Below are 72,089 nucleotides of genomic sequence, written 5' to 3'. Positions count from 1 at the left end.
AACATTTCTGGTGGAAAACCTAGATTGGTCACAGTGTAGATCTTGCAAGTTGTATCATCTGAATTCTCATGAGTCCTGTTCTCATATATATTCTTTCCTTATCTTCGTTGCATTTAGCACTTTATAAATTATACGTAAGACATATTCCAGTCAGTTCTATATTATAGAGCCCCTTTACTGCAAGCCTAATTTTATGCTGAATGATATCGAGAGAGGAGATAATATAAAAATTCCAGAAAGAAAGAAGGCAACAGCAAAAAATAGATGCTACAGTCTTACTCAGAGGCAGAAGGAAAACAATTATGGGAAGTAGATTGAGGGAGTGATCTGGAAGGGAAAGAAGAGGGGGAGAAGAAATACAGGCTGGTTCAGATACATGAAATGGGGAGAAATGGAGAAGGTTAGAAATTTGAAAGGAGAAGACTAGAAGTGGGGAAGGGGTAACTGGGAATAGCCACTAGAAAGTCTCAGATGTCAGAGACCCAAGAGTTTCCCAGGACCCAATGGGGAGGACATTAGCCAAAATACCTAACAAAAGGGAGATAGAACTTGTAGAAACCATATCCACTGGATAGGCATGGCCCCCATTCCAGTGGTTGGAGGAAAGGCCATCCAGAGTCTATCCTACCTAAGGATCTATCCCATCTGCAGACACCAAACCCAGACACTATTACTGACACCAAGAAGCATTTGCTGACAGGAGCCTGGTATAGCTGCCCCCTGAGAGGCTCTGCCAGAGCCTGACTAATACAGATATGGATGTACAGAGCCAAACATAGAACTGAGCACTGGAACCCCAATGGAGAAGTTAGGGCAAGACCTGAAGGAGCTGAATGTGATTTATAACCCCATAGGAAGAACAACAATATCAACCAACAAGACCCACCAAAGTTACCTGGGACTAAACCAAGAACCAAAGAGTACACGGGGGGAGGGGGGAACCATGGCTCCAGCTGGATATGTAGCAGAGGACTGCCTTATTGGGCATCATTGGGACAGGAGCCACTTGGTCCTGTGGAAGCTTGATGACCCAGGGTAGGGGAATACTAGGGCAATGAGGCAGAAATGAGTGGGCAGGTGGGGGAGCTTTCTCATAGAGGCAGAGGGAGGGCATAGAGGGTTTGTGGAGGGGAAATTGGAAAGAGCAATAACATTTTAAATGTCAATAAATAAAATAACAAATAAAAATGAAAATAAAAATTAAAAAAAAAGAAAAAATTCCTAAAGTCACTGTTTTGGAGACCAGACTGTCATGTCTTCTCACAAATTGTGTTTCTTGGGAATGTTGAGATATAAAACTAGCAGATAAAAGTCAAAGGGCTTAGTCTTGATGTGCCTAAAGAGGTATCTTCTACTTGATTATTAATTTAATCGAAATGAAGATTCTTTTTTATCACAGTTTCATGACTATAATGCTCAAAGGAAAACTGAACTCACTTCTTCTCTATTTTGTCTTCTATAATTCTCTTGGGTGTTTAGATTCTTATTTCTTTCCTTAGCTTTGAAACTTGCTTTTCTGCTATGTATTTCTATTCTAGGTTTTGTAAGGATTACAATGTAACTATCATAAACACCTATATATGTATTCTGTCTCTGTTTCTCTCAAACACACAGGTATACAGACATACATACACATACATGTATACACACATCTATACATATAAACAAACATATACACACAGAAAGAATAATAAGTTATCTTTGTAGCCCATGTTCACACTGACAACAGGCAATTTTTCAAAGTTAAAATTTAAAGAAGAAAACTTTACAATCAGAAATACCTCCCATATTCCCCCATTTACAGGTCAGCACTTGATGTTATTAATGCCACTCTAATAATGTGAATTTTCTCGTCTCTACACGTGAGCAGTTTTGCATTTGTTAGATACACATTAATAAACAAAGAAGTTGAAGACACATTTTCAAGGACCTTAAATGCTTTTTTAAGATAGAAAATATAACAAATGCAGGAACTTAAAGAGTACTCTGAGGCATGCACACAGGCTATTTGTGGTCTTTAAAAAATAAATAGCAGAGCAGCAGAAAAACTTTGAGGGTAACAAGTGATAAAAAGCATTGTTCATAAGTCATGACTTGGAATTCATTCAGAAACACAAGTACTTCTAAGCCTGAGTTGTTCAAAGAGTTGAGCTATAATAATAATAATAATAATAATAATAATAATAATAATAATAATAATAATAAATCTCTTTCTCCCTTAAGCAGCTTTGGTTATAGAATTTTTAACACTGAAAGATATTGTCTCTCTCTCTTTCTCTCTCTCTCTCTCTCTCTCTCTCTCTCTCTCTCTCTCTCTCTCTCTCTCTCTGAGTGTGTGAGTGTGAGTGTGTGTGTGTGTGTGTGTGTGTGTGTGTGTGTGTGCTGGAGCCTATCCCAGTTATAGGCCCTCAAGAGACACCTGCTGGGGAATGGGACTAGATTAAAAGATGGCCTCACTTAAAACACATGGAAGAAGAAATGACTCATTGCTAGCTACCCTACCAACTATTACCTAGAGAAGAAAGGACAATGGTGCACATGGGAAGGTAGAACTATGCTCCCTGGAAATCACGCAAAAGATTTATTAAGCCAAATGCACACACTGCTCATCCAAGCAGTCAAGGTATTTAAGATATACATAATGAACATCAGGTTTTGGGCCAGAGAGATAGTAGAACACTGTAAGGTATGCCAGCAACTAAACGCTTACGTGGCCAAGAGTAAACAGGGCAAAATACCTAGAAGAAAACAACCTAGAGTGTATTGGGAGGCTAATTTTGCCAAAGTTAAGCCAGGAAAATATGGATGACCTCTAGTATTTGTAGATACAATCTCTAGATAGTTTGGAGCTTTCTCCACCAAGCAGAAAACAGCTACTGTGGTAGCCAAGAAGCTATTAGAGGAAATATTCCCAAGGTTTCAAGTTTCTGAGGTAACTGGATGAGACGACTGTCTTGCTTTTGTTTTCTACAGTAAGTTAGGGATTGGCTGAGATATTGGGGACTAATTGGAAACTTCATTGCTTGTACTGTCCCCAGAGCTCAGGGCAGGTAGAGAAAATGAACAGAATCCCAACAAGAGACCTTAACTAAATTGCCCTTGGAAACTGACACTAGCTGGGCAGTGTCCCTTGTCATGGCCCTGTCTGAGCCCCCCAGAACACCCCTCCTGTGTGAGAACCCCACTCCTTTGACCCCATTAGATGGCTATGATATATCTTCATTCTCACTTTGGCCGGCTTTGTGCCTGGTGGTCAGATCTTGTCTTGATCTCTGTAAGTTAGCTGCAGGCCTTAACTACTGAAATATCCCCACCAGAGAGACATGGGCAGATATTACCCAAATGTCAGGCACAAGGTACTTTTGAATCTAAACTGTGTCCCAGAAGCAGCCTTAGAGGATGGGGCTTAGGGTGCATGCACCCAAAGTTGAGAAGTGTCCTGAGAGAAACCCCATACATGTGTGCACCCGTGATGAGAGAAGCCCGCAGCAGGCCCATCAGTGTATATGTTGGGGGGACAGTCACTTTTTCTGTGCTCCCTAAGTGTGTAGAAAATTGAGAAGTACATACTGGAGATCATTCAGGATGTGGGAGTAAGACAGTGAAGGATTCAATGGCAAAGATACCAGAGGAACTAGCCAAGACAGAGGGAGCAAGCCCAAAGATGGTTGGAGTCTTGGTTTACTACCTTGATTTCTACATTGCTAGAACCACTGATAATTTTGTTCCTGCCTCTGACTTTTAGCCTTTGCATTCTAAATCTGCTTAGTTGCTTTTATCAAAGATCGCATACATAGGTGCAGTACAGTTGATGGTCCTAAGACAAAGATATCAAGAGCTAGGTAAGGAGCATCAGAGATATATGCTGCATAACTATCCAATAGCTTCAAGATTGAAGCATGCACAAAAAAAAGGGGGAAATTAAGAGGAAATTTGGAACACTTCTCCCACCCCATGGGAGTGGCTAATTAATATTGCTCAGTCAGTGGACACTTGCTGGATTAACATTCCCCAGTCTGAGGAGAGGCTGATTAACATTCCTCAGACAGGAAAGGGAGCCCATCTGCAGGTGGGGAAGGCCCAGAGCAGGTAGACACAATCCACAGGACTGACCAACCCTTGCTACCTACAGACAAGAAAGGTCTTTGACACCTCATTCCCAAAGACCAATCAGTTTAAAAGTCAGACTGTTCTGCCAATCATATTGTGCCTAGTCACTGTTTCTCTAGTCTACCCCCTTAATCTGTATAAAAACTGACCAAATGGGCTATCTGGGATCACCACCTCTCTTTCAGGTGCAGGATGACCCCAATGCATTGGATCAATAAAATTCCTCTTGCTTTTTCCATCACTGGTCTCTGGTAAGCTAAGACGCACTAGAGTCACAATATCACTGAACATAGAGCACATTGATTAAACAGATGGGTTCACTTCAAGCCCCAGGAACCCTGTTATTCTGATTTTCCAAGAACATGGTTGCAGTCATAAGCAGCTTCATTTTACTATTTCATATGTATTCTGTATAATTGGGTTCAGGCCTAAAGCATGTATACCATCTTTTCAAATGACAATCTTCTGATAACTGGACTTAAGATTTAAAAAAAATATTGTGGTAGATAAAATAAACCAAAACCATAACAGTTTTGGAAGATTTGTATGTTTTAATTTAAACTTTAAATTCTATTTGCCACAGTAAAATTGACAGAAATGAATAGTTCTTATTCTTAGACTATAAAACTATTTTTCAGTAAATTAAGTTGAATAAGCTTGTCAAAATAATTCACCCACAATCTTCCTTGGAAGTCACTCAAATTATGATCCTGTGAGTCCCTGAGTGGTGATGTGAACTCTACTGGAAACATCCTTGTAAAATATCTACTATTATCTTCTTACTTGTTATCTATCTTATTACTTATTAAATATCCATTTTTACTGATTAATTACTTATAAAGTTGAAAAAATAAAATGTGGTGAAGAAATAGAGGTTTTTAAAATGTGTGAACATTGTAAGAAATACATTGAGATATTTTATATCTTGCAAATAGGTTAGATAAAGTAAATTTATATGTTACCTTAAAATATAAATTGGTTGATTGTGAAATGTGACATTAATATGGAGAATAAGAAAGCCCAAGATGGCTCAGTTTTACACAAGGATTTATAGGCTTTAAGGAATGTTGAGAGAGGAGAAATAACATTCTCTATAAAGATCACATAAATTGGTGATCCAACACCAAGTGAAACATACATATCAGTGACAATATGAAGACTGGATAGGTTGTATTTTTTACTTCAGAATATGTATATACATGATTCATGTGTGTGTGTGTTTATGTATATATATATATATTATATATATTTGTTTGTGTGTGTATATATATATATATATATGACTATTATGAAAAAAGAGGTATTGATTTGAAATAGAATAAGAAGGGATATGTAACAGATTATAAAGGAAGGAAAGGGATTATTAAATTATGTAATCCTAATATAATCTCAAAGAATTAAAAAGATAAAAATAATTTTAAAAATTGTTTTTAAAAGTTTTGTTGTTTTCAAAAGGTTCATTTTAAGTTTAGGATATCCTGAAGCTTTGGAACACCAACAGTAGAAATATGGAGTCTTAATAATGCTTTCCAATCTTTCCTTTGATCTTTCAGTCTTTACTATACAAATGAATTCTGATTGTAACAAGAAATTATTATACAGAAGTGGCTATCATGTGGCTTACCAGGCATTTTTTAAAATTGCTAGGGAGAAAAATTCTGCTACTGAACTCTCATTTTCAGGAGATTAGAATGTGCTGAGTCCTGCATGTCTGCTCTGGATGGGGCAGCATGATACTCTTCCAGACCCTGGAGCACAGACAGCAGACCTTTGGCCTCCATGTGTATTGCCAGTTGTTAGGAGTAAAGTTGTTTGTATAATAATGAACATGACTTACTTTCCTTCTTGGGGAGATGTTCTCCCTGCCAAGGTTAATGACTCCAGGATAATTAAAAGTATTATGAGTCTAGGAGGCGAGAATGTGTCTAATCTCCTTAGTAAAATTGGTGCACAATGTGACCTGTAGGAAAGACCTTAAGGCTGTAGGAAAGAACTCTGAAGACATGACTTAAAGAATGTAAAATTTCTCAACTATGTAAACTATAGGGATGCAATATGAATTCTATGAGGGACTTCACAGACTTAACAGAACAGGGGCAGCTGCACTATGAGTCAGCTTTTCAGAAAGATATTATGGAAAAAGATAATGAGTTTTATGGAGTGATGATCTCAAGGCAACATTGTTTGTGCTTACAAACTAGGCAGATTCCTGAGTTCAAGATCAGCCTGGGAGAGAGCTAGTTTATTCCTAGGTGAGGTGGGAATGGGGATCTCAGAGCTGGATCTCATCCAGCTAGTTTATTGTCTTGGCTTACAAAGGTAGGCAAATCTCTGAATTAATTACTATGCTAAAGAAAAAAAGATATACTTGCTGTCTTTCTAAGAATCAAGTGGATAAGGTCATAAAATGCTGATTTGTGGCATAATCAAAAAGGAACTTGTGTAGACAATTGAATTTATATGTAAATAAAAGCCTGGGTAGGCTTTGGTTTGCATGAACTAAACTGTTTAGATAAGCTGTCTTGAGCAGAACACAATGCTGTAAGCATGGACCCCACAATTGACTTCAAGTCATACTTTCAGAGCTGACAAAAAAAAACAACAAAAAAAAAAAAAACAAAAAAACCCTTCCTCAGAACTTCTCTCTGCATCTAGGATGGTCCTTGACAAGAATGTGAGTGTATGCAGTCAAAATCATCAAATATAAATATCATTTCAGTTATAGATATATAACATTAGCTGATGGTTATTTATCATTTGATAATAATGCATAAAGGAACTGCAATCAGTGGTGACATCTAAAAATACTGGGTTGTTATGTTTCTGTTGCTGAGAAAATACATCTCAAGTAGAGAAAAGGTTTATTTTGGCTCCTAATTTTCAAGGGTTTGTTCAACTGTTACTTAGTCCAGTGGCAACTCAGTATATTATGGTGAAATCAAAGGATCATGGATTAGATATAATATATTCATGTAGCCACGATCAGTCCAGAAAAAGAGTGAGGAGGGTGGGGAAGAGAATGTCTTTTACAAGGTATACATTCAGTAAGACAACCATTCTACCAGATTTAATTTCCTAAATATTTACACCACTTCACTGCAGTGCGACAAGTTGAAAACTACACTTTCAGAACAAGAGCTAGATACAAAGTGATACAGAATGAATTATAAACTTTTAGAAATATTGACACAAGTCCAAAAAAAGAGACACCTTGTGTGTTATGAAAAACCAATGAGAAATGGGGAAGATAGAGACTTCTGCCTTTTCATTGCTTAGTACTGGTACCTTTTCTCCTCCAGCTCAGTACATACTACACAGAACCATTTAGTTCATATCTGCTTAGTGATATTTTACGTTGTAATATTTTTGGTAATTTTGGTCCAGTCAGTGATATGCAGAAAAATAAAGTTCATGAGCAATTGGTCATAAAGCTAACTAGCCTAATCTCATCTCTGGATTTCCTGCTTATTAATTTTTCCTTCTATTCTCATTAACTCGAGATTTCTAGTCATTTCTATATGCTACTTTCTTCTTTTGAGGCATAGGCTGGTGATGGCTGCTTTGATTTCTTCCTAATTGAAAAGTGTGATGAGCTTCTTTTAGAGTGTCTACATTGAATAGAAATTTAATGTCCCTCTTTTTTTTCTATCAGTTCTGTGTTCTCATAGTACTGTCTGGATATATCCTCAAATTCTAGCTATGCCCTGTTCTTGTAAATTGTGTTTCTGTTTCTGCCCCATTAGTCATACAATGATTGCAGAGTAAAAAGTGATAGAAAACACTATCAGTAATAAAAAGATTCTCGAATCAGTGGTTTCTATTTCTTACTCTGTGGAAATAACTGTAGGGGAAAACAATGCTTAAAAGTAAACATTGATTGCTTACTAATGGCATATAATAAGACTCAAGTTCTTTTACTGAAAGTAAGTATATGCCTATGTCATAGGAAAATTAGAGATAAATTGGAGAAATTGGAGAATATTTTCTTCTTACTTTGATCAACCAGTATTCTATCAAACTATCAAAACTTAACTTTGAAAGAAAAGCTTTAATTCAGCAGTTATTTCTTTGCTGTTTTTTTATCATTTTTTCTTTTAGTGATATCCATTATTCTGATATTAGTACAGTAATTTGTACATTTGTCTAACACACTCCTTTTAGTTTAGCTAAAACTTGTGGCAACCAGATTTTTTTTTTTTAGTATCTCTTTGGTATGTGTGATGCCCATGATATGTGGTTGATATATTTGAAATATCAAACTAATCAATTTCTGGCATTTGTTTCTTTCTGTTGAGATATCATGGCTAATGTTTCTACAATAAGAAGGCCATTTCCATTAATGTTATTTTCTATTGCAACCTATAAAAGTAAGCACATTCATTAGAGAGGATTTTTTGCCATGTTCTTGGGAAATATCCTCTTTCAACCTTCTTTGCTGATTTTGTTTTACAGTTATGGGTGTAATAACTCTTCTGTGAAAAGTTTGAATTATGTGCCATTTTTGAACATATATTTTTCTCAGTTCCATAAGACTGACTAACTGGAAGTCTAAAGTTCATGGTTTATATGACACTGTGAAATGTTTACTCCTTAAAGTTGACAGTTATTGCCATATTTGCTTCCTCATTATTTATCATGTTTTGTTTAGGGATATGCATAAATCAATTGATGAACAGCCAAAATTAAGTTAAATATAAAGTATCCCTGTATCTCATCATACAGTCCACCCACTTACTGAAGGGGAAAGTTTGAAATATGTCAGAGCAATTGTTATTTTGGATGCATTCAAAGGGAAATAGAGAAAATAATAGAAACATAATATTCAGTTGTGTTCTAAATAGTAAAAATCATCACTGGCAGAATAAGGTGCAAGTGAGACTGGACATGAAGAAACCAATAATTTTCCCTGAACGGTCATCTTAAAAGCATCAGAATGTTTTATTATGTAGAAATATTTTTTCTTAAATTCTGACATGAAGACCGGTCTAGGTTTGATTTTCTCTAGATCTCAAACAATTCAATGGATCAAGCAAGGGGTATTTTTGATGCTATGAAATTTTCACAAAAGCAAATGAGAATAGAAAAGGCACAGGGATAGAAAATTTGTAATAAACATTTTATATGAGAATATAAAATTTAAGGTGGTTTTAGATGATTATATAGTCTAATATACTAACAATGTAGTATCATTGATATCATTTTAAACTGTTTTATTATTTTATTAAGTTGTTTTTTGTTCCTTCCCCCATCATTTAATTTCTTCATTTCACTCAGTCTTTTTATTTCCTGTCGATCATTATTCTGTGTGGATGATCTCTCAGTGTCTGGAAATCACTGTAAGTCTCTGATACTGGCTGGATATAGAGCCTGGAAGTCATCTTTCTTTACAAAGATCTGACAGTTGGATGAACCTATATCATAGGTTTCTTAGACACACTTGGCAAGTTAGCCATCAACTATTCATAACTATGAAGACTGAAAAAAGTCAGATATCAATTTTTTTATCTAACTGTACTAGTTAGAATTAGAGTCCTACTCAGGAATGGCTAAGTGAAAGACTCTAAGGCAATTGTTCCTGAACAAAGCACACACAGCATTCAAAAGAAAGAAATAATGCCAATGTATTCCTCAGGTGATGAGTGCTAATGAATTCAGATTGCTGAGCTAGTCTATAGCCACAGGAACAGGAAGAAATGAAATGCATAGAGACCCCAGTAAAGACTCACTGGTGATCCTATATATTAACAGTAACAGCCATAAAGCACGTGAGACTGAACCAACCTACATCAACAAAATAAATGCTATATTTGAGAAATCAACCACCACCATCATTCTAAATGGAAAAACAAAACCCCAAATCAATCTCATTAAAATCAGGGATGAGACAGTGTTAACTGTGTACTGTGTTCATTCCTGTCACATGATCCCATGCTCATTCATCAGTAATATCAATGTTAAAAACATGATGATTCAACTAAAAGGAATTGAAAAACACAATGCAATCACAATCAAAATCCATAAGAGTCTTCAAAGGATGAAGACAGTAATAGAAAATTCATAAAGATCCACAAAAATCTTCAGACAGCCAAAATAACACTGACCAAAAACACAATGCTAAAGGGATTAGCATGACAGAACTCAAGATATATTATAGAGTCATAATTATAAAACACAAAGAAACTGGAACAAGACAGATGAGTAAGAATAGAAAAGCCCTATATATGAACACTATGACTACAAACATCTGATACATGACAATAAACAACATTGATAAAAAAACACATTGAACTAAACAGCATCTTCACCAACAGTGCTGGGATATATAAACATCCACCATAGTCCAATGTAATTAGACACTTTTCTATCACTATATATAAAATAAATTTGAGCAAGATTAAAGGCCACAATGGCTGAGCTGGAATGATAAAACTGCTAAAACAGAATATAAGCAGTACTTTTCAAGATAAAGGTAAAGGAAAGGAATTTCTGAATGGGACTCCATTTACCCAGGAATTAAAGCCAACAATTGGCCGGAGGGATCTCATAAAACTAAAATGCTTTTCTAATACAGAAGTAACATTCTAGTAGAGGAAGCACCAAGTGGGTGAGAATCTATGCCAGACATACACATGACAGAGGATCACTATTCAAAAAAAAAAGAAGTTCAAAGCTAAAAAAATAAAAATAAAAAAACAATAAATAAAGAAAGAGCCTAGTAGCAGTAAAGCACTCTTTTAATCCCAAGCATGCATGAGATAAGCACAGGGGAGAATCTCTGTGAGATCAAGGCCACCCTGGTCTACAGAGTGAGTTTCAGGAAAGCCAAGTATATACAAAGAAATGTTTTGAAAAACAAACAACCCAAAAAACAGATTATAGGCCTCTAAACAAAGAATTCCCAAAAGAAGAAATATAAAAATGTAAGAAATGTCTCAAAAAGTGTTTAACATCTTTATCAATCAGAATCATTTAAAGAAAAATATTTGATAGTTTATCTTACTGCTTTCGAAATTGGTGTAATCAAGGAAACAAATGACAATAAACACTGGCAAGAAAATGGACTCATCATACTGTTACCGAAATGGAAAACAAATTCAGCCACTCTGGACTCAATGTGAAGTCTCTCTCTCTCTCTCTCTCTCTCTCTCTCTCTCTCTCTCTCTCTCTCTCTCTCTCTCTCTCTCTCTCTCTCTCTCTCTAGTTGAAGAATAAATACTACTATTGTTTGAAATAAAATTCCCAGGACAGGCAAGATAAAAGTTTCCAGCAGCTGCCTGGAAAAAGCCAATGAATGATAAATGACATTAACTTACTATGGTCTTATATCAAATGCCTCTCTCGCCAATATATCACCTCTTCTTTGTGTTAGAAAATTGTCCATGCTATTAATGTAATTAATAACAAATGAACCAACATACTGACAGCTGCATTGTTATATTTGGATATATCTAAATCATTTATTTTTTTTAATGAAGGGTTGTGTTACATAACAGGATAGTTTCAAAAAGGAGAAAATTAAAAGAAACGTGGGAGAAATAAATTACTGAAGATTAATTTGGTTTTCTGGATCTTGACACATGTAACCATCAAAATACCGACACTTCAAGTGTTTAAGATAATGTTCAACCTTATCTGTGTCAACAAATAGGCAATAGGACAATTTATAAAGAGCAAAAAATCTTGATTCTTCATTGGTTGACTGTAAGGATGCAAGCTCTGACCAAACAGGGTACTCTTCATTTTCTTCAATTTCATGTTTAACCTAAAAACAAATGATAGTTATATGATTACTGTTTATATTTCACTGTTCCTTTACTTGTTAGTGTTGATTTATATTATTATAATATCAGCAATGTAAACTGTAGCCAGAGTCAATAGATTTTATATGCCTAAACTCGGGTAATATATCCCTTAATCACCTAAAAACTCTATGCAAGTTGCAAGTAGACATTTACTAACACGAAGTTTAATCAGGATGAAGTATATTATTTTGGGACAAGTCATGTAGAAGATCACAGACTTATGTTGGGAAAAGGCAGGATGTATTAGTTGTTAACAGTTTTCTCACATAGGATACACAGAAGTCAGGAATGGTAGTAATAACATATTTAGAGGTAGTTCACTTCTTCAGGAAAGGTAATGACCCAGTGATTGTGAGGAACAGCTTGATCCCTTAGTGGTCAGACTTTACACAACACTGAATGCTTGTAATTTGCTCTTGTGTAGTAAGTTGTTTCCAAATTTAAGATTCATCACATAAACCACATCATTTACAAAAAAAAATATGAAAAGTAAGAATATGTCTCACCTTCTTAGCAATCTTCATGATGCGATCCAGAAGGATTTTATTTTTTACCTCAATATCTTTGACTCTTGCAAGAATCGCAAAAGGGGCTCCTGGCATATTCTTTAGTTCTGTCTCCATGTGATACAGAGGGTTGTCCCAGGCACGCAGTATACTTCGTATCATTTTCAGAAAGTCTGACAGCTACACAATAGTAAGAAATTATGTTAAAGTAAGATCAGCATGAACTATATTTTGTTTTAATCAGTGAAGTACAATTAAAATATTCATTTGTTATTTTTATGGAATATATAATATTTCTGAAGATGAAACTATCGAAAGTTATAGAATTTCAACCATTCTCTTGTATTTTATTAAATAATATACTATGTTCTAATAGTATATTATAGTGTTTATATTATATAATATATATTAATATATATTAATATATATTATATAATATTATATAATCATAATGAATAAATAAATATATATATAATATTATATAATTATAATGAATAAAATTATAATAATAGTTTTCTATATATAGTGTATATATTATATATTATTATATAATAGTGTTCCAATGAACCACCATGTTGCTTTTACTATGTTTTCATTCAGAAATTGTACCATTCAATTTTCCTGTAAGGTCTTGTCAATATTACTGTGTCACTTGTTCATGAAAATTAAAAATTTTGTTAGTTTTCAGTAGATGCCAACAGTACCAGATACAAAAAGACAGTTATCACCAATGTCAATGCCAAATGGTGTAATCATTTTAGCCTAGAGTCATCACTCCGATTAAATTTTTGACAGTCTTACTCATTTAAAGTTCTTAGGTTATTTTGGAGTACAAGAACAAAGATTTAATAAAGAAAATATGGCATTTATTAATGGGCTTTCCTTAGTCTACTTCCCTTCATGCCTTTGCCTCCAGCACAACAGTGATCTTTCTGCATGAGTAGATGAAGAAGGCACAGTGTTGCTTTCATTACCAGCATCAGTGGGAATCTCATTGTAGTATGGCCTTCCTATATGTGTTCAATACCAGGATCATAAAAAGGTTCACATTTAAAATACTTGCTGTGTTAGATATCTGTTAGCTACTCTAATGACAATGAAAATAAAGAGTAGAGAAGAAATCCAATGGACTTTGCAAAGAAAATTGCATAAAGAAATGATAGGAAAATACACAAGAAATGGTAACAGATTCTGAGAGCATGAGGCATAGTGAGTGGTTGAGTTGCAACAAGAGCAGATTCCAATTCTTACTGTGCATGCTTTTGGTAAAAGTTCTGTATTAACTTAACAAATCTTCAATTTGCTTTTCTTAGCTAGTTTAATAATATTACATTCAGTGAGGACACTGGAGTGAAGTGGATACAGTAGTTGGTGAAGTTTCTACTGATGGAAATTATTTTCACAGGTTTCATCACTCATTCTTCTTCACTTCTCCCTGACTTCAATTCTTTCACTTTAATATGATCCTCAAATAAAATTGTGTCAAAATTACTTATGGCAGAGAATCAGAAAAGAGATATCATAACAATTACAAATCATGGCTGCCATTATAATTTAAACTTCCCTTCATATTTAAGGGCATGGTTTCATCCTAAAAAACATTATATGGTGTTTTCTGAGTCAATTTGTAATATATAATAAATTTAACCATATTATTATCTTTTATACATACACACAAATGTATCTTTAAACATAGATGTCCAATTCAGGTCAACGCTTTCAACAGAATGATAAGTGAGCTAGGGAGAGTATGATTGCTACTATGTTGTCATCTAAATAGATAATTTATAGCTATGCTTTACAATTATACAAAAATATAATTATTTTATTATTCATAAACTGTACAATATGGTTTTTTATTACTCAATCTTCATAGATTTTCCAGAAGAAATGTATACCACATTTATTGCAGTGTTTATAATAATCTACAGAACAGCAAAGCCAGTGTACCACTTTAGATGTTTATGATCAAACCAGTGTCCATCTTTAGATGTTTAGGATCAAACCATAGGTGGGAGACTCACTGAGATCCTTTTGGCTTCCTTTTCTGTTTTTGGTGTTTTGAGTGACAAAGTGTGACAGCTGTTGAGACCATTGACAACAAATTCATCATGTCTGTTAAATTGTAATGTCTGTAGAGGTCAAAAGTAGAAATCAAGTTAGTTGTAATTAATAATGTTGCAAAAACATCCCATGACCAGACTATGAACTCATTCAGTAGATGTGTAATTTTTAAAATGACTTTTGTAGGACTTCAAAATTAAGAAGAAACATAATTGAAAGATTCTCTTTGTCCCATTAAATCTATAATTTCATTTTGTTTTTATCTAAATTTTTATTTGTGGACAATTTTGTCTCTTACTATGTGCTATAATGCCTTTTTATCCAAAATTCACTGTTTTGATGTGAAATTTTAAAAATAAAATATAAAAAGCAGCAAATTTTTTTAAAAAATTATCTTTGCCTTAGATTTTAGCCAACATCATAGTATATATCCATCTATCCTTCAGTTCTCTTGTTTGTTCTGGCTCATAAGTGGTGTGTTTCTATTTAAAAGGCATTGTACATGTAGACTCTTCTTTGTAGTAACTCTCAAAGTTAATCACAGATCCTCATTAAAATTGAATTACCCTCAACAAAATTAGTTATCAAATATAGGCACCTTAAAAATATAAAAACAATGAAGAAATATTAAAATACAAAGTATTAATTCACAAGTAGATAATTTTTTAAATGTAGTATTTGTGTAATTATATTATGTAAATATCTGTTATTTCAAATTAACAGATATTTTGTGAAACTAATCAATCATTAAGAAGATTTCAAATTTAAAAGACTATCAATTTAAAATAGAAAATTTTAAAAAATGAGTTAAAAAGATAGTATGAGGAAAATTTTGTGTAAAATTTAGGGACACATTCTACAGCTGTACTTCATTAGGTTGAGGCTTTATTTACCTTCTCCTGTTTGACACTGGCTCACTTAGAATTAGTAACATTCAGTCATCAAGTAAAGAAAACTTACCCTCACTTCTTTTTTTTTTTTTTCCCAAGACAAAGTTTCTCTGTATAGCACTGGCTGTCCTGGAACTCACTCTGTAGATCAGGCTAGCCTAAAACTCAGAAATCCACCTGTCTCTGCCTCCAAAGTGCTGGGATTAAAGGCATGCACCACCACTGCCCAGCTTACCCTCATTTCTAAGTGTGTCCCTTTATTGAGTACAATTAAGTAAAAAGAAAATTTGCATAAGAATTCCTAGCATTTGTGGGCTGTTGAAAGCTTTAGTTTTTACCAGTACCTGACACAGACTCAGTTTAGATTATTTCTATTCAGTCTGTGGACTTCATTACAATAAAATACTTACTGTTGGATATATACAGTGAGCTCAATGAAGAGTCCCTTAGGAACGGGTTCCCTACCAGCATGGTTAGGACAACAGGATTTTTTCCTATGACAACTTTTAGAACATTATGTCACAGTATATTTATATTTGTAGATATATTTATAGTAGAAGAAATTTAGAGATGTCTCTGTATTCATCATAAATCTGAGATTATCTGAACTGACTAACTAACTCTATTGCATGATTTAGGCCTGATGTTTTCTTTACTTATGGGGGTATCCTATGGAAAATTAGGTTCATGGTGCTCTCTTATCTAACTTACAGTGTAATACAACTGTTTTTTTGGAAAAAAAAAAACCTGGAAGTAAATGAAGTACTTACAAATGTAATGAACATGTCTGATGAGAAATTACTGGATATCTAGAGTAAGACAAAGGGAAGAAAAGTCATGAGTGAAAGTCAACATGAATATACACTTAATGCAAATGTAGAGATATATATTTTATGGGATTCCCATTGTGACAGTCCAACCCAATCTCTTTACCATCCTTGATTTTGATTGATCTTGATAACATAACATGATTATCAGGGAGAGAGAACTTGTTTATGCAGACCTCCTATTATTTAAGCATTATCTATAGGTATATAGTAGGAATGATCAAACACTTAAGGGTTTCTGAATATCTATAACTTTGTCCTTATTTGGAATCTACTGCAGTTTAAATTAGGTCTATTCCATTCACTTCTTTATTAAACAACTGCAGTACCGTAATGAAGATGCTAGTTGACAATCCATCCTGCAACCAAGATCAGGCAATAGGACTTCTAATGTGGCTATGCCTTTCTGAATTCTCTGAAACAACTTTTGAGAAAAGAGTTTTATTTTCAATAAAGTCATTTGTTGTGAATCTGAAAGAAATCCTGAATGCCCCATCCTCCTTGTGCTGCTTTATAGAGGTCGATGCTTTATTTGATATGCAAAGGTGAATTACCTGAAATTTGATTTATGGTGACTGCTATTAAATTATAACACCCTTCCAGTACTCACATAGACTCTCACTATTGAACAATGCCTGAAGTCACTGAGGTACTTACAAATATCCTGCGTGTTTCTATAGCTAGGCCATTGATGTGCTGGGACAGTATGATGGCATCATCAAAAAGGTCTTCGGTAAGCATTTCACTAATGCCTGATCCACTGCCCATTGTGGGTACAGAGGCCACATTCTCGCACAGAAGAAGATTTGACACCAAGAGTATCTGCAGTGTCCCTGATACAGAGAAAAAGCTATGCTGAGATCCATTCATCTAAAGTTATCAACACTATTTCTGCCTAGTATGTTCCACTGTATTGTTTGCATGCTCCATGATTCTGTGATAGTACATAACTATATTTTACAGTAATAAAGTCATTATATATACATTGTTGCACAAATGTAGTTTTACAGCTTGGTAATTTTTTACATTTTAGACTGATACCAGAAAAGACTTGAAAGTTTTCAACAGTTTCTCTTTAAACTAACTTTGAGTGTTGTTGTTGTTGTTGTTGTTGTTGTTGTTGTTGTTGTTGTTTTTAAGTCACTGAGTATAGAAAGTTTAAGGGTTTTGGAATTTATCCTCTTTGTTTGTTTTGTTTTGTTTTTTGTTTTTGTGTTTTTGTGTCAAATTCTCTAAGAAACTAATTCTAAGTGAATGTGCAATATTTACATTTTGACAAGGACAGCACATTTTATCTGTTACTTGCATATTCGTGCCTCATAGGATTAAACTTATGATTATTTGGCATCTAATAGTGAAAATAAGAATAATGTTATGAGAAAGATAGTCTACATTGGCCTTGATAGCTCACAACAATAAAGCCATGCATAGCTGTTTTATGCAAAAGCTCCCAATTGATTTTTCTATAAATTTTTGTTTTATAATGACATTGTGAGTAGACTGTAACATTCTCAAACTAAACTGGTAAAAGAGAACAACCCTATGGTTAAATAAATTTCCCTGAGCCTGGTTCACAGTTGGTGAGATAGATTCTCTAGATGCAATCACTGTAAACATTTCATGCCATATTTGCATGTCCTACACATCTGTGTGGCATCTTGAGCCTATGGATGTCAGAAACCACATCCATGTGTTTCTTGTAAAAAGCACAAACTTTACCTTAGATCACATGAGCGCAATAGCCCTGCCTAGTAACCATTTTAACTACATTTCTTGCTCTGTTCAACAACCACCTTTAAGTTTTTAAGCATGATTACTGCTGGATTTTTCATAAATTTGCTAATTCAACAGAAAGACAGAAACTAAACTTGTAAGTTATTGACAGTTAGACTCTCAAAAAAATGAAACAATTTGCAGAAAAATGTTAAAAGCATGTTTAATCTCTTGACTCTGTCTCTAAAGGAACTTCTAAAATTAAAAATATATATATATTCAAAAATATAAATCACCTGCACACTTTCATGACACCAAACGTGTCCAGCCTAACAGGCAAGGCAAAGCCTGGCAACCTATACCTGAAGAAACTGAACAAATGCCATGTGCGGTTCTGGTTTGCTTGTTTGTTTGTTTGTTTGTTTTGTTTTGTATTTGTGGCCTTTTCTATTTTGTTTGGGCATTTACTATATTATTGGCTCTTATTTGTTTGTTTATAATTTATTTTTAGGAGAGAGACAATCTGAAGTTGGTTGGCTAGGGAGTTTAGAGGTATCTAGTAGGAGTCAGGTAACGAGACAAAACAAATTGTATAGAAATATTTTAGTTCACAAGAGAAAAATAAAATTAGCATAAGAAAAATTAAACATATGAAATTGTATAGCATAAAATGGAACTAAGTACATTTGACTACATAATCATTACACAATTCCTTGTGTAAAGCTTATTTTTTAACAAATATGATGGTTCTTGACTTTATTTTACGTGCTATAAAGTTTTATATGTATATATGTGTGCACACGTATACATGTTTGTAAATGTATATGTTTGTTGATTTTCATCTTAAAACATTTCATAATCTAAGAGGGGGTAAAATGGACAAATATCTTTGTTCTTCATTTCATAATATCTATAGTTATCGTTAATGATTTTTTTCTTACTAGTGTTACCTTCAGAAATCTAGCACAAGCAACTATACTAAATCACACCTTTATTGAAATGTCATTCAGTTTACTCAAGATTATCCAAGGGTCAAAGACACATATGTACTATCATTGCCTACCTTAAGTTTTAACACTAATATTTTTAAATAACCATTTTTATTATTTATAAATAAATGCATGAAATTGATAGTAACTATAAAACTGTGCAGTAGAAAGTATAGTAGGACAATTTATGGCTTGCTAACATTACTTATATTTTCAACCATGTCTGGTTTCAATAAACATGAAATAATTGATTCAAAATAGCTATGGTCAGAAATGATATACAAAAAACTTGCACTGAATATATAAGTTAAATTTCTCAGCTATTCACTCCATATCTGCTAAAATGCTGGTTCTGAAACAGTTATACAAGATATATCCAAAAAGATTAGATTAAAGATTTCTATTCAGATTTAAAGACTTATCTATCTTTTTGTATCCCTTGGACTTCTTTTTTATTGTCTAATTGCTCTGGCTAAGACATCCAGTACTAGATTGAATAGGTAGGGTGAGAGTGGGCAGCCTTGACTAGTCCCTGATTTTAGTGTAAAGACTTATCTATAAACACTGGACCTTTTGGGAATAAAGGGTGGCTTAAAGGTGTTGAGAGAAAAGAGAGCCAAGATAGGGATTTTTACAAAACAGTAAATTTTTGTGGCCACTTAATGAAAGCTGTGTCATCAAATAGCACAGATAGCCCAGAAAGATAACGAAGATACTTAGGCAAAGCAATTTCTTACAGTTTTACATTAATAAATATATCAGTGGGGGACAGTTGAGAAGCAGTGCTAATACAGTGAAAACCCAAACTGTAATATCCTGAAGTGAGACATAGCTTCCCCCATTTAAAAACTATTGGTCAAAAGAATCTTCCAAAATGAGAATAATGTTTTGAAGTCAAATAATCAAGTAGGATAACTCATGTTCAATCCTAAGGGAACAATAAAAACAATAAAATAATAATTTCTTCTTTCTAAATTTGTGACAATTTGAAATTATTGATATTTGGGTTCCCAGAAAATTACCATTTCTTAATTTCTTCAACATCAATCTCTGAGCTTTATTTTTTTTAATCTAAACCTGCCATGACATCTGAGTATTTTTAAACATACATTGTTTCTAACAATTAAATAATATTATTCTATCACCTTTCTCTTGAGTGTGAGAGTATATGTGTTTATATGTGTTTTCATATATGTTCAGGTGTGTATATAAGGCAAAGAACAACTTCAAGTGTTACTAAATACCAACCACAACTGTGTTTAATATTTTAGGGATGAAAACTCTCACTGCCCTGAAACTTGATAAATAAATTAGACTGGCTGGCCAGTCAGGCTCAAGGTCCCATCTGCATCTACTGTCCCAGAATGGAGATTATGATCCTAAACCACTAAGTCTGGCTCATATTGCCCATTTCTTCCTTTCCTTCAAGTAAGATAAAGAATACTAATTAGTTACTGTCACTTAGCATAATCAAAAGGGTTCCTATTTTTGCAAACCGGTATAAACTGTCTACAATAAACTTGTAAATATTCTTCCTTGTTTTCAGTTTTTTTCTTAGCATGCTGATATGCTATTTGAACAAATAAAAATGTCTGTTAACACATGAGACAGGTTTCTGGCAAAAGGGTTCCATCTTTATTTTATTTTTTTGATTATCAAATGGATTTATATATTTAAAAATGCTCAATTAACAAGATGCCCACATAATTAGAATAGCTACCCAATATCCAATTGTCTAAATTTAGATATAAGTTGCTACCCAGGACTTCTCACGACCCATCTGTCTTTCTTCATGGTCTCCAGCTTCCTTCCTTTTTTTATTGGATATTTTGTTTATTTACAATACAGATGTCATCCCATTTCTCCTCCCTAGAACTCCCTATCCAATTCCCCCTCCTCCTTTTTGCTTTTATACCATAATTACATGCATGTATTAAGGTCAGTTCTAGGTTGAGGGTCTAGGAATACAATAGATGCAAATAGTCAAGGAACAAGCAAGACAATAAACACAAATAGACAAAGAAAAAGCAAGGCATTAAACCCAATTATGTGAACACTCCCATTATCACTGTTTCTAAGGGCTTATCAGGATGACTAAAGTATCTGAGCCTACTTCCCTGTCCTAGCCCAAGGTCATTTTCATGTCTGAAGCCTATTTCCTTGTTTTAGACTAAAATTTAGTTTCTTATCTGAGATTACTTTTTTGTTCGAGCCTAAGATTTAGATTCCTACCTGAAATTATTTCTTTGTTCTAGCCTATTGTCAGATTCCTGCCTGAAGTCCACTTCCTTGTCCTTGGCTAATATCATATTTCTGCCAAGCAACCCATTTCCTTGTCCATCCTATAGCCTTGGAGAAATAATAGGTTATTCAGGTACACCCAGAAAAGCATTACTAAGAGGTAACTTACAGAAGCATGGTTGAGTCAGTGAGGGACACATTGCAGAGTAGTTCCACCACAGGATGTGGGGCCCTGGCGAAGGTTGCTGAACTGTGGTCCTGGTGTTTACTTACTTTGTACATCCTATATACACTAGCAGTTTGCCCCAAGGCCACTTACTGCTGTAACAGGAAGGAAATAAGTTATAAACCATTAGGTATTTTCTCAATGACACTCCTGCATCAGATAATGTCAACATCATCATCAGAATTATCACATTAATACCTGCAAAGCCAAGTTGACTTCATGGTCTATGCATGATGAGCATGTCAGAGCAGACGCAAATTGCTGTTCTTTATCACATCACTGCTTCACCTAATTCTCACATTTGTTCTCTAACCTTTGGTACATTCCCTGCCTTCTGAGGCAGTTAAGATGTATATAATGATAAGATTTTTCCTGAGCTTAGGACCACCATGTTCAGGTGATTCAGTTAATCACACAAGGAAAGACAAATAATCAGTTATTATAGTCTGAACCCTTATAAAGTACAAGTTTTGCTCATCTTAGAACACAAAGCATTGCTTCTCTCCTTTATGTGGGCTGTTAATCAAATCACAAAGTTGATACTTTCTGTCAGAACTACTGTATGACTATTATGTTAGTGGGCATGTGTTGCCATGCTTGCCCCTAGAATTAGCATGTAGTTTGTCTTCCCAATGCTGAGAGTTGTCCACAAGAAGATTCCCTAGTTTCTTTGGAGCCATGAAACTAGGCAGCACAGTCAAAGTTCCAGTTCAATACCACTTTGATTTATCCATATAGTGGAACCAGAGATTGAAATGGTTTCAACATTTGAGTCCATTCAGTTTACTACTGGCGCGTATCTAACAGTATCCTCAGGAGCCTGAATGGTGTTGGGAGCCTTAGAGACCTTACCTTCTATTTACTCTAGGCACTAACGTTGTGTTAAATAACCTAATACCAGTTGGAAATGTCTTTCCCCATAAAATTGTGTAATGTATTATCAGTTATTTAACTGCTATCCTTTTCTGTTAACTTATCACTTTTTATGTTATTCACTACCAAATGAGTAAGACATTTCAAGGTCACATTAACAAGTAGATTTGGAGAGCATCAGCTCAGTGCCTGAAGGACCAGTGCTTCCTACTTCAGAAAAGTCTAAAATGGCACCTGGATTTTAGATCTCTGTGTGTAGTAAATAAAATCTTTTCAAGTGTTTAATAGACTATGAGTTGGTCCCACCCTCATGTCTTTTTACTCCTACAAAAAGAAACTGTGGGTTGGTATCTATCTATCAGTCTGTCTGTCTATCTATCTATCTATCTATCTATTTATCTATCTATCTATCTATCATCTATCTATTATCTACCTATCATCTATCTATCATAATCTATTTATAGTTAAGAATTATTCTTCATAGCTGCTGTGTATGATTTAGCTCATGCTTTGCCATAGTCTCAGCAACCTTTCTGGGGTAGTTCACATATGCCACAGACAGTTCTCTACTCCTGACTCTTTGGGTTCCCTCTGTACAGGAGCTGTTTATCTGATGAATCTTCTGGTAGGGTCTGGTACTGGGTGAGTAACCTCTTCTCCACTGACAAAATTCTGGGACACCAAAGCTTGTCTAACAGTTCTTATCCTCAGGCAACATCTCCAGTAGGATGTGTAGCAGATGTCCACATGAACACCCTTGTACAATATTTCTATGTTCAGGATAGAATTGCACATGGTGCACTCCCTGAAGACAGGATCACTGTCCACATTTAGGACAAGCTCAGACAAGCTCAGCTTTGTGCATCTTCAGTTCTATGTGCTTATCCTTTCACGATTGCCTGGAATCCAGAGGATTTTGATTTGACAGTGTACCTCTTGTTAGATTATACTTAAGACAGCTTTAGGCATTTCTTATACCTTTCTTCTTAATGATATTATTAGCATGTATGCTGTATATTAACACAGTTTTATATAACTCTAATTGTAGACTTTCATTTCCCATAAATGAGATTTTTTTAGTCTTCATTTTACACAATATAAAAATTTATATCTGTATGTATATATAGATACACATGTTTTAATGTATGTATGTACATATGTATGTATGTATGTACATGTGTGGTTATCTATTTTTATTTAAGGAATTTTCACATTTAAAAATTAAATAAAATAGGCAAATAAATTTGCTGTCTATCTTATAAATCCATGGCTGTCATTAGTTTTATTTCTTTGTAAGTGTGACTTATAGAACACTGGACCCAGCACACCCTTAATATTGTAATGTCATTCAGTTTACCCAAGACTGAGAAAAACTGCAATATACACATTGTCGACTTTAGGCTACAGAGCTGGATGGTTTGAAATTCTAGTAGGCAAACTCACAAGGCCAAGGTAACAAAAAATAGTACTTATTTCCCCCTTCTTTTTATAGTCATAGTTCAAAGAAATTGACTTTCATGTTCCCAATAAATCACTACTATTTAATTTCAGCAACATCAATCTTTGAACTGTATTTTTTCTTCAGAGTTTCCCTAGCATTTGAAGATTTTTTATTGATTATGTTATTTATTTACATTTTAAATGTTTTCCCCCTTCTTGGTCACCCCTCCACTAACCTCCTACTCCATCTGCCCTCCATTTTGTTTCTGAGAGGATGCTACCCCAATCACCTGCCCACTCCCACTTCACCCCTTTAACATCATCGTTCTCTGGGGCAACAAACTTTCACAAGACCAGTCACATTCTCTCCCACAGATGCCAGATAAGGGAGCCCTCTGCTACATATGTAGTAGGAGCCAGGAACTGGCTCATGTAGCTCTTTAGTTGGTGGTTTAGTCCCTAGGATCTTTGAAGGGCCCAGTTAGTTGATACTTTTCTTATGGTTGGCAATCCCTCCTGCTCCTTCAGTCATTCCCTTGAGTCTTCCACTGGGGTCTCTGGGCCCAGTCCAATGGTTGGCTGTGAGTATCTGGTACAATTACTTTGGAAATCAATCCAGCCGTTCTTCAGAATATTGGAAATAGTTCTACCTGAAGACCCTGCTATACTACTACTACTGGGCATATACCGCCAAAATGTCCTACCTTATCACAAGGACATGTGTTCCATAGTGTTCATAGCAGCCTTATTTATGTTTAATTTAATCTTTTATTTATCTATTTACACTCCAGATTTTATTCCCCTCCCAGTCAACCCTCCAACTGTTCTACATCCCATACTCCCTCTTCACTCCGCTGTCTCAATGAGGATGTCCCCACCCCCACCCCACCATACCTCTAAACTCCATGGGACCTCCAGTCTCTTGTGGGTTAGTGCATCTTCTCTGACTGAACCCAGACCTGGCAGTCCTCTGCTGTATGTGTGTTGGGGGCCTCATATTAACTGGCATATGCTGTTTGGTTGGTGGTCCAGTGTTTGACAGAACTCGGGGGTTCAAGTTAATTGAGAGTGCTGGTCCTCCTACAGGGTTGCCCTCCTCCTCAGCTTCTGCAAGCTTTTCCCTAATTCAACCACAGGGATCAGCAGCTTCTGTCCATTGGTTGGGTGCAAATGTCTTCATCTAACTCTTTCAGTTGCTTGTTGAGTCTTGCTGAGGGCAGTCATGATAGGTCCCTTTTGTTAGTGCTCCATAGCCTCAGTAATACTGTCAGGCCTTGGGACCTCCACTTGAGCTGGATTCCACTTTGGGCCTGTTGCTAGACCTTCTTTTCCTCAGGCTCCTCTCCATTTCCATCCCTGCAATTCTTTCAGACAGGAACAATTTTGAATCAAAATTTTTACTGTTGGATGACACCCCAATCCCTCTCCTGATGTCCTGTCTTTTTCTACTGGAGATGGGATCTACAAGTACCTTCTCTGCAATATAGAGCATTTCATCTAAGGTCCCTTCCTTTGAGTACTGAGAATCTGTCACTTCCCAGGTCTCTGGTACATTCTGGAGGGTCCCCCCAACCTCCTAACTTCTGAGGCTGCCTGTTTCCGCTCTTTCTGCTGGCCCTTAGGGTTTCAGTCCTTTTTCTCCACCCAATATCAGATCCTTCTCCTCTTCCCTCCCAGTTCTGTTCCTCCCTCCTCATTTGTGATTGCTTTCTTCTCCCTCCCAGGTGGGACTGAGGTGTCCTCACTTAGACCCTTCACCTTGTTGACCTTTTTTGAGTTCTGTGGACTGTATATTGGGTATTCTGTAATTTTTTGGTTAATATTAACATATTAGTCTGTATATTGTTACTTGTATGTAGGTTTTCAGGGCTGACCATTTGGTACCGGATAACAATTGATGTGCTTTTCCTTTGCAGAAGTCCATATCTCTTATTCTCAGAATCCCATAGTTGGCAAACACAAAGGTATTAGTGCCAATACTACAACCTTAGAGTTATCATTTCATGATGTTTTTTTTTCTCCTTCATATGTATCACAGCTGGGATAAGACTGTTATTAATTGGACTTCCTTTGGATGCTTGTATGGCTCAAGAATGTGACTTTCATTTCTTAAGCTTAGAACCCCAAATCCTGAGATGTTACCATATTTTGAGTTTCTCTTCCCTCCTCAATTAAACCTCATTGGAAATATCTCCCTAGACATTCACCAAGTGTATCTCATTAGTGATTCTAAATCTACTCCAGTTATCCATGAGAATTAGCAACCCTACTTTTCAATATGGAAATTTGCCTTATGTTATCACAGCCTAAACTGTTTTTTTTTTCTATAGAAGTAGTGCCTATACTGGAACCTATTCAAGCAGAACCTCTTAAATGCATATATTTAATTAATGTACTCATTACTGGAAAAGTACATAATTGAAAACTACTTATGAAGGGAGTGTTGCTTTGGTTTACAGTTTTGGAAGTAATGTCTTTGGAAGATACCCAATGCCTTTTATGATATGGGCAAGATATGGAATTGAGCAACAAGAGATTGGTCACACAAAGCTGGATAAATGGCAATTTACTTTCCCATGACCCCAAACCCAGGGTCATAGACTCCTATTAATCCCCACTCCTAGCACCTCCACAAACTACTAACACCTAGAAACAGATATCAACCTCATGACTTTGGATACACATTTATTATACCAAAGGCAGCAAAGTTCATCATTTATTCATTCTTTTGAGGGGAGGATCTTTTACGTGCTTATAAAAAGGTATCTGAAAATTTCCTCTTTTATTGAAAATAGAATCTTTTTTCATAAAATATATCCTGATTAGTTTCACCTTCCTTTACCCCTCCAAGTTCTTCTCCACCTATTCTCACATCTATTCCTTTTCTGTCTCTCATTAGATAAAAATAGGCTTCTAAGAAAGAACATCAAAGGTGCTTAACAAAGTAAAATAGGATAAGACAAAATAGAAACCGTTAGATCTAAGTTGGACAAGGGAAATCAATAGAAAGAACAAAGGAAGGCACAAGGATCAGAAACCTACTCATTACACACTTGGGATTCCCATAAAATGCTAACTGTAAGCTCTAATATATATGGAGAGGACCTGGTGAACACTTGTGTTGGCCTCATGTTCAGTCTATGAGTTCATGTGAGACTTATTCAGTTGACTTAGAAGGTCATGCTCTTCTGATGTTCTTCATCCATTCTGGATATTACAGTCTCCTCTTCCACAGGGTACCCTGTTCTGAGGGAAGGGATTAGATGGAAACATCCCATTTAGAGCTATGTGTTCTAAGGTCTCTCTCTGTCTCTCTGTCTCTGTCTCTGTCTCTCTCTCTCTCTCTCTCTCTCTCCCCGTGTGTGTGTGTGTGTGTGTGTGTGTGTGTGTGTGTGTGTGTGTAAAACATAGTTGACTGTTGGTCTCTTATTTGTTCTCGTGGTCTGAAGGAAGATATTTCTCTGGTAATAGCTGAATAAGTCACTGATCTATGAATATGGCAAAATAGCATGGAGTCATTTTACTTTTACCTTTTTCTTTTATAACAAGTAGTATTTTTTTTACCTTAGGTCTCTGGCCAAATAGTCTAGTTCTTGTTCTACACAAGCAGTGCTAAGTATGGGTTACATCTCATATAGTGGGCCTTAATTCAAATAGAATTAATGTTGGTTGCTCCTACAATTTTGTGCTACCTTTGTTCAAAGTGGCAGCATTCACAATAGAAAAAAATTACCAATTCCATATCCAATAGTTGGTAAATATAAATATATTAAAAACTCAAGAAATTAGACATAAAAATCAAATAATGCAATTTATAAAACAGGATATAGTCCCAAATAGATAATTCCCAATAGAAGAAACTTAAATGGCTAAGAAAAGTAAAGAAATATATTCAGTATCTTTAGCCACTGGGGAAATGCAAATAAAATCATTTTGAGATTCCAGTTTAACCTGTTAGAATGACTAAATTTAATAACACAAGTGATAGCGTGTGATAGTTAGAATACAGACTAAGGGGAGCACCCATCCATTGCTATGAGAGTAAAATTTTTATAGCCATTATGGAAATCAGCTTGGCATTTTTTTTTTTCAGAATGATGGGAATCAGTTGTGGTGGTTTGAATATACTTGCCCCGGGGAATGGCACTATTAGAAAGTTTGGCCTTGTTGGAATAGGTATAGTCTTGTTGGAGGAAGTATGTCACTGTGAGGGTGAGCTTTATGACCCTCCTTCTAGCTGCTTAAAATTCTCTTCCTGGCAGCCTTTGAATCAGGATGTAGAAATTTTGACTCATGATGAGAATGGACTAAACCTCTGAAACTGTCACCAATCCCAAATTGAATGTTGTTCTTTATAAAAGTTGGCTTTGTCATGCATGGAGTCTCCTCAGAGCAATAAAACCCTACCTATGACAGAAGGTGGTACAAGTGGCTGGGATATTGCTATGATAGACCTGATCATGTTTGTTTGTTTGTTTGTTTGTTTGTTTGTTTGTAGGAATGTGGATTTGGGACATTGGATCTAGGAACCAGTGGAATGCTGAACATAGAGCTTAATGAACCATCCTACTAGGAATATGAAAATCATTGGTGTTTATGTGATTTAAACTGTACAGCCCTTGCTCTACAAGTGTCAGAGGACAGGAATTTTAATATGTTTCCTGATGATCATTCTCAAGATATTATGGTGATGAATGTGGCTGATTTTGCCCTTGTCTAATGAATCTGCCTAAGGCTAAGGTGAAGAGACTCACATTAGTGAGAAAATTGACAAAGGAAGTTTGAAAAGTCCAGCAAAGACTTATCCTATACTTAATTTTCATGAAGAGCATTTTAATAAAGAATAACAAGCTTGGAAGGAAAAATATAAAATATATGGTTCAAGTATTAAAGGGACACCAGAAAGTGCAATAAAGCTAAATTCTGTGTTCAAGAATATAACAGATTAACATAATATGATTTCATGTCGAGATCCCACACAACTAAGCTTAGTGTTTTTGTATTTGCAGTTGAATAATGGATAGTTTTAATATTATGTCCTGGTTATTCCTTTCATTTAGATATAAGGAAATATTGTGTGTTGAATTAATATGAGATGCACAAGTATTTGGTCTGGATCTTGAGGTATAGTCACCATGAAGATCTTAGGTCCAGACATGGGGTATAGGCCTTTATTCCCAGGAGACAGAGGCAATCATATCTCTGAGTTCAAGACCAGCCTCATAGAGAACAATATCTAGGTAACAAAAAGCTTAAGTCAGGCATGGTAGTACACACCTTCAATCTCAGCATTCAAGACACAGAGCCAAGGTGAGTTCAAGGTGGGCCTACAAAGCAAGTTCCAGGACAGCAAAGCTTGGGCAGTGAAGGAGTTGGAAAACAGAACACTGGCAATAATATAATAGAAATAGGGGGCAACACTCTCACCTTACCTATTAAAAATAGTACTGTAAGTCCTAGCTAGAGCAATTAGACAACAAAAGGAAGTCAAAGGGATACAGATAGGAAAGGAAGAAGTCAAAATTTCACTATTTGCAGATGATATGATAGTATACTTAAGTGACCCTAAAACTTCCACCAGAGAACTCCTAAACCTAATAAACAACTTTAGCAATGTGGCTGGATATAAAATCAACTCAAACAAATCAGTAGCCTTCCTCTATTCAAAAGATAAACAGGCTGAGAAAGAAATTAGGGAAACGACACCCTTCACGATAGCCACAAATAAAATAAAATATCTTGGAGTGAATCTACCCAAGCAAGTGAAAGATCTGTATGACAAGAATTTCAAGTCTCTGAAGAAAGAAATCGAAGAAGATCTCAAAAGATGGAAAGATCTCCCATGCTCCTGGATTGGCAGGATTAACTTAGTAAAAATGGCCATCCTGCCAAAAGCAATCTACAGATTCAATGCAATCCCCATCAAAATTCCAAATCAATTCTTCATAAAGATAAAAAGAGCAATTTACAAATTCATTTGGAATAAAAAAAAAAAAAAACCTATGATAGCGAGAACTATTCTCAACAATAAAAGAACTTCTGAGGGAATCACCATCCCTGACCTAAAACTGTACTACAGACCAGTAGTGATAAAAACTGCATGGTATTGGTACAGAGACAGACAGGAAGATCAATGGAATAGAATTGAAGACCCAGAAATGAACCAGCACACCTATGGTCACTTGATCTTTGACAAGGGAGCTAAAACCATCCAGTGGGAAAAGGTCAACATTTTCAACAAGTGGTGCTGGCTCAACTGGAGGTCAACATGTAGAAGAATGCAAATTAATCCATTCTTATCCCCTTGTACAAAACTCAACTCCAAGTGGATAAAGGACTTTCACATAAAGCCAGATACACCCTCGAATACCTAGGCACAGGGGAAAAGTTCCTGATCAGAACACCAATGGCTTATGCTCTAAGATCAAGAATCGACAAATGGGACCTCATCAAATTGCAAAGCTTCTGTAAGGCAAAGGACACTGTCAACAAGACAAAACGGCAACCAACAGATTGGGAAAAGATCATTACCAATCCTACATCCCATAGAGGGCTAATATCAAATATATACAAAGAACTCAAGAAATTAGATGCCAAACAACAAAATAACCCCATTAAAAATGGGGTACAGAGCTAAACAAAGAATTCTCAGCTGAGGAAACACGAATGGCCAAGAAGCACCTTAAGAAATGCTCAACATCCTTAGTCATCAGGGAAATGCAAATCAAAACAACACTGAGATACCACCTGACACCTGTCAGAATGGCTAAGATCAAAAATTCAGGTGATTGTAGATGCTGGTGAGGATGTGAGGAAAGAGGAACACTCTTTCATTGTTGGTGGGGTTGCAAGCTGGTACAACCACTCTGGAAGTCAGTTTGGCGGTTCCTCAGAAAATTGGACATAGCACTACCTGAGGACCCAGCTATACCACTCCTGGGCATATACCCAGAAAATGTCCCAACATATAACAATAACATATGCTCCACTATGTTCATAGCAGCCTTATTTATAATAGCCAGAAGCTAGAAAGAACCCAGATGCTCTTCAACAGAGGAATGGATACAAAAAATGTGGTACTTTTACACAATGGAATATTACTCAGCTATTAAAAATAATGAATTCGAGAAATTCTTAGGCAAATGGATGGAACTAGAAAATATCATCCTGAGTGAGGTAACCCAATCACAAAAGAACACACATGGTATTTACTCACTGATAAGCAGAGATTAGCCCAAAAGTTTGAAACAACAAAGATTCAACTACCAGAAGACATGAAGCTTATGAAGAAGAAAGAACAAGTAAGGATGACTAGGTCTTTCTTAGAAGGTGTAACTAAATACCCAAGGGAACAAATATGGAGACAAAGTGTGGGACAGAATCTGAAGGAGAGGTTGTACGGAGACCATTCCACCTGGGTATTCATTCCATGTGCAGTCACCAAAAATAGACGCTGATATGGATGTCAGGAAGGGAAAGCTGACAGGAGCCTAATAAGCTGCCTCCTTAGAGGTCCCCCAGAGTCTGACATACCCAGAGGCAGATACTCTTAGCTAACCATTAATCTGATCAAAGGTTCCCAATGGAGAAGTTAGAGAGTAAACTGAAGGAGCCAAAAGAGTTGGTGACCCCATGAGGAGAGCAACAATACCAACCAGCCAGAGTTCCCCAGGGTCTAAACCACCAGCTTAGGAGCACATATGGAGAGATACATGACTCCAGCTGTATATGTAGGGGAGGATGGCCTTCTTGGGCATAGGTGGAAGAAGAGGTCTTTGGTACCTTGAAGGCTGAGCACTGAGTGGGTGGGGGGGATCTGAGGTTGGGGAGAGGGATTGGGGGGGTAGGTATATGAACACCCTCATAGAAGCAGGAGGAGGGAGGAATGAGATAAGGGGTTCCTGGGTGGTGGGGGAAATGAGGTAAGGGGATAAAATTTGAAATGTAAATATTATATCCAATAAAAGAGGGGGAAAAAAAGAAAAGCGGTTAGAACCAACATCCTTAATAAAATGTCAGCCCTCTTAAAAAAAAGAAACTATCTTGATACTAAAATTTGTTTTCAGAATTGTATATTGCAGAATGATCAGCCTTGGTGTATCTACTCAACAAGCAAGCTGGGCAGACCTGCTCAAACCTCTGAAGTTCAGGAATTCCATCTGGATGCAACGAAGACACAGCATCAGAGGCTTATCAATTTGCTCTTCCCCCCCACTCCTCTTCTAATATCTCAATGCCCATAATCACCTTGAAGAAGCTAATGAAGAGTCAGCGCCCCTATTCCCTGGGCTTGCGGACTAAGGTGGTAAATGTTGGACTGTCTTTCTAGGAAAAAGTAGTGGTTTTGTGGGAATAGAGAGGATTAGCTAGGATTTATTGCATAGCCATAACCTATTTGTAGAAATCTGTATAATTATTATCAAGATGAAGATATAAATTCTTAAATGGCACCAATTTACTTTGATTACAAATTTTAAGGTTTTCATTGGTACGAGCTTCTTATTGATATAAAAGAGCGATGAATATTGTTACGCTCATAGGCATTGTACCAGTATAACACATTTAGGAATACAAGGCTTAGACCCAGTCCTTCTTTAACTTTTTTAACTGATTTGAGATGATCAGCCTGTGAGTTAAGGGACTATAGCAAATTCATGGCTTGGAGTTTATTGTTAGGGTGTTTTCTATGTTTTATTTAGAAATAGCTGAGTGGAGTTAACAGACAACAGTCCAGATTACCTTACATGGATAGTTGGTTTTCAAAACGTCAGAAGTCCACAGAATTGACGTGACAAACATTTCTGTATTAATGTTCATTTTGATTAGAGACCTGTTTGCTCCTGACAGCTTTCTGTATTGAATTCTAAGAAGAAATTAAGCATCTTTGGAGTTGCTCCAGTTGTGGTGAGACAGCCACTAGACAATAATTGCCTCTTCCCATCTACAGACAAATTACTGTCCAGAAATGGACACACGTGCAGAATAGTTGACTGATTATATCTGCCTATATCAACACTCAGATGATCCTGGGCCAGAATGTGGAAGAACAGATGCTCCAACGTTTTGTAGTAGAGGGAGTGTCCAGGTGTTCAGAGGTCTCTATAAATTGGCTAAATTTTAGAAGCTATGTTTTGTGCTTCCCACAATTTTAGTTAACTCAGTCATTCTGGATTTCTGACAGGGTTGAAAATTATAGTCTCATAGCCAATCCTGACTATTTACCTTGAGAGAAAAGATTTGAGTGGATGGTCTTCAGCTGACATTCATTCTAAAGCCATGGAAAAAGCCAGGTTCAGAACTAAGTGTTTTAGTTAGGATAGATGACAGAGGTTCTGGTTAGTCAACAAAATAATGGACTGGGTATTAGGACTATCTTGTACCTCACTGGTACAAATTGGCATTATGCTAAATTATGCTCTAATTGTATTTTGAGAGAAAAGTTTTATTTTAACAGGAAGGGTGATATGTAGGAGGAGCTAAGGTTGGAGGAGTACTGAGAGGAAGAGAAGGAGTAAGGAGAGGAGGAGAAGAAGGAGGGGAGAAGTTAGGTGATGAGAGAGAGACAGAGAGAGAAAGAGTGGGGAGATATGGAGGTAGATATTCATGTATCTCCACCAGTCAAAGACAGTTGATATATCTAGGTTGGGTAGTGGTTTACACCTCTGATTGAGCAATACCAAACTTATAAAGCCTTTGATTAACATTTTTTTTTAAAAAATGTATAAGTGCAAAAAGGAAAAAGGGGCATGGGATAGGGGTTTTCTAAGGGGGGGAATGGGGAAAGGGGATGGCATCTGATGTGTAAATAAAATATCCATTAAAAATAGAAAATATAGAAAAAATAAAAAAATAAAATTGGTTTAAGTATAAAATCAAAAAAAAAGAAAGAAAGAAAGAAAGAAAGAAAAGGGGGCAATATTTCAGCTCAAGAAAACAAACAGCAGAACTTGGACTTCAGCCATGTGGCACTATCTTCAGAGTCAAGAATAGAAAGAAGGGTTATTGGGATAATTGATGCTGGTTAGCTGGAGCTAAGAGATTGACAGTGATTAAGAAGAGACTAGCATCACTAAGGTGAAATCTTATGGACAATATTTTCTGAGAGTACAGAGAGGCTGTGTTCCAGAAATAGAAGCCAGATGTAGGTAATATGAGTCACCAGGTGGTGATTGGTTTTGAAGGTATGAAGGGGTCATGGAGAGTAGCTGAGGCTTGGCACTATGAGAGGTCAGGGAAGGCCATTGGTGAAGGTTCAACCCCAGTTGAAATTGATGGTCCAGCACTGAAGGGGTCATGCAAAAAAGTTGAGGCTTGTCACCATGAAGAGAGCTTATAAGAGGTATTGGTGAAGCCTAATTGCAGTGGAAGTTGCTAGTACCGTGGGATGGCCACCAGGAACAGCAGCAGCAGCAGTGGAGCAGAGTCACCCAGAGCCTAGAGTACTACAGAGGGCAGAGCTGGAGAAATGAAGCTTTTGGGGTAACACAAAAGATCACTGGAAAAAGAAGTTGTAAACTTGAAGTTTCCTTGGGTAGGACCACAGGATACCTGCTGAGGAAAGCTGTTAGCCACAAGGAAAAAACAGCCCAAGAGAAGGAAATTGTTACAGTCAACAAAAATGATGACAGTTGTAGATTGAAAGAATGCTTGACATCAGACATGGAGATGTATAATTTAAATTTGTCCAACTGATTTTTTGTCTTGCTTTTGTACAGTTTTTCCTCATTTTGGAATGTTAATGTATATTCTGTGATGTTGGAAGTATGCAATCTGCTTTTTGACTCTGATTTTATAGGAGACTACAGTTAAGAGATTGCATGATTCTCAGAGGAGACTTTGAATTTTAGACTTTTAACATTTTTGATACTGTTACAGACTATTAGGACTTAGTTGGACTAAATGCATTTGCATTATGCTATGGCCCCATAGATACATATGTTTGAGCAAGCCTAAAGGGGTCAGGGAATAGAATGTGTTTGAGTATTCTTGTTTTGGGGAGTGGCACTATAAGGATGTGTGGTCTTGTTGGTTATTGTATGAGTATGTGTTGTGACCACCTCTCCTTGGTGCCTAGAAGAGCCTTTTCCTTTTTGCAATTGGATCAGAATATAGAACTCTCGACTCCTCTATAACCGTGTCTGCCTGCATGCTGCCATGATTCGTGTCATGATGACAATAGACTGAGCCTCTCTGTAAGCCACAAATTAAATGTTGTCTTTCATAAGAGTTTCCTTGGTCATAGTGTCTCTTCTTAGCAATAAAACCCTCACTAAGATATCAATCTACCATAAGATCAAGTTATACCATTTTTAGTTATATACTCTTCATCTTACTACAAGGACACTTGCTCAGTCACACTCACTGATGCTCTATTTATAGAAACCAGAAACTGGAAACAGCAGAGGTGTCCCTATAAAGGGATAAAAAAATTAGTACATTTTTAAAAACAGAATATTATTCTGCTGTAAAATTAATTAACTAATTAATTAATTAGCATGGTCATCGTTGAATGTCCAGTTAATTGGATGAAACTGGAAAAACTGGAGTGAGGTACCCCAGACCAGAGAGCTAAATATGTTATATATTAACTTATGTGTGGATATCAGGTATTAAATAAATTATTGCCAACCTACAATTTGTACACATAGAGAAGTTATGTGTAGAGGAAGCACAAAAAAAAAAATGGGCACATGAATCTCCCTGGAAAAGGAAATATAAGAGATTTTGTGGGTAGAATGGGAGGTAGAAAGATAAATTGGATTGACAAAGGGAACGTGGGGAGATACAGCAAAAACTGAGGGAAATATGAGGGTTTGTGGAAATCTAGTTTAGTGGAAACCTCCAAAATATATAGAGGTGATCCTAATAAAGTCTTCAAATAATTGGGGGAGAGGGCAGAGTCCCAACTACCCATCTTTTGGGTCAAACAAAAGTTCCAGTACCAACACTTGGTTACATCATATTATGTTGTTGTCCAAAGGGATCTCATGGAAATCTCTAAACAATGGAAGCTGTTCCCAAGATAATAGGTTACTTTCCAAAAAACTGACAGCCAGGTCCTATTGGTGAAGACAGCCACACATAACTCATTAAACATGTAGCAGTTAACCTGATGCATACAAATAACCTCCACCTGTATGTTCTACTGTCTTTAGTAAAGGAAGGCACTCTGCAGGCTGCCAAAAAAGAAACATAAACACCAATTTAGGCAATAACCCTTTGATCTGCAATGCTGTCTTGCCTGCAAAAGACTATATATCTAACATTTTAATCAGAACAAACATTAAAATTTTTAAAAAAGAATATCATGAGCATAAAGGAACCCCAGCTACTATGTGGTAGATATACTTGCTTCTCTGAAAATATTTGGTATCAGATAATCTCTTACTATTGTGCAATCAATAACACAAAAAATACAAAATAGCTGACATTACTATGTTTGGAAGTGACACTTCAATCTCTTCCCAGTGTGACAATCTGTGCAATGCCTTTAAAATATGATGAGCTGATTTTCTTCATTCTGTAGAGTTATTTTAAATCATAGGATCATATTACATAAATTGTTTAGAAGTAACACAGTGGTTAATAAAATTTGATAAGAAATACAGTTCTCTGTGCAGATGTATTTTCTTTTGAGTTATTTAATAAAACTTAATTGTATATTATAATGCAATTTATTATGACATTTCATGCATGTACATACTATTCTTTGATCATGTTTATTCCCTGAAGATCATGTCAAACTCTTAGTCCATTTTTTATGCATCCAGTGTATCATTTTTCATTCATTCTTTCTTTTTCTTTTTTATGTTTCATGTATATTAATAAGTTCATATATCATAATATACATATGTAATATATATGTATAACATATAAACATTAGACTATAACCTACAGAGTTCATATTGTGTGTGTGTGTGTGTGTGTGTGTGTGTATGTGTGTGTGTGTGTGTGTATGTATGTGTGTATTTCATGTCCCCAATACCTGACCAAGTTTCAGTTTAGGTTAGCTCTGTTCCATGTCTGGACTTCGATACAACTGATTGCTTGTCTATTGGCTATATCCAGTGTGCTCAATGAAGAATGCATAGTGACTGGTTCCCCGCAAATATGATATGGACAGAAGACTTTTTTCCTTACAATAACTTCTGGAGTTTTATGTCACAGTATGCATATATTTGTAGATACATTTTCAGTAGAAGAAATTTTGAGAAATCTTGTAGAAGTCTCAATATCAACAATTGACCAACAGGACTTCATGAAACTAAAAAGCTTCTATAAGGCAAAGGACACTGACAATAGAACAAAACGGCAACCTACAGATCAGGAAAAGATCTTTATCAACCAATATCTGGTAGACGGCTACAATCCAAAATATACATAAAATTTAAGAAGTTTGACTCCAGAAAACCAAATAACCCAATAAAAATAGGGTACAGAGCTAAACAAAGATTTTTCCACTGAGGAATCATGAATGGCCAAGAAGCACCTAAAGAAATGTCCAACATCCTTTAGTCATCAGCGAAATGTAAATCAAAATGATCCTGAGAGTCCACTTTCTACCAATCAGAATGTCTAAGCTCAAAAACTCGGGTGACAGCAAATGTTGGAAAGGATGTAGAGAATGAAAAACACTCCTCCATTGCTGGTGAGATTGCAAGAAGGTGCAACCACTTTGGAAATCAATCCAGCGGTTTCTCAGAAAATTGGATATTCTACCTAAAGTCATAGCTGTACCACTCCTGGGCATATACCCAAATGATGTTCCAACATGTAACAAGGACACATGTTTCACTAGGTTCATAGCAGCCTTATTTATAATAGCTAGATGCTGGAAAAAAAAAACAATGTTCCTCAGTGGAAGAATGGATACAGAAAATATGGTACATTTACACAATGGAGTACTATTCAGCTATTAAACACAATAAAGTCATGAAACTCTTAGGCAAACGGATGGAACTAGAAAATATCCTGAGTGAGGTAACTCAGTCACAAAAGAGCAGTCGTCGGTAAGTGGATATTGTCTAAAATCGCAGAATACCCAAGATATAGACTACGTGAAGCTCAAGAAGAAGGAAGACCAAAGTGTGGATGCTTCAGTCCTTCTAAGAAAGGAAAACAAAATATTCACAGGAGGAACTACAGAGACAGTGTGGGGCAGAGACTGAAGGATAAACCATCTAAAGACTGCCCTGCCTGGGACTCCATCCCATATACAGACACCAAACCTAGACACTATTGCAGATGCCAAGAAGTGCTTGCTGATATAGTGCAGCCTGATATAGCTGTCTCCTCAGAGGCTCTTTCAGAGCCTGGCAAATATAGAGATGGATGCTTACAGTCAACCATTGGACTGAGCACGGGGTCTCCAATGGAGGAGTTAGGGAAAGGACTGAAGGAGTTGAAGGGGCTTACAGCAATATCAACCAACCAGACCCCCAGAGCTCCCAGGAACTAAACCACCAACCAAAGAGTACACAAGGAGGGTCCCATGGCTCCAGCCACAAATGTAGCAGAGCATGGCCTTGTAGGACATCAATGGGAAGAGAGGCTCTTGGTCCTGGAAGGGCTCTATGCTCCAGTGTAGGAGAATGCCATAGCAGGGAGGCAGGAGTGGATGGACAGATTGGTGAGCACCCTCATGGAAGTAGGGGGAGCGAGGATGGGATATATTTTCCTTCTGGAAGCATCCATGACATATATATGCCACTCCCAATCTAACATTCCACAATTTCTTATCTCATTTCTCCTCCTGCTGTTTCCAAAAGGATCTCCCCACCCCTGACAAGCCTCCCTACTCATAGGGCCTCAAGTCTTTGGAGGATTAGGTGCATCTTCTCTCACTGAGTCCAGAACAAGCATTCGTATGCTGTATGTGTCAGAAGCCTCAGACCTGCTCATGTATGTTGCCTGCTTGGTGGCTCAGTGTCTGACAGATCTCAGGGGTTCAGGTTAGTTGAGACTGCTGGTCTTCTTATGGAGTCACCCTCCTCTTTGGCCTCTTCCAGACTTTTCCTAATTCAACCACAGGGTGGCCAACATCAGTCCATTGGTTCCATATAAGTATCTGTACCTGTCTCAGTTAGCTAGTCAGAAACTCTGACACAGAATTGTTTATGTCTCAAAGCTCTGCAGGGACAAAAATGGAGAAGGGATTGAGGAAAAGGCAGTCCATTGACTGGCCCAATTTTTGGTCCATCTCAAGGGGAGGCTACAAGACCTGACACTATGGTGAGCTTACAGATAGGAGCCTAGCATTGCTGTCCTCTGAGAAGCCCAACAAGCAGCTGACTGAGGCATTTATATATTTTTAAATACCATGCATTTTCAATGCAGAGATTTTAGGATTATATACCACTATTATTGTCCTCTTTATCATGTCCATGTGTTGACACATATTTATTTAATATGTAAGTATAGATAGAAGACAGGTAACAACCTCAAGGGTTACTAGTGAGATACTATATATTTATTTAATTAAAAAAATATGGATCTCTCCCTGCCCTGAAACTTGCTAAAATAAAGTACTCTGGATGTTCAGCCAAGTTCCTGTAAGGGCCTTTCTTCCCAGCAAGTGGATTACAAACATAACCCAGCGTTTTGACTTTCATTGCTCTGTTTATTTCCTTGATTAAATAAGATAGCAACACAGTGGGAACAGGGGCTGTTTCTAACTCTTTTAGCAGCTTTTGGTTACCTTTTCCTCCTACTGGGTTGCTTCATTCAGTCTTAATACGAGGGGAGGTGCCTAGTCTTACTGCAACATGAAATGTCATGTTTGTTTGCTATACCTGAGAAGTCTGACTTTTTCTGGAGGAAAACAAAGAAGAAATGAATATAGAGATGAAGGAAATAGGGGGAAGCGACTGGGAGGGGAGGAGTTGAGGAAAATAATTTAGAAGAGAAGAATTTAAAAAGATACTTTACACTATTAGTTCTTGTAAGTAGTCTCAAAAAAAAGGGGCGGGGGTTCCAATGGTTGATACCTGCAGTTTTAAAAAACTTGATGTGTGTTGTGTTTGTACAGATCTGTTTTAGATGCAAATTTTTTTCCCAAGTCCAGTGTTGGGTTACTTGAAGAAGTAAAAATATCTGTTAATACCAGATATACAAGATACAACTAGAATGAAAACATTCTATCAGTGAGATCAAATAAACTAATTGGTGTTTCAAATTTACTCAGAAGAACATGTCAGAGCTTGCAAAAATTGTGGTTGACCCAATGACAACTGAATCTCGGAGAAGTTCTACCACACTACATGGGCTACTGGACAATGCTGATGACCTGGAGTCCTGACTTTTAACCTCCTGTATGGTCTAGCAGATTGAGTAAGGCCATTCATTGCTGTAACAGGAAGGAAATACGTTATAAAACCCTAGGTATTTTCCCAGTGACTTTAATGCTTCAGGTAATGTTAACAGCATCATCACTATTATAATAGACTTGTGTATCTGCATGTTTCTGCTGCTTATGAAGCCAGTTGACTCCATGACCCCTGATTGATATGTCAGATTGTATATAAATTACTGTTCTTTATCACATCACTGCTTCCTCTGACTCTTGGATTTTTTTCTGTAACCTCTTATATGTTTCCTGTCTCTTGGAGGGGTTAAGATCTGTATGTGACTTTTTTCTGAACATTGACCCACCATGTCATAGCTTTAGTGAATTCTTCTCAGAAGTTTAGCTGACCATTCCTTTGTCTGTAGCCTACCTATATCTACTGTAAAGTGAGTTTATCCACAAACTAGACATAAACAAAACTCTGTAAGGCAGCTTGACAAATACATCTCACCCATTCAAAAAGTAAAAAGTGAACAATAATATATTTGCATTTTTCTGGAATCATAAGATATATGTTTTGCTTGGCTTATCATCTCACATACTTATATTTTTCTCCTGTAGAGTTGGCCTTAAATGGAACAGAATATTGTTGGCTTCAAGAACTATTGTCCCCGAATTACATTGGTAGAGATTTCTTGCTGTACTCTCTCTTGGCATTAATATATAACAAAGCAGTTGTGGGCCCAGGGAGCTGTGGAACTTGTAGAAGCAGGCCTAGAGCAACAATGGAGTTAAAAGTGTCCAAACCCCAGAGATATCATACTGAGATCTCCAGAAGTAGGATCATTCCCCCAACTGCACTGAATTTGCATGCCCTAGTGCTTATAGCCCTGGGTTCCTGTTCCCCATCTTTGTCTCACCAGAGGAGGTCGATTAGCTAACAGCCATGTTACACTCATCATGCAAATACAGCATCCCCAGCACACTGGCCCCTTCCAATAATGTACACTTACTCTGATAGCCCCTACTCAAGCCCAAAATGTTTAAATAGCTTTTTTTAACCCAAATAAACTTAACCAATTCTCTGAAGCTGTTCTTGGATGTGTGTTCGTTCCCCACAAACTCACTACTGACCAAGATCCTGCCTGCACCCACTCACACCTAGTTACTTTTCCCTTCCTCTGGTCCAGCCCTGAACACAAGAGGCCTGGTTTCCTCAAGGGAGAAGTGGCCCCAGATATCAAGTACTCCCATTGATGTCAGCTTTTCTCAAGCAGATTCCTTATCATTTTTAGAACTCCAGAAGCCAATCAGCATGCATAAAAATTCCAATTCAATTTCTAGTTCTATAACAAGTTTTTTTACATTTTATGAAAAAACATAATGAAGTATTTTCAGCAACTAAATCCAGTCAGTTTGTTGTCATGTATAAAAGAATAGCCTCAAAAGTTCAAATTCTATGAAAGTTCTTAAATACTATTTTAAAGATTATTGCTATCCACTAAGTAATAGTGAAGTAACATAGTCCAAACAGTACCATGTCATTCCATAACATTATGGCTGCCAGGAGTGATTTTTTTTATCATGCATTTATGTAGCATTTCAGAAATAATTCTTTTCTACTACCTCCAGCTATTAATCCATCAGTTCAGTTTTCTCCTGATGCTTTATTAAAGAAGACCAAATGTAGATTTTTATTTTAAATGAGAACTCTGGAGAGGGTCTACAGACTCCCTGAAGCCTAATATCTTCCATTTTATAAAATGTTAAAATGGCTTCTGAATTTTTGCATTGACAGTAAACAAAAATTTTATGAGGTTTGAGTTCCACATGAACATGTCTTATTTTTGCATCAGTTGGTTTTTTTTTTAGCGATCACAGTTGGGTACTGAAGGATGGTTATCAGGCCTTACTTGTTTTATTTGTTTATAACTCACAATAATTCGTCATGAGCTATTGAATTTGCTGTTACCTAGGCTCAGCCATAGTTTCACCAACTCTGCTTGGTGGAATTATGTGATTACAGGGTCTAACCAAAACTAAGAAGCAGCTGACACATTAACACACAATGCAAATAAATTTCTACAACTGGCTCTTGGTTTAGCCTATACTCAGGAGTTATTTCTCTGCAAGGGGTGTTTTCTGATCAGGCCTGGGGATAGGGATGTCATTTTCTACCTACAAACTAATTTCTATGGTAACAAAAGATTACCTAACTGCTGTCATGTTCAAAAAAGAAAAGAAAAAAAACTCTTAAAATATTGGTTTTAGCAAATACCTTGCTTCATATCCTCCTGTAGCATTCTTATATTCAGGCCAGGTTTATATGCAGTGTATTGTCTTAAGAACGAATCGTAGTTCACAATCAGGGTAAGTTTTACCTTGTTATGTACTTCTGGCCTCTGTCTGTAGTTCTAGAGACTTTGCTTTTAGAATATAGCTTTGATTTAGTATATACTTAGACTAGTTACAACTATGTACTTTTTTACCTTATTTTAATATATCTAGCTGAAATATAATTATATCACTTTCATCTCTTCCTTTCCAAAATATCATATTCTTTGTGAATTTTGTATAACATGTTTTTAATTATAACCATTAATCTCCACAACACTTCCCAGATTCACCTTCTTCACTCTTGTATTACTTACATTTTCTATTGCTGAGAAGGGAGGTCATGAGCAAAGCAACTCTTAATTAGACGACAACAACAACAAAATATTTAACTGAGCCTGGCTTACAGTTTCAGAGATTTAGGTCATTATCATTCTGCCAGGATACATAATAGCACATAGGCAGGCATGATGTGTAGGACCGTGAAAGACAGCCTGGTACCTACCTGGTTGAGCTAAGGTTGGAAACCCAGGTGACCCTGAGGGATAGTAAGTGTTTTGACTGGTTTCTGGACACTAGGCTTCTGACAGGAGGTGCAGCCCTCCATAGATTTGTGGTCATCACTCACATAAGGGCAATGCCCTAAGCCCCTCCACAGGTAGATGGCATGACCTGTGGTCAGGATCAAGACAGATCACCATTTTAATGAGGTACCTAAAGGCCTGAAGGGCTTAAACAATTAAGCTTTCCTTCACAGACACTCCTCCCTGAAAAATGTATTCAACTTCAGGCCCATCCTGAGAAAATAAGGTACAGTTTTTACTCATTCACTGTCCCTCCACCATGATTAAAAAAAAAAAAAAAAAAAAAAAAAAAAAGCCTTAAAACCATGGACTGCCTCTTCTCATCGGGATCCACCATGGGGAGCTATAGAGAAGGACTTTGCCTATATAGCCGCCCTCTAGTCTTTTGTACTAGACCTCTCTGTGCTCCAAGGCATGACCACCAAGCCAAGACAAGCCGACCAAGACAAGGACTCTCCCCCACGGGACCCAGCTGGAGTGCTCTCCCTGTCTCTCCTTCAGCTGTAGACCTGATCCACAGGCCCTCACTCTGTTCTCAGCTCTTCTATGGCTCCTAGCAGCACCTGGATGCCTACAAGCCTGAGAACCAGAAGGCCCAAGGACCCCCCCCCCCCGCACCCCCTCCCGAGCCAACCAGGGTCACAGACTGTGTATCACCATCCCCGGAGTGGTTTCCATGACTTCACATAGCCCAACACACAGTCAAACTTCCTGTGGCCGGCCCCTCCCTGAGCAGCCTGAGCCCTTTGGCAAAGCAGATGTGGGAACTCCCTTAACCCAACAATGGCCTGGAGAAGTAGCTGAGAATTCCACACCTGGATCCTCAGACAGCAGAAAGAGAGTGCCACATTGTGACTGACTTGAGCAGATGATACCTCAAAGCCCATGCCAAAGGACACACTTCCCCTAACAACAACGCACATACTCCAAGAAGGCCTTCTAACAGTGTTACCCTATGGGGTCATTTTCTTTTTAAGCCCCACACTTACACATATGAATTTGTCTTATTTATTGTTGTTGCTGTTGCTGTTGCTGCTGCTGTTGTTGTTGTTTTTGTTGTTAAACCCATTAAGACTAATTTGAGCTGTCCAAATATTTTTGTGCTACCTTCTACTGGAGAGTGTTCAACTTTACTGTGTTTTCACTATCAGAATTCATTGAAGAATGAACATGCAGATTGGAAACCAAAGTAGAACCTATAGGGTCTTGAAAGTCAAAATGAGATGACATGGCGATCGGTGATTTACAAAACTGTAAGCACAGAAGACTTTGGTAATATTTAATGAATAAAATTGTGCTTACATTTCCTATACACATGGGAATATATTTCACCATATGTATGTAATTCAGTTCAAAGTTCCTATGTAATAAGTAGTATATCTCCAGGTGTAGACTTTGGGAAAACAGGTTCTCTGCATGGAGAGTTAATGGACATACTACAATGTTTCTCAACCTTCCTATTTACTTATAATTTATCTACTATATAATGTGATTGTTCTTTAATTGTTACATTCTATACAATCCTTCTCAGTGTTTTCAATGTTTTGCCTTCTTTGTCTCTAAGCAACTCACCAAGTCCAATTTGTGGCAACATAGTTATGGTGTCATCCATTCAACTGTGAGTTGCCTAAGAGTAGCCATAGCCTTTCCTCCCTGAAACTATTAACCATCAGTAACTTCTAAGCTAAGGATGGTGCCCATGCCACTTCCCCATTCCATGTTTGAGTGCTTACTGTCTTGTTCTCATGCAATTTGTGTACAACCAAGCACATATGCTTTCAGTTAATGGGCCCTATCATGTCAAAAAGTCACTTACTTTGCTCTGATCCTCCTCCTCTTCCTCCTCCTCTTCCTCCTCCTCTTCCTCCTCCTCCTCTTCCTCCTCCTCCTCCTTCTTTCTCTCTTTCTCTCTCTCTCTCTCTCTCTCGCTCTCTCGCTCTCTCGCTCTCTCGCTCTCTCGCTCTCTCGCTCTCTCGCTCTCTCGCTCTCTCGCTCTCGCTCTCTCCATTTTCTATGCCCTGCTTTTCAAGGTAGTTCCTGAAAGCTGGGTTTGATGTGATATACATATCCTTCTGCTGGGTAAGCATCTCACTAAATCTTGTTCTCTGTCCTTTTATTATTTGAGAGTTTCTGTGCTTATCACTGTGCACTTCACAAAGAAAGTCCTCTGATAATGCCTGAGAGCTGCAGCTAATATATGAATACTGGGAAACTTGAGATTGGGCAGTATCTTTGAGATGGGGTAAGAGCTATATTTTACCTTAGTATGTGGATACATTTTAAAATACAGTTAGGAATTTCTCTGGGCTGTTAAAATGGTGTATTTGGGTTAGTGCAGGAAGGTTAGGGACAAGAGTAGGTATTCACTAGGCTAGGACAGAACACAAGGTTCTCCTAGCTGTACCCGGACAGAATATAATGATATGGAATGACAGGGTAAAGTCTGATAGACAGAAGGACCTGATTATTCACACAACATCTGAATCCTGCCCCAAACCTAAAGATTTGGAAGGCATGGGAAGGGCTCATAAGACTAGAGTGGACCACTGAGTCTGATACCATGGGGTTCTCTTTGAGAATTTTGGTGAGTGCAGACAACTTAGGGATAAAAGAGAACAGATGAAATGGTAAGTCAGAGCTTACCATGTGCTGATCTGGTAGGCCCTGAGGGGTGTCTATGACACAAGGTAACAGGAGAGGTTTTATCAAATTCAAGTATTTTCTTTAGGTATCCCAATAGATTCATTTACTTAATAATATGGAAATATGTTTAGTTATTCTCTGATTCTAGTAACTATATCAACAATATATTACTTTACTATGATTCTAAAGTAAGTTGAGGATTATTCCATTTGTCATTCAAGCCTTTTATAGGTGTTAATATATTGAATACTAAATAAATGAAAGTTATTTGCAATTTTTTAAAACTTTGTTACACATACAATGTTTATTTTTCTTTTAAAAGACAACAAGTTTACTTGTATACATCTTTATAATGTATAACATAAGACTATTTTAAAATGATACAGCATCACGAATCATTTCCAGTTTTGGGGGATAAGCAACTGTCACTATTAACAAGCACCACACACCTCAAGAACTGGAGATAAAAGTTAGCTGTGTGGATATCAACATGCAAGCAATAGGATAATTTACAAAGAGCCAAAAATCGAGATTCTTCATCAGACGATTGAAATTCTTCAAGACCAGACCAGAGGTTGTAATCATCCACATTTTTTGTTCCATAAATCTAATGACCAAAATGAAAATCAGTTATTCTTTACAGCTTGTATTTTCTTTTCCTTTCAATTCTAGATACTACATTACATTTAGAGAAATAATAAGACTATGACACTTCTTTCAGACAGGTATCTGTCTTCAAATACCTGCCTGCAAGATATATTGGTCCAATAGTTCCAAATATTTTAGGGGAGTAATCCTCCACTCTTGATTGCATCTAAGAACCACCTTACTGGACACTGTTAATGAGGCCTATAACGTAAGACTAGATAAGTCACTAGCCTAGGGGAAAACCGACTATTATTTGGCTTAATGAACACAGCAATAAAATATTATGATGACCATAGCTAAGAGTATCTCTCAAGCCTCATCAAACAAGCTTCTTCTGACAGTAGAGAGTAGTTAACAAGGAGATCAAAGACTGAACAATGTGCAGACAGTCATACTTTGGAACACTCAGATATTAATAGGATCTCTTCATTAGCCACCCCCCCATACACATACACACCAAGGGTCCAGTATCTGCATAAAAAAGGATGTTAAAAAATGTAAAAGGCATAAGTGGTAGGTGAGTCCAAGGAACCAGCATCTTCACTGATACTACAGGTCTGATACATGCATAAACTCAGAGACTTTGACAGAATGCACAAGATCTGCACAAGTTCAAACCAGACAAAATCCCAACACTGAGAACTGGAGATAGACACAAAATCCTATCCCTAGCCAAAAAGTTATTTGCAAATAATACCAGATGAAAGGGGGAAATGTCAGTTTTCTCCAAGATAGTATCATTTGTTATATCAACTGCAATCCAGGTCAGACTGCAAGACCAGGAGAAATGGGCCAACACAAAACATATTGCACAGGTTTTTCTTTTCTTATTGAGGTGGATTTTTTATTTCTTTGAATATCTTTGTCTTACTTGTTCTCTTTTTCTTAATTTTTTGGCTGTTTTGATTTTTATTTTTGTACTCTTTTTTCTTTTATGAGGAAGAAAAAAAGGAGAGGGAGAGCCAGATTTGGTTATATAAGGTGTTAGGGAGAATCTGGAGGAGTTAGGGAAGAAAAAGCATATTATCAAAACATAATGTATGAAAAATATATTCTACAAAAAATTAAGAAAAGAAAACTTGTCATCACAATGACACATAAAGTAATATAAAACTTCAATCATAGGCATGGATTTTCCCATGTTTAGCACATAGTACTGTAAATCTCTCAGCTATCTCCAAGTAAAATCAAGACTCTTGTACATATTTTCTCATATTTAACTGACTTCAGATAAATTTTTTCTTTTTATGCATCTGAAGATGGAGGACCAGGATTTGATACTTGACAATAAACTTGTGTTTGACCTTAATAATGGATGGTGACTGGCGAGGGGTAATTGTTATGAGTGTTTAGTGAAACCGTCTGGAATCTTTCACTCTACTCAGAGCAACAGGTACTATTCAAAGTACTGTGAGAAAGATGTACCTTAATGTTATACATTAATTCTGGGAATTTCTACTGTATTGGGTAACAAATATTGTTCTTACAAAAGTACTGTTTCAAATTTAATACCCATTACAGAAGTCATAGCATTCATGAGTGAGGAAAGTGGAAAGTAAAAACACTACTAACCTGGCTGAGTATACTCTTGGTGTCCTCAAGAAGTTCTGCAGTATTTGTTTCAATATTTTTGTATATTGGGAGGATATCATCGTCCATTCCTGGTGTACTTTCAAGTAGGTTTATTACATTTTTAAGAGTTTCATTCCAAGCCTGAATTCTACTGAGTATGAGGTTTGGAAAGGCTTCGAGCTAAGCAGCAACATGTCAGCAATTGCATTAATAAGTGAAATAAAATAAAGAAGGATTAGTTTGTTTTGGTATTCTGTAAGACAGACTTAACAAAATATCCATCTACTGCTTTTGTGGTAAGGCAAAATACCTTGGGAAAATTAAAGTAATGTAGAATAATAAAGCATAAATAATTAGTATTGTAACATAATGAAATAACTTATATAGATAACTATTTAAATTACCCATTTTATTTAATTGATCATGTCTTGTTTTCCATAAGAAATTTTACCATCAGACTCCCCTTTAAGCTCTTTCATACTTCATTATTTTAGTTGCCCATGAGAATCCAAGAATTTTCTGGGGCTTAGTAGGTGTACTGATTCAGGGTAAATAGATGTCCCCAGTGCAAGTAGTAAGACATTTATTGAACTTACAGTCATCAAACTAATAAAGTAGATTATTCAAAATCATACCTGTTCTGTATTATTTTAAATAATTAATAAAAATGTTCCATGAATACAATCTGGAATTATTAAATATGGCTTCCTCAGCCTGGAGCACTCCCTGTACTTGCCTCTCATAAAGCAAAACATTTGTAGGACCATTTACATTAAGAACAATAGAACAATGAAATACCATTGTCTTTAATAACAGCATGAATACAAATAAGAATGGAATTTTGACTTTCCAGTGCATTCCAGGATATTAACACAAAATTAATTCCTGACCTAAACTGCTTCACACTCTGAAATTGCTAGCTATCATAGAGACAGTAAAATGAGTTCTGAGGAAACCAGTGGATATTTTGATAGAAATGGGAAAAAAATACATGATGTAAAGAATCAGATAAAAAGGTATTGGCAATATAGTCTCCTAGGACCATCATTGCATATAAACAATACTGAGGACTTGAATTAGATGGAGCCCAGTTACCTGTTCTGATGGAAAGTACAAGTTCCATAAAACCTTTCAATGCCTCAGTCTCCTTATCTCAGCTATCTTTTGTTAGTGGTAATCACAGCAATGTCAATATAGCACTTTGTATAGTGCCTAACCACAGAGTATATATCTAAAAATATTTTCTTTCTCCATTTTGCCTAATTACTGTCACAAGACATTTAAATCAGTTCATTTGGTGATACGTTTTGAAAAAGAATCATAGAGAAAGATCACAACAGTTATATTAGAACTGTACTAATATGTAGACCTTTTCATTAAAACTGAGGGTATGGCTTATTCTCAGGAGCATTGCATAGTGCTTATAATCACTCGCTTGTTCAAGTGCTTTCAGTTAAGACATAGGTGGAAGTTAAGAATTCATGTAGACATGAATAGGCAAGTAAGAGCATAGTAGAAACAGAAGAATCAAGAATACTGATCATGGTAATCAGTAATGTAAGATTTACCAGTGAGTCAGATTCACTGTCATATACAAAGAACAAAATTGTGTTTATGTTTATTAAATAAAATTTAGTGGTGAGATATATTACTAAATTTAAAAAAATCTTAATGGACAATTTCTGGACTCATGACAATATTAGTTAGCATTTGCTTATTATTTATCATGTATCTAAAATCACTTCTCTTTGTTCATTCTTAGCCTATTTCCATGTAGCTCTGATTTCCACATCTATTACAGTACTTACAAAAACCTGCAGTATAATAAAGCAAAGTTAATCCACTGCCTCAGATGCTTAAGTGAAAAATCAAGCTAAAGACTCACAGAGATGACCTTTTGTGCTTCTTCTATGTCTTCTGGAGTCTTGATGGAATATTTGTGGCAGTACGTAAGATTCTTATCCAGTAACTCCTGATGCCCAAGAAATTCAAGCATCTGCATATGTCAAAATTAATTTCAGTTAATTAAAATCTGGAAAATAAGTCAATGAATCCACAACTAGAATATTAATGGATTCAGTGGGCATGTGCTTTTTACCGTTGAAATATACATAACATCTAGAATAAAGAATATAATGATATGAATAGCTTGATACTTTTTTCTTAATTTGATATATAACTTTATTTTCTTTTTCATATGAATGTCAAACCTCAGCCCATTGAACCATTAAATCTTCTATTAATTTTTCTATTCACTAAATCTTTCTATATTAAAGGGAAGCCTTAAAACAACAAAATACATAATAAATAATGCCTTTAATATCATCTTTCTTTAGAATCTGGACCCAGTGTCATGGTATATTGCATCTATAGTCATTAATAACTTGTTTCTGTAGGTCCAAATTGATGAGGGTCATTTACATGTTTTCAAAATAGTATGTTTTCTTCCTATTACAAGTGAATATAAATATCTGCAGCATCCAGGATTAATCATAAATGCTGACTAAAATTGTGTTAGGTTTGACAAAATTAGATAAACCAAACTGATCATTTTGGTAAGCAATGAAATTTAAAAGCAACAAAATAGTAAATAATGTTTATATTTTGGTCAATAGATTGTTTATAAATATTATAGTATAAATATACTATTAATAACTTATTATTTAAAACTGATACTCAGCTACTGTGTAGAAGCTGAATGGGTTCCCAGGAACCTTAAGAATTTAAAAGAGGGTCAGTAGAGAATGAGGAATGAGAAACTAATTTGAAAATAGACAATAATAACATATCTGTGGCAAATGCAGAGACACATTCTCTTGATGCCCATGGTTTTACTGAAGCCTTACATTTTTTTCTCCTTTATGTTGACTGACCTTCACTAAGAGAAGGGTGTCTATTTTTGCTTGTCAACCAATCCCCTTCCTGAATAAACTCCAGCACTGGAGAACTGTAAAAGAAATCTAAGCTTTGGGTTTCCTCAAAATAAATTAGTGCTTTTCTAACCTCTTGATATGGTTTTGATTTGGATTGCTTTTGTTTCCTACACCTCACTGACTACAATACAATTCAGCTTCTTGGGAATCTGGACTAAGTAAAAAATGACAATGTGTTCTGTCTCCTTCAAAGCTACATTCAGATACAGAAGATCTTCCCTAGTCGCAAAAAAAAAAAAAAAAAAAAAAAAAACAGGTATACTTTTAGTTTAAAATTATAATTTTAATTAAATGTTAATAAATTTATAAGAAATTGAGCAAATAATTTTTGCAAGTTTTTCCATTCTTACTTTCCTTTTTTACTGCCAGAAGGTTTCATGTATGATAATACCAGAGAGAAATATCACAATACACCTCTGGATATGTTACTTGACAATTGGTCTTTGCTGATTTCTCTTCTAAGTTCAAGTAATGTCCTTAGCATGAAAGCTGTTGGGGGAAAATGGAAATAAGTGTGGTACTTACAAATTGGTCATGGGAGTCTGATGATGATGAACTTAGCTGAATCAGAAAGGGGAAAAATAGTTTAAATAAAACATGTGCAAACAGACAACATGAGTGCATATTTGTTTCAAAAAAGAGACATTCTATGCAGACATTCCACTTCAGTACTAAAACCATGTCTAATATCTCCTTCTTGACATTAACTGGCCTTTAACAGAGAACATACAGTCCTCAGGAACACAGAACCTGTTTCTTTTCTAAACCAGCCATTCCAGTGAATAAACTTCTGCACCAGAAACCCTTACATATGATCTAAATAAAAAGTATGTATGATTCCTAGCATTTAGGGTCTATGAGAAGCTAATATGTTGTTGCTGTTTGCTTTCCCTCTGTCTTAAATTATCACACTTTAGACTCATCCCATGCATTCCTTCTGACTCACTGCAATGCCCGTCTTCTCTATTGGATATCTCCAATGTGCTAAATAAATATGTTAACATAGACTAGCTCCAAAGAAGCAAAATTACGGGATCAGAATTCTACACTGGACACAGTTATTAAAATATTATGTGGCAAGTGCACACATCTTTTAAGTAAACAACAATTAAAAATGGACAAGGACCTTAGAAATCATTGTATTTCTTGCAAACCAGAGAGGTCCTAAAGCTGTCCCTTTCTTACTCTGCTTTTTTTTTTTTTTTTTTTTTTTTTTTGTAGCTGACATTTTCATTTCCCTGTGGTGGTATATCACTTGAAAGTAGAATTTGATTCTTTCCCCTGCTAAGTTCAAGCAAAGTCATTGACTCAAAGCTTTGAGGTGGGGGTGGGGGCATAGAAAGAAGATGGAATAAATACTCACAAATTTATCAAAAAGTTTTGCAGACATCTCACTGACGGTCTGAGACAGGATGAGAGAAAAGAACAGAAAAAGTGGTGAGTTAAGCAGTGGCATAAATGAATACTTATTGAAGAAAGATATATTCACTGGCTGTTTGTTTCTGTGTTGAAACCCTGTATTCTCATTCCTCCTTAAACAGAAAACCTGTAGCCCTCAGAAAAAGAGAACCATTCTTCTTGAAACCCAAACTTCTAATGTTTGCATATTTTTAAAAATGGGCTCTCTAAACATTTGAGAGGCTAATGTTTCAGGGCTTTTTGGTTTTGTTTGTTTTGTTTTATGACTTTCTCTCTTGTCATATCACCACCATTTAAATCATTTTCGTTCATTCCATGTGACTCACTGTAATACATTTCTCCTCTATTAGATGTGGAACTGTGTGTTAAATAAAGATTCTAAAAGAGATTTTCTGCTGAAAACTAAGTAAGGAGGTCAGAACTCTTCCCCAGCTGTGTCTTTTAGATGTTTATGCCAAAAGTGGAAATTTAAAAAAATTGAAAGATAAGTAGGGGAAAACTCCAGGGCACATTAAATTTTTCAAAAGTCAGTAAGAGGTCATGAAGCATATCCCATTTTCCTTCATGTTTCTATAACTGCTGCTTCAATTCATTTTTGTAAAGGAATTTTATTAGAAATTTGGCTTCCTATAACTATAACTAAGGTGCACAATAATCTTTGGCAGCAAAGGTGCTTTATAACAATAAGAATAACAACAGCAAATATTTAAATGAAGTACTTACAAATATCCTGCGCAACTCCATGTTGAGGTCACTGATATTCTTAGACAGTATCATGGTATGATCAAACAGTCCCTTGATGGATAATGGATCATCATCAGTCTCATTGCTACTCAAAGGTACAGAGGTCACATTTTCCCATAAAAAAAGGCTTGACACCACCAGCAGCAGAAGTGCCCCTGCTAAAAGAATATGTTATATGTATGTGTGTGTATAAAAATACATATATACCTATATTTATATATCATATATGTATATATATGTATATGTGTGTCTTTACATTTATACATGCTCCACTATGTTCATAGCAGCCTTATTCATAATAGCCAGAAGCTAGAAATGTAAATAAATTATCCAATAAATATTATGGTTAAACTCTTTCAAGACAAATATATCAGAGAGGAGATTGAGAAAATAGAACATATTTCATTATTCCTTCTACAGTTGTTACAAATTTAACATAAAATCTCTTATCTCATGTCAGTCAAATGTCTCCTTTTCTGCAATTTGACTCTTTGAGATTGATCCTTTCATGCCATGATCATCTAGTTGTGTAAGCAAAACCCTGGCTCTTACCCCTAGACAGTGATAAACTTCCCTTTCTTTCAAAGCCAATTAAGAAATACAAAATATCTCTAGACACTTAGGTTTTCTATAATTATTAATTCTTTTAAAAACATCTGATCGAAGAGTATGTGGTATATTTACTTTTAATAGCAAGGAGTTGAAAGTACTTCTCATCTTAATCAGATTTTATTTGTCCAGATTAGTGAACAACAGTGAACAACAGTGTGCTCACTTCATAGAAAACAAAAGCATACAAAAAAATGTCAATTGTCTAAAGAAAAATGTACATCACTGAGCTGTCTTAGCTTACTTAGGAGAACATGAGGAGTTACTTACAGGAGCATGGTTGAGTGAAAGACAGTGACATCTCTGAGGTGTCCTGGAACAGCTTGGCTGTTTCACGCAGTCCCTACTCAACTAAATATTCCACCTCCTATATAGTCCATTGAACCATCCCCAAGGCCACAACACTGCTAGGAGGTAAGAAGAAGTACCATCAGGAATGAAGGTGAGAAACATATGAGTCTTTAACTTCAGGCAGTGCTAACAGCTTCAAGATCATGATGACTCAAGTGGTTACTTTTGCACTTTTAGATTATTTTTAGACTACAACTAGGATCCAAGATAAGTTGCAAACCACTGTACATCTCTTCTCCATAAAGAGTTTTGTGAATACCATGCCCCAAAATATAGGATACTTGCAAAATATGGGATGCTCACATATTTCTGGCATTGAATATTTATTAAAGTGACATATTGTAGTTTTTCTGAACATTGAAAAACAATGTTCAGAAAAACTACAGTGCTGAACTTTGAGTTTAGTATATATATATATATATATATATATATATATATATATATATATATATATGTGTGTGTGTGTGTGTGTGTGTGTGTGTGTGTGTGTTTATATATATACACTATATATGTGTGTATATATTTATATATATAATCATATAACAATTTAACATATATACATGTTTGTATATGTGTGTGTGTGCATTAGGAACATAGTAAAGGGTTTACTAGACACAGTAAGTCAGTAATATAAAGTAAATCTATGTGTGTGGAGAAAGAGGAGGAGTGGGGGTGTTGAGTGATTTGTGGTTGTTGTTTGTTGTTTTTTTTGGGGGGGTTACATGGGGTTGTAGGTAAAGTGCTTTCACTTAACCAAAGATCACATCAGGCCTTCATGTTGCAGCTTAAAATATCCTATGTCACAGATTTTCAGCAAGACTAACCTATACAAATATAGGTTCTGCATGGAACTGGGCTCAAACCTAATCAGAATGTATTTAGCTGTACCTATGACAGTTGTATCATGATTGATTGTTGATGTTAAAATTTGTAGTTGCATTCTAAGCATGTCCCTTTATGATATTTCACAGCCATTTCCAGCATAGTGTCATCAGAATGTAAATAGTGTGGAACCTTCATTACTGTCCCCTAGTCTGTTAAATTTATTATTGTTTCCATTCAACATATTGTCAATGGTTTATAATACATAGATGACTACTTTTCCATAAATCATCTATGCTGGCCAGTGAGAACAAGAGTTCATTGTGCAGAGGAGGAGTTGGAAGGAATATGTATACTCTCTTGGTAGAAGCAGGTCCTTCTGTGAAGAACAACAGACCAATGAAAATCACAATGTTAATATGGAGCACTGAATAAAATTTTCTGTATGGTATCCTTATAGAATTTCTAGTTTAATAATAGAATATTCTTTAGGTTTACTTAACCATCACTATTCAAATTCCTCTCCCATGCCTTCTAATTCCCATATCATCTGATGTCTTCTCATGTTACACTTAATACCTTGCATGATTTACTGTCTTCTCAGTCTTGAAATTTTGTCACTCATCTCACTGACCTCTTACTATTTTATGAATTCTAAGAAGACTTCAATTTAAACAATCACATCTAAAACTTCAAAGATAGGGAGATGAAAAGTTGACTTGGAGATTAAGACCATATTCTGTTCTTCCTAATGACCTGTGTTTGATTCCTAATACCCACTTCTGACAGCTTACAAGGGCCTATAAGTTGAATTCTAGGGGAATCAAGATGCTCTGCCCTCATAGTCACTTTCTCTTTCGTGTGTGTGTGTGTGTGTGTGTGTGTGTGTGTGTGTGTGTGTGTGTGTGTGTGTATGTATAATTTAAAGCTAGGATCCATATATGGGAAAGAACATTTAGCATATCTTTGTGGGTCTTTGTTATCTAACTAAAAATGGTTATGTACAATTACACCCATTTCACTATACACACACACACACATACACATATTACTTTATTCATCAACTGGTAAGTCTAAGCTATTTCTGTCCCTTCTTTATTGTGAATATAGCACCAGTAAATATAGATAAATTAGTATCTACCTTGTAGGATATAGGATCCTTGGGTATACACCCAAGAGCTGCATATCTGAGTCAAAAAAGTAGGTAAATATCAATATTTTTGAGGAAACTCTACATCAATTTCCACAGTAGAAATGCTATATTTTATCTTCACTATGGGGCTACCTTAAAGAGAAGAACTCCCATAAATATTGGAGAAATCACTTCATCGACTATGACTCACACTAATAAAAAAAAAACCAGAAGAAATAAAGCAATAGCATTTATCTCTCTATTTCTTGATAGTTCAAGCAATGTGACAAGCCACCTTACAATTCCTGACACAGTGAATTGTGTTCCCTTGAAATGTAAGCTACCAGATACTTCCTTATAAAAGTTACTCTTGTCAGGTTTTTTTTTTTTATCACAGTAGAGAAAAAGGAAATCTGTCCAAATGTCATTAACCAGGAGTAGTTAGTCTTCACTGTCTTCAGGCATTTTCACAAGGCTGCCTTGGTACAGGAAGTTAATATTATCTGTATTTGCCAGGAGTAAATAAAGGATTGATTCCATCTTTATCTGCAGAACATTCATTCTTGAGCACAAATGGCTCCAGGCTAGCACTTTGGCTACATCCTGTTTTTCACCAATATCTGTCTACTCAAAGATTTAGAGATTTATGGATAATGTTAAAAATAAAAGGCTCCAATTTCCCATGAACACTTTCGTTCAACTTAATTTCATGTTTTTGTGTGATAATTTCCAATTTCCAATTGTGATGATATATCTTATGTCTCTAATAAAGTCCAGCTACCCTAAATTTAATATCTTTCAGTACAAAAGGTACTCCGCATAACATATTTAGTAGACATGATAACACTCTAACTTTAACAAAACAAATTTCAGCCATATATACCTACATATATGTATATATACATATATATTACACATATGTGCATGTATAATGATTTATTTAAAAATAAAAGACTATTAATTTGAAAGGGAGTTGCATATTTACATTGGAATGGTCAAATCAGTTTAGGGAAGGGACGTGATGTAATTGTCTATCTCTATATTTGTAATCTGTTACTTTTGAATGAATTTTAAGATTCTATATGCACTTTCTTAATTTTGCTGTTATTTGATTCCATTATTTTTGTGAAAAAAATGTATTAAATTTTCAAATTAATTTTTGTAGAGATTGAGAAATACATTATCTAGATCCATTGTTTCTATATATACTTAAAATCTTCCTCTACAACATTTGTTGAAGAAGCTATATTTTCTCAAATATGTACTTTTATTTCATCAAAAAAATATTTTGGTCACTATATCTCTCTGAATTTCCATTTAGGTATTCTTAGTTTTTATTTGTTTACCTTATGTTATTATTGTTTTCTTTTATGTATATGTGTTTTTCCATTGCATATATGTTGGGGCAGTCACTGGTTGGTCATTCCTTCATTCTTTGTTCCATCCTATTCCTGTGTATCTTGTAGTCAGAATAAACTTTGGGTTGAAGGTTCTGTGGTTGTTCTCATGTACCCCTACCTCCATTAGAAGCCTTGCCTGTCTGCAGGAGGTGGACACTTCAGTCTCCACATCCCCTGCTGATAGTCTCAACTAACTAAGTCTACCTGCATAGACTCATGGAAGCCACCACTATGAAAGGTCTCCCCCTACTTTTAGAGATACCTCCCACTGATTTCCTTTCTCACTCTAAGCCTGTTCCTGCTCTCTACTCCCCATACCAAACTCCCCAAATCTGTTTCCCTCCCCACTCCATGACTCACCTAGGTCCCTTTGTCCATCCAACTCTAGTGACCATTAGTTATATTTATTTTCCCTTCCAAGTGAGATTCACACATGCTACCTTAGGTCCTTCTTATGGAGTTTCTGTAGGTCTGTGGACTATAGTGTGGTTATACTGTCTATACTTTATGGCTAATGTCCACTTACAGGTGACATGAGGATCATATTTTCCAGTTTCATCTATTTGCTTGCAAATTTCATTTATGTTTTGTTTTGTGTGTGTGTCTTTGTTTTTTCTTTTTTTTGTTTTTCTACTTGTTAAGCTTTTATTTATTTATTTATTTATTTATTTATTCATTTACATCCCAAATGTTGCTCTTCTCCCACTACCCCCCTACACATAGAGTCTGTCCCCTTGTCCTTTGAGAAGGTGCTCCCCTGGTTATCCCCCCACACCCTGGCACATCAAGGCTCTGCCAGATTAGACACATACTGAGGCCAGGCAAGAAAGTCATGGAGACTGAGCTGCACATGTGTTACATATGTGCTGGGGAGCCTTCTTCCAGACTATGTATGTTCATTGGTTGGAGAATACCTTTGCTTTAAATAGCTAAATCATATTCCACTGTGTAGTTGTACCATATTTTCATTATCCATTCTTTAGTTGTGGTACATCTAGGTTTTTATCCAGTTTTTGGCTATTATGAGTAAAGCTGCTATGAACATAACTGAGCAAGTGTCTTTGTGGTATAGTGAGGCACCTTTTAGGTATATGTGCAGGAGTGGTATAGCAATGCCTTGGGGTACAAATATTCCCAATTTTCAGAGAAACTTTCAGATTGTTTTCCAATGTGCTTGTACAAGTTTGCTTTCAGGTTTTCAAATGTGCAATTCTAATATTTCCTGACTTTAAAAATCTGTTGAGGAATCAGAGTTATTCTATTGAGTTTCCAATGTGTTTGCCTTGGTAAAGAAACTGGGATATTTCTTTTATACACACACACACACACACACACACACACACATACACACACACACACACACACACAGAGAGAGAGAGAGAGAGAGAGAGCCATACAGCTATATCTCCTGCCTATGACTACATTCCTGAGAAGAACAACTTAAAGAAGATTTACTTTTCTCACAGTTTAGCAATATAGTCTATGATACACAAACCATCTACATTTGTGTTGACTTTAGTCCTCTCTGGTAATGTTCTCATGTGATGTTCAGTGTTGTATTGATCTCAAGATTATTAATGTTTAGGTAGATAATGAAGATTTTTAAAGTAAGCACATGACTACAATAGACCATGGAAAGTTGTTTTCTTTTATGATATTATTTAGGTTTCTAAAAGCTTCCTGTGCATGAATTTTCATTTTACTTTCTAGGTTTGGAGATTTTTTTTCTGCTACAATGTTCTGCTACACCACTGAAGAGATTTACGTTGAGTTAATTTCCCTATTTAGGGATTCTTTGGTTATTCTATTGGTTACACCATGGCTTAATCATGTTTGTTTAATCTATATATCTTCTATTTCGCTTTCATCATCTATCATTTATCTGTCATCTACCTCTCTATACATTGATATTCAAGTGTAATATTTTTTAACTTATTCCCTTGGTTTGTCATTTTTCATTTTGATTTAGTCTATTACTTGTGACTTCTGCTGTGATTTCAATTTTGATGTATTGAGTTCCTCTTTCTCTCTGGGAATAGCGGGAGATCTGGGACCAAGGAAGTTCCACAGCATCTATGGTGGTGAGCCTTGTTGAGACTCCTACAATTGTGGAATATGGAAACTGAAGTGTCTACCTCCTGTAACCAGGTGGGACTTCTAGTGGAGAGAGAGGGGCATCAACATACCCATAAAACCTTCAACCTCAAATTTGTCCTGCTCCAAAATGAGCAGGGATTAAGATGGAACAGAAATTGAGGGACTGGCCCCACTTGAGACACATCCCATGTAAGAGTACCAAAACCTGACACTATTACTGATACTCTGCTATGATAGCAGACAGGACCTGAGTATAACTGTTTTCTGGAAGGCTGCATTGAAGAGCTGAGGAGACACATGCAGAGACCTACAGTCAAAAATCAGCCAGTTCTTGGGGAGTCTTGTGGAGGAGTGGGGAATAAAACTAAGTGATCAGAGATAACAAGGCCACCAAGAGTCATCTAACCTGATCTCCTTGTGGGCTCACAGTTACTGAACCACCAATCAAAGAGGATGCACAAGCTGGTCCTAGGCTTCCAACACATTTGTAACAGATGTGCAGCTTGGGCTTCATGTGGGTCCTCTAACAATTGGAACAGGGACTGTTTTTGACTCTGTTGCCTGAATTGAATCCTCTTCTCTTAACTGAACAGCCTGCTTGAATTTCTGTTGGGCTCTTAGTTCTACTGTGACTAGACATACCACAGTTCGGTGAGACCCAAGAGGGGCATCTACTTTTCTGAGGAGAACTAGAGGGGGTAATGAGGGTGGGGATTTGTAAAGGTGAGACTGGGAGAAGAAGAAGATAGAGTGTCAATCAAATGTAAAATGAATAGATAAATTAAGAGCTCAGAGGGACTAAACCACCAACCAAGGAGTACACATGGAGGGATGCATGGCTCCAGCTGCATATATAGCAGAGAATGGCCTTGATGGGCATCAATTTGAGAAGAGGCTCTTGGTCCTATGAAGGCTCGATGCCCCAGTGAAGTGGAATGTGATGGTGGGGAGGTGGGAGTGGGTGGGTGGTTGGGGAAACTTCCTCAGAGAAGCAGGGGGACAGGGAAAGGGATGAGGGTTTTGGGTCAGGAACCAGGAAGGGGAACAACATTTAAAATATAAATAATGAAAATATCCAATAAAATGGAGAAAAAAAGAAAAATATGAATGGAAAAAAAGATTTACAGATTGTTACACAATTTCAGGTTTTTTGTTCAAGTTCCATTTCCATGCTGGTGATATTTGTTTGCATATTGCTGAGTTTTCCAAACATTTTTATTTTTTACTTATTTCATATTAAATAAGTGAAAGATTTACATGCCTTCTTTCTGGATCATTTGTTCTTCTGACTTTTCATTTCCAGTGGATTAGTGAACTTCAGCCATTTTCTTGTTTCTATGGTGTTTGTAGTCATTGATAATTTTTTTATAAATGAGATGTTAAATGGACATTCTCCCTTTTTATCATCCCAATATAATATCTATGAATTAAATACTTCCAAACTCACAATGTTTTGAGGAATCATGTTCCCATACCATTAACCTTTCAGGTATTTATGTTATGAAATTTGTATTGAAAATTGTCAATAAATTAATTGTTGTAAAATGATAAGAAAAATGATGATTACTCTGATCTTCAAAGATTCATATATGCACATGAAGTAAGATGTGGACATATCATTCAATTTTTTGTTTGTGACAGTTTACAAGATTAAATTTAGCTATCTTTGTATTGAAAATGTTTTTCCATACATATATTCTAATCATAGCTTATCCTCCCCCAACTCTTCCAAGAATTTCTTCTTCCTCCCGAATTCCCAACTTGTATCTGGAAAACAATATTTACTAGGTGTGATTCATCACTCCAGTCTTTTACAATTTTTGGCCTCCTCTTAAGCATAGCTTCCTCAGCCTTGATAAGAGGGAATTGATGAAGATACACAATTTGGGAACACATATTATAACATTTAAGAGAATAAATTTAAATTCCATGTGAAATAAATTATTTTATTTGCTAGCCAACCATATGCATGAATGCATGCATACATACATACATACATATATACATACATACATATACACATAAACAGACAGACTCCCCCCACCCCACACACACACATATGAGTAGCCTTAGTACTCAGGAAAAAGTAAAACAGCTTTTCAATTAATATCTAATATTTTTCAAATATTCTTACTATAAATTTAAATTTCAAAATAGCATGCTAAGGAACCCCCTCTCTCTATTTCTCCAGCAGTGTGATCAAAGGAACAGGCAGCTTCAATCAACAACTTGTATACTATCACATAATTAGCATGATCATTTACAAAACAATGGTAAAAATATTTTCTACGAATCTTTTGTTCTTTGATTTGACTTAATACAATGAAGGGAAATGAATAGTTCTGGGTCTTAGATTCAAGAGTTTCTTTTTAACTAGTTAAGTAGAATATGGTTCTCCATACAAAAGTCACACTGACCCCTTGGCTCTCCTACTGGTATTACTAAATATAATGAGAATGTACTAATAAATTTATCATTTCCACTTAGGTATGAATTATTTTTACATGTCACCTACCATTTCTTTTATTTTCTGGTCTTTAGAACCTAAATTGTTATAACAATGTACATTTTACATCTGGCTGCCTAGTGAGAAGTGTGGAAAGCTGCTGGAAAGAGTAAACTCTGATACTAAAGGTTTATTTCCAAGATTAGAAAGTATTTAGAGGACAGGCATGTACAATATTATCTTAAAAGTTTATGCCTAAAATTAATCAATTAATTCATTCTTGTTTGAGCAGTTGTTGAGTTGTTGACAGTATCAGAGGTGTCTTTGGAAAACATTGAATTAGCTGTTTTGAACTGCTCTGACATAATATTTAAGGAAATTATCTTAAAGAGAGAAAAGCTTTGTTTTGGAGCATAGTTCCCAAAGATTTGGTCCACTCATTTTTTAAATTCTGTTTCTACTGGGACATGTCCCTCCACAGTACATAGTAGGAACATATGGTCTACAAGGCTACTCACATAGTTTTAGCCAGAAAGGAGAGGTAGGAGACAGAGGGAGGGGAGGGACAGGGAGGAGGAAGGAGAGGGAAATGAAGAGGGGGAGGGGGAGGGGGAGGGGAGGGGAGGGGGAGGGGGAGGGGGAGAGGGAGAGGGAGGAAAGAGGGAGAGGATTTCATGTATTTTGACTAGGCTTCCTCTCCCAAATTTCCACCAACTTACTGTAATGCTAGACTCCAGAACAAGCACTTAAAACATAACCTTTTGTGAATACCAAGATCAAAACTGTAAAATAATAAAAATTTATAGCCTTTTAACAAAAAACAAAAGGTTAAATGGGTCAGATAAATCCTGTTAAAATTTATTGGTAGATACAATTGACTTGTAGCTTGGTTATTGGTGAGTGATAAATATAAATTCTTGTTCTTGTATAGTGCATACATTGTAAGCTCATTTTGGTGTATTATCTTCCTCTTTGGAATTTCCTCTACTATCCTTTGTAGACCTTAATTACTAATCATAAATTTGTTAAATTTGTTTTTATGGTAGAAATATTTTATGTATTCTCCAATTTTAGTACATAGTTTTGCTGAATATAATATTATGGGTTGGCAATTGTGATCTTTTAGGACATGAGCTACATCTTTCTAGTCTCTGAAGTCTCTAAAGAATTCTGTTAAATAATCCAGTTTTATTATAATTGACCTCTCTTTAGATATCAGTTGATCTATCTCTCTTGAAGCATGCAATAACTCTTTATTATTGTGTTTTTACTATTTTTTATTATATAAAATTTAAAACATATCTGTATAATGTTAATATTGTAGATAAACTACAATGTATCACGAAGACTTTCTTTCATGGCTTTGAATGTTTGAATTTCTGTAGGCTTCTTGTACCTGAGTGGACACCTTATCTTGTTCTCTAGTTCTGTTAAATGTTCATTTTTTTAGTGAACACATCTTCTATGTCTTGCTATGTAACATTTCTTGCTTTGTCATAATAATTCAGAAGTCAGCTTGTTTCATGGTTTTCTTAAACTCTCCCATTTTTTTTTACATTTTTATTTTGTCTGCCATCTGTGACTTAATTGTTTTACTGAGTAGTTGCCATTACACCGAAATAAATACAGTAACGTGTATGTTTTGCACCCATCCCTCTCGAAATAAACTGAAATTCCTAAAAAAAAAAAAAAAAAAAAAAAAAAAAGTGTTGTGTTAACTTCTCATTTGTTCTACAGAGTGCCCATAGTATATAATTTTGCAATTTATTAAATGAATTCATTTCAATCCTTGCCTTCTTTCTGTTCTGGCATCACAGTTGCTATTACAGCAACAGATATTTCTTCAAATGTTCAATTACATTGAAATCTTTAGGAGAAAGTTATTCATTATCATTAGAAAGGAAGCTGTTGTTTTATTCTGAAGTATCTTCTCTAACATCATTTTGTAGAATCTTTACAGCACCTATGGCTCTAATAAATCCTCACTGAAAACTTTAATTCAGATATATGTCACTATTAAGCTGAGGCTTTAAACCACCACAATTGCAGGATTTATCAGAAGCCTAAAATTCATTCTTCTTGCAGACATTTAAAATGTATGTTTAATTAAATTAACTTGTCATTTATTTCCAAACATTCTTGCTATGTTACCATATTCTGTGTTGTAAATATTCTTACAAAATGTAAATATTAAGCACAGTAGAATTTGACAAAGATTAACATAGAAATAAGGTACATATGGGTCATACTACACTCTCCTGCATTTTGAAGGAATAAGGTGACATATTATAGAGTTACTAGTATTTTACATGCATTCAAGAGCTAGTAGACAAGTTGATAGGTTTAGAGAACTGTCTCCTGTTAGGTTTTCAAGAAGAGAGACCAACACAGTCAGGAGCAAAAGAATGTTTCAATAAATCTGTCTGGTTTTGAGAGAAAATATTGGTTTGGCCGAACAATAAGCATCAAAAATTTGTATTATGTACTAGAAATATTTCTTGAATTTTGACATGGAAAATGGTCTGGTTTTGTTTTACAAATAAAGTTTTAACAATTCTGTGAATGGAGAAAATGATGCTTCCAATTACAACTAGACATTCAAGACCGCAAGAAAGAAAAGAAAAGATGTGAGGTAGATGAGGCAATAAATTTGGTATTAGAATCTAAAAGTTAAGGTCATTTTCGGTTGTTATGAAGTTTATTGTCCTAACAGCATGGCACCCTTTCTATTATATCTCACATTGGTTTTCTTTTCTTTCATCTTTCCTTTCTCTACTTCTTTTCCATGATATGGTTGTTTGTTTTTTATCCTAATCATTTCTTTATATATCTGTAAAAAAGTTATTTTTTATGGTGTCTTGTAATTTTGAAAGATATATTACACTAGCAGGAAATATGATCTGGGCATTGAGCTTCTCTATGTGAATAATTTATAGATTTGCTGCAATATTATTTACACTTCAAATTTACTTATGATTTATCTACTATATAATATGACAGTTCTTTCATTGGTTCCTTCTTCCCAGTCCTTCTCAACATTTTTTTTCTTAAACAACTCACAAAGTCTAGTTTGTGCTGACATAGCTTTGCTGTCATCCACTGGAGATTGGGCTATTGGGCTACCTAAGAGTGGCCATAGCCTCTCCTACCTGAAGCCATTAACCATTAGCAACTCATAAGCTAAGGCTGGTGCCCATGCCATGTCCCCATTCCATGTCTGAGTGCTTACTGTCTTGCTCTCATGCAGTTCTTGTACAAGCAAGCACATGTGCTTTGAGTAAATGGACCCTATCATGTCAGAAGTCATTGCTTTGCTCTGGTGTTTCTCTCTCTCTCTCCTCTCTCTCTCTCTCTCTGTCTCTCTCTCTCTCTCTCTCTCTCCCTCTCTCTCTCTCTCTCCATTTTCTCTGCCCTGCTTTTCAAAGTGGTTTCTGAAAGTTGAAAGGATATACATATCTTTTTGAGGGGTAAACATCCCACTAATTTTTGGGTTTTTTTGTCCTTTTATTATTGGAGAGTTTCTGTTCTTATCACTATGCACTGCAACAAGGAAGTTCTATAATAATGCCTGTGAGCTGCAGCTAATGTATGAATACTGGGAAATTTGACACCGGGCAGTTTCTTTGAGAAGGAGTAAGAAATATATTTACCTGTGAGTATATGGATATATTTTAGGATGCAGTTAGGAATTATTCTGGGTTATTAAAGTGGTGGATTTGGGCTAGTACAGAAAACTTAGTGTCAAGTGTAGGCACACCAGGTCTGGCAAGAGCACATTGTGTGCCAGCCTGGCTGCAAATGGAAAGAATATATTTGCATGAGATGATGTGCTAAGGTATGATGGACAAAGAAGCTGGTCATACACACAGGATGTGAATCCTGTCCCAACCTGAAGCTTGGGAAGGAATGGATATGCCTCATAGGACAAGATTGGAGCACTGAATGTGTACTTCCGGGACACATTTGAAGACTGTAATGAGTACATGTGACTTGTATATTTAGGGGGGAGTCTTACAAATTGAACCATGGAACATGGTGTTAATTGCCTGGCAGGCCTGATGGTTGGCTATATTATAGGGTAATAGGATAGAATACATCAAACTGAAGTACTTTTGTGCAGTATCCCAATAGTCCCTGGTGCTTAATAACATGGAAATACTTTTAATTGTGAATTTAGTATTTGATACTAATAACTATATCAACATTAACATGAATTTAGTGTGATTATGATGTAAGTTGTGGATTATACATTTGCCTGTCATACCTCTTAAAGCTATTAATACATTTACCACTAAATGAATAAAAAAATACTAACGAGTTTTCTGTGTAAACTTAACATAATTTATTTTTCTTTTAAAAGACACCATTGTACTCACTCTTACCTTCACAATTATAAAATTAAGGTTATTTAAAATGTTCAGTATCATGAAGCATCTCTAATATTGCTGAATAAGCAATCATCACTATTAATATATACTACACACTCAAATAGCTTAAGATAAAGTTCAACCATATGCATATCTTCACGTAAGCAATAGGAAAATTTACAAAGACCAAGAAGGCGAAATTCTTCATCAGATGATTTTAAGTCTTCAGATCCAGAAAAGACGGTGTGATCAACATTTTCTGTTGGCCCATAAATCTAATGACAAAAATGAAAATCAGTAAGTTATTATTTAGAGAACTTATTTTTGCTTTCCCTTTTTTTAATTAGATGTCAAATTACATTTATGGAAATGATAAGACTGTGAACCTTCTTTAAGAATGGTATCTGTTTTAGCATACCTGCTATAAGATATACTGATGGTGATAAAAATGTTATAGGAGTAAATATCCCTCTTTCCTTGGATCTTAGCATCACCCCATAGGATGGAAACCATACCTGACACTACTAGTAAGACCTAGAACCCAAGACTACATACGTTATAGGCCTAGAGTAAAACCTATTACTATTCTGATAAATTAGCATAGGAGCATTGTGATGCCCATAGATTAGAGTATCTCTTAAGCCTGGAGTTTCTTCTGACAGTACATAATAATTGTCAAAGAGCCTGACAATTGAACAACGTCCAGAGAGTAGGAGACTCTAGACCACTCAGCACTAAATAGGATGTCTTTAATACCCAATACCACCACCTCCAAAGCTCCAATATCTACAAAATAGAGAAGGTAAAATTTTTGTAAGAAACAGAGGTAGTAGATGAGTTCACAGGACCAACATCTTCAGCAAGCAACAGGACTGATACATGCAAAAGCTCACAGAGACTGACAGAACTCACAAGATCTGCACAGACCTTTACTAAACTACACAAAGTCTAAAGACTGAGAATAAGAAGTGGACACAAAATTCTATCTTTAACCGAAAGGTTATTTGCAACTGATACCAGAAGAAAAGAGGTGGGAGAATTAGTTTTTCTCCAAAAGCATATCATTGGGTATCTCAACCATATTCTGGCTCAGGCCTCAAAACCAGGAGCCTAAACAAAACATATTCCATGGGTTTTTCTGTTTTGTGTGGGTAAATTGTTTGTCTTCATTGGGTATTTTTGTCTCATTGGTTATCTTTATCTTAGTTTGCTTCTCTGTTTTGGTTTTTATTTTTCCCTTTTGTTATGTGTTTTGTTTTATGAGAGAAAGAGCAAGGGATGGGGAGAGAGTTTGGTAAGTAAGGTGGTAGGAAGAATCTGGAGGAGTTAGGAAAGGGAAAGGATATGAGGAAAATATACTGTATTAAATGTATTTTAGACAAAAATTAAGAAAGAAAAAGAAAACCTATTATCATAAAGAAAAATAAAACAATATAAAACTTCAGTCACAGGTATATATATTTTTACATGTCTTGCATGCAGTATTACCCATCTGTCAGCCACCTCCAAGTAAAATCAACAATCCTGTAAACATTTTCTTATATTTAATTGACTTCAGATGAAATTTGTCTTGCCATGACTGTGAAAATGGAAGATCATGATTTGATACTTAAATATAGACTTGTGTTTGTCCATGGTGGGTAAGGAATGCTTATTCTCAAAGAGTAATTGTGATAAGAGTGTCTAATGAAGTAGTCTGGAATATTTCACTCTGCCCAGAGAAAGAGATGCTGTTCAAATTGCTATGAAAAGTTATACTTCAATCTCTATCCTTTACATCTGAGAATATCTATCTAAGAGTGAGATATTTCAAATTTTAATCTCCATTGCAGAAGTCACATCACTCATGGTTAAGAAAGGTAGAAGGAAAGAACATTACTCACCGAGCTGAGTATACTCTGGATGTACTCAAAAAGCTCTGCAAGTTTTGTTTCAATGTCTTTGGCTAATGAAATGACATCATTGTGCATTCTTGGAATACTTCTGAGTATGGTCAGTAGATTTTTAGAAGTTTCATTCCAAGCCCACATTCTACTGAGGATCAGTTTTGGAATGTCGTTAAACTAGGCAGCCATGTTTTATCAATCACATTAAGATAAGTGAAATAAAAAAAAAGTATTAGTTAGTTTACATTTTCTATGAGACAGATTGAAATAAGCATCCATTTGCTATTTTTATGGGAAAGCAGAAAGGTTCATGGAATAAAAAAAGTATGGAATAATAAAGTGAATGAAAAACATGTAATTTACCATCATAAAACAGGTTATATAGATAAATACTATTTCCAAGTTTCATTTTATTATTTGATTTTACTTCCCATGTGCAATTCTGCCATCAGACCTTCCTGTAATCTCTTACACTTTTTTGTTTGTTTGTTTTATCCTGGAGAGCTCAAGAATTTAATGAGGTTTAGTAGATGTTTTGTTTCAGGAAAAATAGATGCCTACAGTATAAATGGCAAAACATTTAACTTACATTCATCACACAAATTCATTGCTCAAAATCACTCTTATTTTTAGGTTATCTTAGAATATTAATAAAATATTGCATAAAGTCAACTTCACATTGATAAGTATGGATACCTCAGTCTACAGCACTCCCTCTTTTTGCCTCTAATAGAGTAAAAATTTGTTGGCACATATAAATTAAGAACAATGGAACAACAGAATGTCATTGCCTTAAGTAACAGCATGAATAAAAATAACAATGCAATTTTAACTTTGCAGTGTGTTCCATGATCTTACATGAAACTAATTCTTGACTTAAAATGCTTCATGTGCTGATATCTCTAGCTATCATAGAGACAATGAAATGAGTTTTGAGGAAATTGGTGGACATTGTGATAGAAATGGGGGAAAAATACATGATAGAAAGAACAATTCAAAGGTGTTGGCAATATAACCTTCTGGGACCATGTTGCATATGAATAAGAATGAGGACTTGAGTTGGATGGAGCCCAGATATCTGTTCTGATAGAAGGTACAAGTTCCATAACCCTTTCAATGCCTCAGTCTCCTTACCTCACCTAGCTTTTGTGAGTGGTAATCACAACAATGTCAATACAGTACTTTGTCCAGTGCCTAGATAGTATATATCGAGAAATATTTTCTTTCTCCACTTTGTCTTACTATTATCACAAGATATATAAATAAGTTCATTTGGTGATAAGATTTGGAAAAGAATCATAAGGAAAGATGAGAAAAGTTATAATTAGAGTTACACTGATATGTAAACCCCATTACAACTGAGGGCATGGCTTATACTCAGGAGCATTTCACAGTGCTTATAAGCACTTCTTTGTTTGGGTGCTTTCAATTAAGACATAGAAGAAAGCTCAGAAGTCATACAGACATGAATAGGTAAGTAAGAAGCACAAGTAGAATAAGAAGAGTCTTGAAAATTAAGAAACCTGAGCATGGTGGTCAGTAAGTGACATTTGCCTTTATTAAGTAATGGCAAGTAGGGAAATATCATTAAACTAAAACTTTCTTAATGGACAATTTAAGGACCTGTTATAATATTACTCAACATTTCCTTTGTTTATGAAATCAATAACATGAATTGTCTTTGTTCATTCTTACTCCATTTCCATTTCCCTGTATGTATGGTTTCCACATTTTATTTACTACTTACGAAAACCTGCAGCATGAGAAAGTAATGCTTCTGCTGTTTAGGTAAAAACAAAAAAAAAAAAAACAGAAAAAAAACAAAAAACAAAAAACAAAAACATTCAAGCTAAAACTCACAGGGATTTCTTGAGCGTCATCCAGGTTTTCTGGAGTTTTGATGGAATAATTGTGGCAGCAGGTGAGCGCCTTGACCAGAAACTCCATATCCTCAATAAACTCAAGCAGCTGCATATATCAAAATTAGTATTCAGTTCACTGAAATCGAGCAATGTAAGTCAAAGAAATTCTAACCAGTATATTAATGTACTAAATAGATACATATTTTATAAAAATAAAACTAAGATTAAAATTTAACAACATAAACATGTTGATAACTCTTAATTGGTTTGAAATCTCATTTCATTTGTCATATCTTGGACTTTATTTTCCCTAGTTTTACTTACTGTCTTATTTTTTCTAGTTTTCCCTAAGTTTTTCAATATTTAATGGAAGAATCAGAAATATCAAAGCTAGATAATATGAAGTGTCTTAGAGATTATTTTTCTCTAGAATCTGAGCCCATTATTATGGTATTATTATGGTATCTACATTCATTAACTTCTTGTTACCTGTTTGTTCTAATGATGCATATATTTTACCTATGCATTTAAAATTATGTTTTCTTCCTGTTACAAGAGAATGTAGACATCTGTACCATCCAGTGTTAATCATAAATCCTGACTGACAACGTGCCATGTTTGACAAAATTAAATAAAGCAAATTGAACATTTTTTAGGAAATAGTTGGGAATAAAAATAAAAAGCAACAAAATATTAATTAATATTTACATTCTGATGAATAGATATTTATAAATATTAAACTTTAAATATACTATTAATAACTTATTATTTAAAACCGATAATCAGCTACTGTGTAGAAGTTGAATGGGTTCCCATGAATGTTAAAAATTTAAAAGAGGGTCAGTAGAGAATGAGGAATGAGAAACCAATTTGAAAAAAAGAAGACAATAATAACACATCTGTGGCAAATACAGAGACACATTCTCTTGGTGCCTACGGTTCTACTAAAGGCTTACATTTTTCTCTTTTATGTTGACTGACCTTGAACAGATATCAGTCATCAGGAGGGTGTCTATTTTTTTTTTTTTTTTTGTCAACCAATTCCCCTCCTGAATGAACTGGGGAGCTGTAAAAGTAATCTAAGCATTGGGGTTCCTGAAAATAAATTAGTGCTTAACTTCTCTCTTGATATGGTTTCCATTTGGAATTTGGATTGCTTCTGTTCCCTACACCCAACTGACTACAATGCAGTTCAGCCTTCTTGGGGATCTGCAGTGAACTAAGTGGAAAATGCCAATGATTTTTGTCTTCTTCAAAATTCAGATATAGGAGATCTTTCCTAGTCACAATGGTTACACTTATAGTTCAAAATTGTAATTTGTAATTAAAAAGTAAATAAGGTTATAGAAAATTGATCAAATCATTCTTTACAAGCTTCCCCATTCACTTTTACTGCCAGTCTTTCTTGTATTATAATATTGAATGAACTATCATAATACACCTGTGGATATGTTACTTGACAATTGGTCTTTGATGCTTTCTCTTGTAAGTTTATGGGATGTCATTAGCATGAAGACTTTTGAAATAAGGGAAAATAGAAATAAATGAGATACTTACAAATTTGTGAGAGGATTCTGATGATGAATTTAGCTGAATCAGGAGAGGGGAGTGACAAAAAATTAATGACTAGAGTCATACGAATGCATACTTATTGCAAAAAGACACATTCTCTGGGTTTACATGTAAGTAATGAAGTCATGTCTACTTTCTCTTTCTTGACACTAACTGGCCTTGAACAGAGAACATACAGTCCTCAGGAACACAGAACCTGTTTCTTTGTTAATCCAGCCTTTCCTGTGAATAAACTTCTGCACTAGAATCCATTAAACATTATTTAAATATGATGCAAGCATGATTCCTAGCATTAGGGATCTAGGGGAAGCTAATATGTTGTTGGTGCTATTTGCCTATTCCCCTCTCGGATTATCACACTTTAGATTCAGTCCACTCATTCCTTCTGACTCACTGAAATGTACTTCTCTTTTGGATTTCTCCAGTGTGCTAAGTAAAGATGTCAGTAGAGACTGACTCCATAGAAGCAAAATCATGGGATCAAAATTCTTCCTAAGACACAGCTATTAAAACATTATGTTGCAAGTGCAAAGACTGTTTTTATATAAACAACAACAATTTAAAAAAGAAAACAGATAAAGATCTACAGATAAATATTTTTTTAAAAAACAGATAAAGATTTTTTTCTATTTCTTGCAAACCAGTGGTTTCAGGAAGCTGTCCTATGCTTGTTCTGCTTTTAACAGCTGGCATTTTCCTTTA

General features: G+C 35.7%; 3 protein-coding genes across 4 annotated transcripts in view; all 3 read right to left on the bottom strand.

Annotated features, from left to right (window-relative positions):
- Window positions 1-11,650: 11,650 nt before the first annotated feature.
- LOC117714192 (prolactin-7B1) lies at window positions 11,651-21,342 on the bottom strand. Its single transcript, XM_034510861.2, has 6 exons — window positions 21,312-21,342; window positions 16,857-17,032; window positions 16,143-16,181; window positions 14,443-14,550; window positions 12,419-12,598; window positions 11,651-11,872 (listed from the first exon to the last, which is right to left on the bottom strand). The coding sequence occupies exons 1-6, from the start codon at window positions 21,340-21,342 to the stop codon at window positions 11,651-11,653; spliced, it is 756 nt and encodes a 251-aa protein (XP_034366752.1).
- Window positions 21,343-45,915: 24,573 nt separating this feature from the next.
- Window positions 45,916-53,753, bottom strand: LOC117714151 (prolactin-7A1-like). 2 transcript variants are annotated; one of them, XM_034510815.2, is made up of 7 exons: window positions 53,723-53,753; window positions 52,823-53,001; window positions 52,044-52,082; window positions 51,206-51,241; window positions 49,633-49,743; window positions 47,748-47,927; window positions 45,916-46,134 (listed from the first exon to the last, which is right to left on the bottom strand). In XM_034510815.2, exons 1-7 carry the CDS (start codon window positions 53,751-53,753, stop codon window positions 45,916-45,918), a joined length of 795 nt encoding a protein of 264 aa, XP_034366706.1. The 2 variants fall into 2 exon arrangements, with proteins under 2 accessions (XP_034366706.1, XP_034366707.1); XM_034510816.2 differs by having other exon boundaries at window positions 52,823-52,998.
- Window positions 53,754-66,123: 12,370 nt separating this feature from the next.
- LOC117714010 (prolactin-7A2-like) overlaps window positions 66,124-72,089 on the bottom strand; it is a 10,354-nt gene continuing 4,388 nt past the window's right edge. Inside the window, exons 4-6 of the mRNA XM_076938818.1 lie at window positions 69,814-69,921; window positions 67,951-68,130; window positions 66,124-66,342 (exon numbers count right to left, since the gene is read on the bottom strand). Coding sequence (XP_076794933.1) covers window positions 66,124-66,342; window positions 67,951-68,130; window positions 69,814-69,921 — 507 coding nt within the window. The remainder of the gene's footprint in view (window positions 66,343-67,950; window positions 68,131-69,813; window positions 69,922-72,089) is intronic.

The sequence above is a fragment of the Arvicanthis niloticus genome, chromosome 8 (genome assembly GCF_011762505.2).
Source record: "Arvicanthis niloticus isolate mArvNil1 chromosome 8, mArvNil1.pat.X, whole genome shotgun sequence".
Lineage (NCBI taxonomy): Eukaryota > Metazoa > Chordata > Mammalia > Rodentia > Muridae > Arvicanthis > Arvicanthis niloticus.
This window is presented reverse-complemented; position numbering and strand designations above follow the sequence as displayed.

Excerpts from the sequence above, each read along its gene's own strand:
- LOC117714192 (XM_034510861.2), bottom strand. The coding sequence starts at position 21,342 with ATGTGTCCCTCACTGACTCAACCATGCTTCT. Across the intron at positions 17,033-21,311 it reads ACTGACTCAACCATGCTTCT|GGACACTGCAGATACTCTTG; the intron begins GTAAGTTACCTC and ends TCTCTGTATCAG. Across the intron at positions 14,551-16,142 it reads CAGACATGTTCATTACATTT|ACATTACAATTTAACAGACA; the intron begins GTAAGTACTTCA and ends TGACCTCTACAG.
- LOC117714151 (XM_034510815.2), bottom strand. The coding sequence starts at position 53,753 with ATGTCACTGTCTTTCACTCAACCATGCTCCT. Across the intron at positions 53,002-53,722 it reads TTTCACTCAACCATGCTCCT|CAGGGGCACTTCTGCTGCTG; the intron begins GTAAGTAACTCC and ends ATATTCTTTTAG. Across the intron at positions 52,083-52,822 it reads TGGAGTTGCGCAGGATATTT|ACCGTCAGTGAGATGTCTGC; the intron begins GTAAGTACTTCA and ends ATCCTGTCTCAG.